Source organism: Hyperoodon ampullatus (assembly GCF_949752795.1).
Source record: "Hyperoodon ampullatus genome assembly, chromosome: 3".
Classification (NCBI taxonomy): Eukaryota; Metazoa; Chordata; class Mammalia; order Artiodactyla; family Ziphiidae; genus Hyperoodon; species Hyperoodon ampullatus.
Window position 1 is genome coordinate 139880134 of NC_136916.1, and position 72089 is coordinate 139952222.

At 42.0% G+C, this 72089-nt stretch overlaps 1 protein-coding gene and 1 pseudogene across 2 annotated transcripts; both read right to left on the reverse strand.

Annotated features, from left to right (window-relative positions):
- Positions 1-13642: 13642 nt before the first annotated feature.
- LOC307049648 (putative E3 ubiquitin-protein ligase TRIML2) lies at positions 13643-26080 on the reverse strand (annotated as a pseudogene). Its single transcript has 6 exons — positions 25013-26080; positions 24575-24794; positions 23931-24043; positions 21628-21655; positions 19823-19987; positions 13643-13800 (listed from the first exon to the last, which is right to left on the reverse strand). The product of its transcript is annotated as a putative E3 ubiquitin-protein ligase TRIML2 (transcript).
- Positions 26081-52421: 26341 nt separating this feature from the next.
- Positions 52422-53483, reverse strand: TMEM30B (transmembrane protein 30B; the record flags this gene model as incomplete). The annotated part of the gene is made up of 1 exon (XM_079699557.1): positions 52422-53483. The coding sequence occupies one exon, from the start codon at positions 53481-53483 to the stop codon at positions 52422-52424; it is 1062 nt and encodes a 353-aa protein (XP_079555683.1).
- Between the last annotated feature and the right edge of the window lie 18606 nt (positions 53484-72089).

Here is a 72089-nt window from a genome sequence, read left to right on the forward strand (position 1 = left end):
CTGTCATTTATAGTACCTAGTTTGTTTATGTTTTGTGATATGTGGCTATGAGTTCATGTTCTTGGTACTTTATCTGTGAGAATTCTTAGAAACCTGAGTTGCAGGCTGACAACTCCAGAAAAGATTTGTGCTTCCTGACATACAGATGGCCAATAGGCACATGAAAATATGTTCATCATCACTAATTATTAGAGAAATGCAAATCAAAACTATGATGAGGTACCACATCACACTGGCCAGAATGGCCATTGTAAAAAAAAAGTCTACAAATTATAAATGTTGGAGAGGGTGTGGAGAAAAGGCAACCCTCTTACACTGTTGGTGGGAATGTAAATTGGTGCAGCCACTATGGAAAACAGTATGGAGGTTCCTCAAAAAACTAAAACTAGAGTTGCCATATGATCCAGCAATCCCACTCCTGGACATATACCCAGACAAAACTATAATTTGAAAAGATACATGTACCCCCATGTTCATAGCAGCACTATTTACGAGAGCCAAGATATGGAAACAACCTAAATGTCCATCAACAGAAGAATGGATAAAGAAGATGTGATATACATATATATATATATGTATGTATGTATACACACACACACACACACAATGGAATATTACTCATCCATAAAAAGAATGAAATAATGCCTTTTGCAGCAACATGGATGGACCTAGAGATTATCACACTAAGTGAAGTAAGTCAGAAAGAGAAAGACAAATACCATATGATATCACTTATATGTGGAATCTAAAATACAACACCAATGAACATATCTATCCTGAGGTTTGCCTCTCTCTTAGGACTTGCCATTTTTTAATAAAACAGTGTGTACCATTCTGCCTCAGCTATGTTCTACTTTCCATTTAGCAATAAAGCTTTGGGAGAGATTTCTAAATTCGTATCCTGTTCCTCAACCTGTGTTCAATTTTGTGTGACATAGGAGACCTTTGTGCCAGTCTCAGAGTCAAGACTGCTGTTCAGAATTGGTACACATTTTAAGGACATCCAGGAGAACCACTGGGCCTCTGGGACTACATACTCTCCCTCGTACAAGGTCGTGGTGCAAAGTTCTTGGCAGATTTCACATACTCTTCTGGCCAATAAAGCATTTCTGGGCTATTTCTTTCCACATTTATTTTGTGATCCAGATCGTAGACACCTTTTGTTGTCAGGTTGGCAAAAAAACTGGGCATAAAAAAAGAAAATCCAAAAAGTCAAGGGTTACCAAAGAAATAAGAAGCAGTGATAAACAGTTAGAGGGAGACATTTACAGACCTTCTGAAAGATGGAGAGCCTAGCAAATTCCACTTCTTAACTTCTCCAAGCTCATAATTCATGCTTGTATCCTTACATAGAAAGCCCTTCACTGCTTTCTAGGCTTAAAAGAAGTTGGGATGCTGAAGAGCTTGTTCTTGAGTTGCTGTCACATGGATGGTTTTGACTAGGTTCAATGGCAAATTGAGTTGTTGTTTCAGTTGTTTTGTGTAGCTTTGTGTTACAAAAATTAAGGTATTTTTAAAAAATCATAATTAATTTAATATGGTTGTTTCTCCATGGGGAAAAATTGGTGCCAGGCCAGGAAAGGTTATTCTGGAATTAAGTAGGAAACTTGCACACAAAATGTTGTGGTTAAAGCTGCTTCTTTACAGAACTCCAGACCCTTAATCTGGGAGTGGCTAGATGGGAACACACATTTGTAAAAATCATCAAGCTGTAAGGTGTATGCTCTTCCCTGAAAGTGAGCTGTACCACTGTATCTCAGTTTAAAGGAGATAAAGAGGACCTTACAGTGTAAAGGGTAGATTGGTGTTGAGTTCATCTTTTGAATTCCCATTAGCACTTAAGAGACACAGACTAGTGTCTCCTTAGTCCAGCCTTCTCCACTGTTCCCACAGGTCTTCCTGACCTCTCCACGATATCACCTCGACCACAACAGGAACATCATCACCTTTTCCCTCCCCACCAGCTAATGGGAATTCCACTAGAATCTTCTTGATAGGTATGGGGAAGTGACATCAAGACCTGGGAAGAAGGTTATTCTGACATATAAAAGAAAGAAAGCATTGCTCTGGTTCTGTGATACACAGCTGTGAACTCTGGATTCACAGAGCTGACTCAGATCTCAGCAAGGATCTTTGACAAGCAACCTCTGCTCTTTGAAAATCCCTCTTCTTCTTTTTAAAAGAAACCCCATTTTATAAGTTTCCAAATTTCTCTCAGGCTAGAACAGATATTGTAAACCTCATGCTAAGGCAAATATAGGGCCTCCCTTGGAGGCATACGAAGTTTTGATTTTATCTTCTGTTTATTTCTCTGACATAGCTGGTGTTATATTGATGGCCAATAGACATGAATGTGGAACTACCCTGAGGTGGGATGTTTCAGTCCATAGCATGCTTACCTTGATTCTCTTTCACTTCTCTTTTCTGGTTCAGTCAAGTTCATAGAAGCATTATCTACTGGAAAAGGAAGTTAAAACAAGCTAGGTTCTCTCCAAAAAAAAGCAAAACTTAAAATATTTGTTAAAGGGTGGACGGAGGGGAGTAAGTACATCTACCTCACTCATCACAATCATCTTCCCATCCTCCTGGCCTCTTCCTCCCTCTCTCCTCATCCTCCAACCCCATACTCTCTTCTTGAGCTACATGCACACCCATTGCCAGCCCTCCATCACCTTGTAGATTTAGGTAAACCATCCTCCCTCAGCATTTGAATGATAAGCTTTGGTAAGTAAATGAATACATTCATCAGATTTATGGGTACCAAATGAATATTTTTGTACATTCCAACATGGCCAAATGCACCTAACTGGTTGTTAATCAATATAGCCTCAAAATAACATGTTCTCCTGTCCGCCTCCCCAAATTTCAAGAGGAAGAAAAAAGCGAGAGTGGAAGCAAAGCATACCCAGGCATAGTTTGGCGGCTTAAAAAAGGGCTTAAAAAGTTTTAGGTGAACCTTGGCTTTTGTCTCTCAGCCCTCAGGGGAAAATGTGAGCTTTTTCCCTCATTGAAAAAATATCATAGCCCTTGACAGGCTGGATTCTTTGATCCTCCAATGTTATAGTGATTTCTCCAGTGCCCTCCTACACCCCATGCCTCCTCACCCTCCACCTTACTGGAGCTTTGTAACCTGATGCTCCATAAAGAGCATTTCCACAAGAGCATTAAGACATGTCCCCACATAATATTAAACCTGTCCCCCGAATGCCCTCCTCCTCCTCCCCCCAAGCACAGTCCCTCCCATCCCCCCTACCGAGGCTTCCACCATGAAGCTGGGCTGGCAGGAGAAGCTGGCTCAGCTGTTTCAAATTAGGGGCAATGGGAGGCTTCCTTGTAATATATGACTTAATCAGGGGTCCCTGAAGTAAACAGTCCAAACTGAGTCTGGTAATGACCCGAAATTGGACTTCATAAACCTCCTTTGGCTTTGGAGCTGGGAAGGAATTGGAGTCTCTCATAGGTGTGTTATATGTTATCATTAGTAGGTGGATAGCTGTCCTTGGACGCCCATAGGAATGAAGTATACTGTGTGGTGGTTGTGTATTATTAGATAAAATACAGGATGCCTAGTTAAGTTTGATTCAGATAAATAATATTTTTTTAGTATCAATGTCCCAAATATTGCATGGCAACCATAGTGTTATTGATGTTATTGTGCTATAGTCTTATAGTGTTATTGCAATAATTTCCAGGAGTGAAGGAGCCATGGTATTCTTTATATTACCTCCTTCCTACTAAGGTGAGGCTCAAACTTCTGTAAGGCTCCATCTGAAAACGTTGGGTCATTTTTTTTTCTATTGGTCCATGGTTTCTCCTTAAGACTAGTTTCCCGTCACTCTTACTCAGGTGAGGAGCTAAAGTTAGCCTCATGAGTAAGAAGGAAATTGCTGCCTATAGGCACACCCCCCCATAAACCAGAAGCTGAATGCTTAAAATGTTGTCATTATATGCATACAGATGGCCAACAGGCACATGAAAAGATGCTCAACATGGCTAATTATTAGAAAAATGCAAACCAAAACTACAATGAGGTATCACTTCACACCAGTCAGAATGGGCATCATTAAAATGTCTACAAATGACAAATTCTGGAGAGGGTGTGGAGAAAAGGGAACTCTCTTACACTGTTGGTGGGAATGTAAATTGATGCAGCCATTATGGAAAACAGTATGGAGGTTCCACAAAAAACTAAAAATAGAGTTGCCATATGATCCAGCAATCCCAGTCCTGGGCATATACCCAGACAAAACTATAATTTGAAAAAATACATGCACCCCAATGTTCATAGCAGCACTATTTACAATAGCCAAGACATAGAAACAAGCTAAATGTCCATCGACAGATGAATGGATAAAGAAGATGTGGTATGTATATATATATATATAACAGAATATTACTCAGCCATAAAAAAGAATGAAATAATGCCATTTGCAGCAACATGGATGGACCTAGAGATTATCATACTAAGTGAAGTAAGTCAGAAAGAGAAAGACAAATACCATATAATATCACTTATATGTGGAATTTAAACTACAACACAAATGAACATACCTACGAAACAGAAACAGATTCACAGACATAGAGAACAGACTTGTGGTTGCCAAGGGGAAGGGGGTGGTGAGGGAGGGATGGACTGGAAGTTTGGGATTAGCAATGCAAACTATTATATGTAGAATGGATAAACAACAAGGTCCTACTCTATAGCACAAAGAAGTATATTCAATATCCTGTGATAAACCATAATGGAAAAGAATATGAAAAAGAATGTTTATATACGTATAACTGAATCACTTTGCTATACAGCAGAAATTAACACAACATTGTAAGTCAACTATACTTCAGTAAAATAAATTTTTAACAATGTTGTCATTATATGCATCAGTTCTATATCATACAGCTTTATTACCCTACTAGTTGTATTACTTGATGTTACTCAGATGAGTCATTACCACTACCCGTCATCAAATAAAAAATAGAAACATACGAAAGGAACATTTGAGTTGCTATCATTTCCTTTAATGGTAATAATTTAGAAATTTTTGTCATATTTTTCAACTTTGTAGCAAAGCTGCATTATAAATTACATTTGTCATTGTAGTTTGAAGCTCACAGAAGTATGACTTATGAGAAATGAGGTAGAGATGTCAGAGCTGCTTTATCATAATATTGAGAAAGAAGTCAGAAGGCTCAGGGAGGAGACAATGTTAGAATAGTTTTATTATAAGACTCGAGAATCTGCCACTCGACTATATTCCCTGGGAGGACTCGGAGTATACTCTTCTCACTAAGGGTAGAAGGATCGCATTGGGGGGTGGGCATCCGTGTTTTTGAGCTTGTGGTAAATGGTGGTACATGCTCCCATGGTCCTAGAGAACCCTTCGAAAGGCATAGTCCTGGGACCCAGCAACCCCGTTTCTCCCAAACCAAATCACTCCAACAGCAAACCCCAACTTCCTCTTGCATGTATGCCACCCCAAAATGGTTATGGCAGTGGTAATGCTCCTGTTTATCCTGCCTGAGGATACCTCCTCCGTCAGGTGACAGAGTCCTGCTAGGAGGTGTACACCCAAAAGGGAAACTTTTGTTCACCTCAGACAGAGATATAGCTAGTGGACAAAACAGGAGGAAAAAAAACACAGTATTCAAAGTTTATTAGATTGGGTAAAGGAATAGGAAGCCCCAAAGCATCCCTCCTGCCAGTTAGGAAGAACAGGGCATCTGAGGATTAAAGAGATTTCTCAAGAAATACAATAGGAAATGAGGGTGGGGTTACAAACAGTAAACAGAAGGAAACACTGTGACAGTGAAAAATTAGGTAAGATTTGCAAGAGCCAACACTGAGGAAACCAAGAGATAGAATCATGGCACAGAACAAAAAAGACAAACAAGAGCTTGGTTAGAAGGACCAACTCCACACAGAAGATACAATAAGAAAAGACAAGAGAGGAAATTATTCCAGTGGTGCAGGCAACCTGCTTGCCTGGAAAGTTCATAAGAACAGGGTAGATATATTAACATCATCAAGACAGGAGGCAAAAACAAGGTTAGGTAGCAATAAGGAATGTGATGGCATGAGTCAAAGAGGGAAAGAAAGGGATTATAATTAAAAAGGAAAATTAAGCAGGCCAAGATACAGAATTAAAATTTTTATTTTTATTTATTCCTGTTCCCACATTTTATTGTATTTCCCTGGCAGACAGCCCACACTCTGGTAAGTCTGGGGGAAGGGGAGGGCTTGGCAGAAAAATGTTGCTTTGGGGATTTGAATCTTATTACTTGGTGCTGTTAGTGTTGGGCAGACATTTATAAAAATTACATGCTGTAGTGGCAGGTCATTTTTTTTTTTTAATGAATCTTGAGCTTCAAATTTAGGACAAAGGTGAGGGTTTAAAAGAAATAAAGGGAAATAAGACGAAGGCAAAGGGAAGGTGGGATGCCGCGGGGGCAGCAGTTGGCTTGGAGGGAGGTGGAAAAACCTGCCAGTGACCAGGAAGAGAGGAACTCAGCTGCCAGATCCCTGATGGACGAGAGACATTTACTTCCTTGTCTTTTTGGCTTTTTTACTTCCATAGGGATTTTCCCTTGAATTAACACTAGTAGCCACAAGCTTAGACAAAATCATTGGAATTGGGTTTGGAGGTTAGATACCGTCATGATTAGCTCTGCTTTTCACGTTTTTATGACTATTTTTAATCTCTCTCTTTGTTTGCTCTCATCTTCCGCTCAGGAAAATTTTAGCACATCTCACTTCCCCCATGTGGGTCCCCTCCCCCCCCATCCTCTTCTGTCCTTTGCTTTTCACCTTCTTTGTGAGAGGGCCAGACTCATATTAGGGCGACACCTGTCTGAGGTCTGGGATCTGACCTCCGGCATTGCTCCTACATTGATTCTGTCTCCTGGGATGGGATCTGACGTCCCTCTGAGAACCTCACGGCCGGGACCACAGCTGCCTTTGCAGCAGCTTCTCAGCTTCTTGCTCCTCAGGAGGGCGGCATCCTTCCTCCGAGCCAGGCACTCCAGACTTGCCTTCCTTTTCCTTCTCGCTGCAGCTTTGTAGGGCCATTTTCTAAAAACATTCACCAGAGGTGAGAAGGAATGTTTCCTTACAGGTGCCTATTTCCCCAAGTGACTTTTGTTAAAAGGCTGCCTGGGAGAATATTTACAATCTAAATGGTCTACAGAGATTGCCTCACCGTGTGGTATCCTCTTTAGCTAAGAGCTCTCTGGGGTCCGGGTCGGGGAGGTAGAGGCAGCCCACACAGGGCTCCCTCCCCAGCACCGCCTAGCCTGGCCCCTGTCTCCACAGACTGCCTTGCCGCCTCTGAAAAGCAGATTCTGTAAAGTGATATTTTCCCCTCTTCTAATCTCAGAAAAGTTGTCAGACTGGTTCTGAGCCTCCCCATAGGCACTGTTCTTTGCTACAAAATTTGATGTGTGGTGCTGGGTTTAATCATGAAACTAGTGTATTTAGGACCACTGAAAAAGATTTTCACAGGGAAATGTCTGAAATGATTCTCAGTGTCTTGCTTCAGTTCTGTTCTCCTTTTTAGCGTGTGTGCATTTTTTGCTATTTCTTCAGCGTGGTACAGACCAGAGAAGCATTTTTCTTGGTAGCATCCTTGTGTATATCTCTTTTAACTGTTTTTGGGACTCAGGCGACGTTTTACTTCAAAATTCCCTCATACACATAGACTTGGAGAGATACAGACTAGACTCATATTTCCTGTATTAAAATACTTGCACAACAACACTGTTCTTTCTAGTTTATCAAACAAGCTAATGTGTCTCCCGAGAATTTTGAGTTCAGACATGAAAAACTCTGTGAACCTTTTTGTGTGTGAATCATTTGAGCTTTGGACGGGTTTCCTCATGGGGAGATATGATTGCATAAAATATTCTACTTCTACCTAAAATGTTTCAGGAGATGATCTTTCAGCAAAGACTGTTAGTTTTACAATGGATAAGCAGTGTTTGAGAAAATAAACTCTGCATGAACAAAAAGCTTTCAGCTTCTTGCATACATTCTGTCTTCTCACAAGACCAAAGAGCTCTCATGAGTTCCTGAAATTTGAACCTCAAAGATTCAACTAATTGATCTATTCCTGTTTCTACATTTTATTCCCAGTGGCCATTTTCACACCCATCCCATTTAGGAGACCTGGAAAACTTGGGAGATATTTTCGGCCTGTCAGGACACACTTTTTTTTTCTTTAACTTTTAAAAAAGAGCCATTGACTCTTTTTTTTTTTTTTTTTTTTAAACTTTGCACCAACCAGTCCAACTCTTCATCTTGTTGAATCACCCCAGGGGACTTAAGCTCTGAAACCCAATTCCCCTTAAGCAAAGATATTTCATAGGCTTTTAGAAGTGGAAAGGATCCGAGAATCGTTAGTCTCACCCATTTCAACAGTTTCAACACAGGAAAGGATCCAGGGAGAGGGAGAAGGAATCCCACAATACCGGGGCAACTTTACACAGAAAGAAAAGGTTGTTGCAACCTTCATATTCCACATGCCTTCCACTGTGGAGCTCCATAAAATGGCCTACATCACGGGGACGAGAAAGAGTGGGGTGGTGAGGGCTAAAGATTTCACTTTCAGGTTGGGTTGAAAATGAAGCAACAGTGTTTCCCTATAACCCATTTCTTTAGCTTTCAGACAGTCTAGAGTGTCTTGCCTTTGAGGCCACATCTGAGATGAGCTGAGCACGATTTCCACTGCCTGCAGCCTACAACTTCATCTCTGGCTCCTACCATTTGGCCCAATTTCAGCTTCTCTCCAGTTCCTGCCCTCCTCCCCCGCCTCCTGGGAAGACTCTGTTGCCTGATCTTTATTGCTCTTTTCCCACACTCCATTATACAGAGTGGCATCAGCCTCTGAATTTATTTATTAGGACTCAGGTCTACAATATACAACCTCATACTTCCTGTCTGACACGGCACCTTCGCAGCAGAGCACATAAGGGACGAAGCTTGTCATAAACAGTCGTAGAAAGTCAGCACCCAAGAGGAAGGGCCAGAGGCTTGCAAAAGAGCCAACCCTCTGGAGGCCCCTCGGAGCCAAACTGGTTTTTCAAAACTTCACACTCACAATCCCACAGTCCAGATGGGCAGCCACAAACCTTGTGGGGGAGTACATTTGCAAGTGACGACCTTGTACCCACATGTCTGGCCTTCACTTGGGACACTAGCTCTATTTTAAAAAATTAGCATTTTGCCTAATAAGCTTAACCTTTGTCATTGATGTTCCCATTCAATACATTTAAGCGTGCTACAGACTTAGATTGTGTATTTAAAAAAACAACAACAACAGGTAATACAGGTAATACATTTACATTGTGCATAACTCAAAATGATATTAAAAATATATGCGTTGAGAAGTCTCACTCCCACCTCTGACCCTGTGTACCCATTCCCACCCCCTGTGTGTAACCACTTGTATTAGTCTTTTACATATCCTTTATTTTCACTTTTCCACCTGCATTTTTTTTCTTTTTTAGTTATTTATTTATTAATTTTTGCTGTGTTAGGTCTTCATTTCTGTGCGAGGGCTTTCTCTAGTAGTGGCAAGCGGGGGCCACTCTTCATCGCGGTGCAGGGTCCTCTCACTATCACAGCCTCTCTTGTTGCGGAGCACAGGCTCCAGATGCGCAGGCTCAGTAGTTGTGGCTCACGGACCTAGTTGCTCTGCAGCATGTGGGATCCTCCCAGACCTGGGCTCGAACCCGTGTCCCCTGCATTAGCAGGCAGATTCTCAACCACTGCACCACCAGAGAAGCCCCCACCACCTGTTTTTTAAATAAGCCTTTTATTTTAGAATAGCTTTAGATTTACAGAAACATTGCAAAGATAATACAAAAAGATTTTGTATTCTCCTCACTCAATTTCCTCTGTTGGTATTATCTTACAGTACCATGGTATATTTGTCACAGCTAAGAAATGAGCATTGTATGTAACTATGAACTAAATTCCACACTATTCATCTTTCACTAGTTTTTTCACTAATGTCCTTTTTCTGGTCCAGGATCCCATCCAGGGTGCTGCATTAGTCATCATGTCTTTTTTGGCTCCTTTTGACTATGACACAGTCACAGATTTTACTTGTTTATTTTTAATTAAATTTTTTTATTGGGTAAAGTTGACATGTAACATTGTGTAAGCTTAGGGTGTAGAGCATGGTGTTGCTTTGATATATTTATATATTGTAATATGGTTGCCATTGTAATGATATTTATCACATTACATACTTGTAGTACAGTATTATTGTCTATATTCCATATAGCGCATGTTAGATCTCTATGGCTTATTTAGTACTTGTTAACGAGTTTGTACCATTAAACACCATCAATCTTATCCCTGTGCCCCACCTCCCCTGGTAACCACCATTTTACACTGTTTGTTTGTTTACAGGTTTGACTTTTTTAAGTTCCACATACAAGTGATATCATACAGTACTTGTGTTTCTGTCTGACTTATCTTGCTTAGCATTATGTGCTCAAGGTTCATCCATTTTGTTACAAATGACAAGATTTCCTTCTTTCTCATGGCTGAATAATATTCCATTGTGTGTATATACTGCATCTTTCTTATCCATTCATCCATTGATGGGCATTTGAGTTGGTTCCATATCTTGGCTATTGTGAATAATGCTGCGATAAACATGGGAGTGTATGTATCTCCTGTTTTCATTTCCTTTGGGTATATACCCAGAAGTGGAATTGCTGGATCATATGGTAGCTCTATTTTTAATTTTTTGAGGAACCTCCCTATCGTTTTCCACAGTGGTTGGACTAATTTATATTCCCACCAACAGTGTGTAAGTCCCCTTTCACTATAGCCTCGCCAGCCCCTGTTGTGTCTTGTCTTCTGGATGATAGCCATTCTAACAGTGGTGAGGCAACATCTCATTGTGGTTTTTAGTTGCATTTCCCTAGATTTTTCTTGTATTTGATGACTTTGATGGTTTTGAGGAGTGTGCTGGGTTGTGTATTTTGTAGAATATCCCTCAATTGGAGTTTGTCTGATTTTTTTCTCCTGATTAGGCTGAGAGGAAGACCACAGAGCTGTACTGCTATTCTCATCACATCATATCAGCAGGTACATGCTGTCAACATGACATTACTGTTGAGGTTGACCTTGATCACCTGGCTGGGGTGATGTTAGCCAGGTTTCTCCATTGGGAATTTACCTTCCACCTCCTCCCTCCTTTTCATACTAAGCTCTTTGGAAGCAAGTCCCAAAGTGCAGCCTGCAATGTGGGGTGGGAAATACAGTGTTCCTTAGTCCATGTTTGGTGTAAATGGGCAGGGCCCTTGGGAATGCCAAACCTCGTGCTAAGGCTGTTCTTCCAGTGGAGGCTCCAAAGTCAGACTTTCTCAGCAGGATCTCACCTCCTGACAGGCTCACGGATTCTCAGAGGCAACTCATACACTTACCAGATTGCCGGGCTCTCACTCTATCGTTTTAATCATGCTTTTATAGCGACCCCTCTGCATCAAAATCTGCTTTTACGGGGGTGAATCCCACAGCACTCTGGAGCTAGGGAAATGCTCTCTGCATTAAATTTCAGTGGATTTGCACTGGATTTTGGCTTGATCTGAGTCCTGAAAAAGAATGTGTGGCTCACAGGACAGTCAGTGTTTGGGCGGATTGATGCACATGGGCTTGTAATGGCATGTGTGTTTTGTAGTCCTAGCTCTGGAACTTCCTGTTGGGAAATAAAACTCTTTGAACTTATTTCTGTTTTACCACTGCCTCCCACACTGTGGGCTTGGGAAGTTCATTCTCCCGGGACCTCAGAATTGCCACCTGCCAAGTGGAGAGGGCAACATGAGGCCCCAGCAGAGCATCTTGCTAAACACTTCGTAACCGGGATTGCACGGACTAAAGAGGGGCAGCTCTTGGTGTCAGAGGTGATGGGCTACGAAGACATTGGGGCACAGAAGTCCTCCTCTGTCCCTTGGGGAGGGTTCAAAGGGCGAGGTGCCTGGGGGTGTGATAGCACTCATGAGCTCTCCAAGGTTCTGGGGGAGACAGCTCTGCTTGTGCATGAGCAAGTATTGTCTGCCCTGTTACTGCAGCAGTAACATGGAAACTCCTCTTTTTTCAGCGAGCTTATAAAACTGAACAAGGCAAAAGCAAAACAACATACTCTGGTGGAAATGTGTATTCTCGAAAAATATAAATATAATCACAGGAATGGGAGTGTTTTTATTTTTTATACTTACTGTTTTTTGGTTGTGCTGCAAGGCTTGAGGGATCTTACTTCCCCGACCAGGGACTGAACCCTTTCACTACCATGGCAGTGAAAGCACTGAGTCCTAACCACCAGGCTGCTAGGGAACTCCCAGGAATGGGAGTGTTTTTAATGAGAAGCAAATTACCTACATCAACCAATGTGGCTTATAGAACTGACTGACAAAACAAAAATCATCTACCAGATCCTGGAAGGCCCTTTAAGACCCTGCTAAAGACTCACCTCTGTTCCAGCACAGTCCTGACTGTAGGTGAATTACACCGTGTCAGATTCTCAGTACTCACTAGCTCTTTCAACCAACAAGCATTTATTGGCCTCCACTCTAAGCCAGGTACTGTATTAGTTATTCATCCTAAAAAGAATGAAAAATATTGTTCTAAGTGTCAGCACTACCTTCGTGACTCATTAAAATCTTTTAAATACATTTGTCCAGGAACAAAATATACATCTTCAAGCCAAAGATTATATTATTTCTGGGCCACACCCTTCATCAAGTCATCTTTTCTCTTCCACAATCTGCCCTGGCCCCAAAGAGAGTTAGGAGAGGAAAGTATTTGCAGGATGTTGTGGGTCAATTAAGTAGAAAGGATGTGACAACTTGATGTGGGTTTGTGATGTTTCAATTGGTTTATGCCCAGCTGGGGTGACACATTTGTATGGGGCAATTGCATCATACTCCTCTTGCTTTCCTTAATCACAAAAATGTGCCAGAAAACTGGATGCTGTGGATAGACTGTGGAATTACGTGGTTCCCACAAAGCATGGTGTTTGGCAGTGATTGACAGATGATGGTTGTTGCTGATGCTTCTGAGTTCTCTGAAGTTCTCTCTTGTGAGGCAAACAGCTGAGCTTTTGGTCATTCCTGATAAAGGCCTAAATATTATACCCAGGGCTTGTCTTGTCCTGTATGCTGAGTGAGCCGTTGACTGATAATGAGAGAAGTCCCCTACCCAAGAATATTCTATCAGCCTCCACCCCAGCACCTCGTACTACCATCATCCCCTCCCACCAACAAATCTTTCTCAGATACCCTTGGCTGCCACCACTAGTCTCTTAACAGTGAACTATACATTCACTGAGATGGGTAGTGCTTTGGTCCATCATTAGCCATTAGCAGACTAAATGTGTTTATTGGATTAATTTAGCCCCCTCTGCAAGGCCCAGATAGATTAAGGGGACAAATGATTTTTTTTTTTTTGATGACAGAGAAGAGAAATCTAGAACAACAACAACAGAAATCTAGATTGATTGGCAGCATGGAACACTGGTTAATCATGTGGCTCTAAGAGTCTGACTTCTGCCCTTGTGTTATGATCTTCCAGTTTCATAATTTCTTACTACTTCAGTTTCTCCATTTGTACAAGAGGAATGATAATAATAAGAGATTCTTATTCAGACGTGATGGGGCACAGAAGTCCTCCTCTGTCCCCTGGGAAGGGCTCACAGGGCGAGATACCTGGGGGTGTGATAGCATTCCTGAGCTCTTCTAGGTTCTGCGGGAGACAGCTCTGCCTGCGCATGAGCAGGTATTGTCTGCCTTGTAAGACTGCGGATGTGAGGATTAAATGAGAACAGTTTTAGAGGAGTGCATGGGAATGCCTGGCGAACAGCAAGTGCTTAATAAATATTACATCTTGGGCTTCCCGGGTGGTGCAGTGGTTGAGAGTCGGCCTGCCAATGCAGGGGACACGGGTTCGTGCCCCGGTCCGGGAAGATCCCACGTGCCGCGGAGCGGCTGGGCCCGTGAGCCATGGCCGCTGAGCCTGCGCGTCCAGAGCCTGTGCTCTACAACGGGGGAGGCCACAACAGTGAGAGGCCCGCGTACCGCAAAAAAAAAAAATTACATCTTGGAGAGGGACTTGAGCAACTAGCTGTTAGCATGAGGGCCCTGGGAACCCTGGGAACATGGAGGGGAAGAAGAAACATCCCAGAGTAAAACATGTTCCAAAAATAAGACTCACATTCATTTTGCTAGGAACTGGTCTCTATCCCCAAGTGTGGATCTCATAAACTCTTCTTCTCAACCCTCCCTCCAATACCTTCCAAGATTCCATCCACAATCAACAAAGGGATTATCAGCTCCAATTTCTGGGGAGAGTATCGTTTTACCCTTAAACCAGAAGAAGGGGGACTCCCTGCATTTTCTGCCTCAGGGGTCAAGTGTCGTCAAGTTTTCCATTCATTTGATAGGGATCATGCCCGCACCCGGTTGCTGCAGTAGCTTAGGTGACAAGTACAATAATTCGGTAATTTGACTGTTGAACCTTCAGGAGACAAGAATTGCTTGAGTCCAGCACAGGCACAAGGACAGAAACAAGGTCAAAAGTTGAAGCTTGGAAGACAGAGAGAAAAGCAATCTTTTCAAGTCTAGACAGCATATTAACAGAAGGGCTTAATATGTTGCTCTGTTTATAGGAGCTTTTTGCTGACAGCAGTGAACATGAGCCCTTTTTTCTACCCATTCTGCAAGTTCCCTTCTGCTGTGTTGTTATAGCCACCTCTTCCCGTGAGCCCGTGGAGGACTGGCAATCAGAAGCTATGGCTGGGGTCTGCAGGGCAGGGGGAAACAGGAAGGGGAAAAACAACTGGAGGGTTGATACTTTGGGGGCTGAAGGTGAATTCATCACATCAGTCTACTAGCAGCTCACAGCTCTATTTTAGTCTTCCCATGATTGTTTTCTAGAACTGTTATAATAGTAAACGAGAGAATAGGCAGGTCCTCAAACATTTTCTATATGCATTGTTATTTTCCTAAGGAAGGCAATTTGGGAAAGATACTTTCAGTTTTAATCATTTTTTTAAAATTATAAAATGACTTTGGTTAGAGTATTGGGCAGTAGCTGATGGGAATATAAATTCATTTCAACTTTCTGGAAAGTATTTTGGCAGTATATAATAAAAAGTCATCAAAAAGGGTATATCCTTGACACAGAAATTCCATTGCTAGGATTTTATACTATGCGAATAGTAGTATAAATATTTATATGAGAGAATGTTCCTCATAGAATTATTTAGAATAGCACCCCAAATGGAAATTATCTAAACACTCTGAAATAGGGGATGGGTTAGATAGAATATAATGTGAATGCCAAACAGCCACTCAAAACCTTCCTTAGAGAAGTATTTAATAGCAGTGAGGTGTAAGGCAGTGCTTCACATCACAGGCTTCAGAGGCCTTGAATTTGAGCTGCTGTATGAGGGTAGTGATACCAACTTCACAGGGGTATTAGAAGGACAACCGAGGTAAAGAAGATAAAAATGAGATCAATGTATGATGACGATGTCATTGTTGGGTAAAAAAACAGATCTCATTGATTAGCTCTAGTAGTTTTCTGGTAGCATCTTTAGGATTCTCTATGTATAGTATCATGTCATCTGCAAACAGTGACAGCTTTACTTCTTCAAAAAGCAGATTTCAAAACAGAATGGCCAGTAAAGTAACAATGTATCATTCATTTAAATATTATATATATATATATGTGCACGGCTTTACTACGTGCATGTCTTTAATATGTATATACATATATAGTACATTATATGTGCATATATATATGTATGTATATGATATGCCTAGAAAAAAGACTGGAAGGATATACACAAAATGTTAAAAGTAACTAGCTCTGGGTAGTGGAATTACAGGTGGATTTAATTTTTTTATTTTTCTGTATTCTTCAAAGTTTTAAATCCTGAATTTATATGGCTTTTGTCATCAGGAAATTTCATACCACCAGGAGTAAAATCCACCATTTAACTCTGATATTAAAAATGCTAAATCCGTTCTCTATGAAGAACAAGAATCTGCAAGGGGCGGGGTGTGGGGAGTAAAGTGCACCATACAACGAAGCTCTTTAACCTGGAGAGAGACCGCAGGAAAGACTTGACCTCTCAGGAGGCGTCCAGTTATTGGAACAAAGTTCCGCTGTAGTCAGAGACCAGAGCTGTGGAGTCTGCCTGCCTTTGTTCACCTGAGGCACCTGAATGGGTAAGCAGGTTTCTCATAATTTGTGTATTGGGATCTGGTTACATAAGCCACTAGCTGTTTGTGTAAATGGCTCTTTTACCCTGGTCTGAATTGGACGGAGTCTGTTTGATAGAGCAGCTTATATAACCGAAACCTGAGACTGAAGGAAGGATTTGGCCCGAACTGTTGATTGCATGGGAGGGTGGGTTGGAGAGGAAACTTCCAGAGCAAGAGGCTCTTATTTTGAGGCAGTGAATTAGAGCAAATTGTTCCCCGCACTCCACCTAACCACATTAACACAGTGGGATCTAGCCCATCGATAGAAATAGGTTCTATTCCTTCTTCCGGGGAGGGAACAGGGCTGTTTCTCTCCAAGGATCAAACAAGGTTAGGACATGCATGCACGGACACCGGTGGAAATGCCACGTTTAATAGTCATTCCACGGCCTGTGTCCCATTGACATTCCAACCCCCTTCTGTTTTTTAAAGCTCAAAAACATTTTCCTAACGGTTTTTTGGGGGTGGGATTTTATTTTTGCAAGAGTAGGTGTGTTTGTTGCCTTTTTTTCTTCTTTGAAAACTAGTTCAATTTTTCCTTTTTCCCTTCCTGAATTTTAATGGGCCTGAAAGTTGGAGTCTGCCAGAATTTGAACATTCAGAAAAGAAAGGTACAAGATCTTCCTCTCTCAAAAGCCAGCCTAGCGTGCATTTTTCAGGCCTTTCTCCCACACCCACTCAGCTTAAACCACGGAGGCTGCGTGGTGCTGGCCAAGGACTCCACTGTAAGCGCATATGCTTCCTGTTTTGCCTTTCACCTCATCTGGACCCTGGGGTAGACTCAATTCTCTTCTCTGAGGCTCTGTTATTTCAGTCTTTGGTCTCAATGTCACTCAATCAGGAAAATGCTAATTCCTCAGCAGGGAGAGGAAAGTCATAACTCTCTTCTTAGCTTTATATTAAATCCCCCAGAATCCCCCAGACAAGTAGCCCGACCCTCTTACCTCTGTGTTTCCACCTGTAAAGGGAAGAACTGTGAAGTGTGTTTAAGTCCTCATACTAGCAATCCCTGAAAGCCGTTTGGGCTCAATTTAGGTTGTGCCTCATTATCTCAAAAGGTGTAGAGAAAGTATCAGATCATCTAAATGGCATTCATCTTAATCAATACATGTAAGTCAAATGTGTATCGATCCATATTTAGAACAGAAGTGTATACTCACAGGCGCAGAGTAGGTGTATGTAAACTCTGACCACCCCCGTGCCCTCAGTGATTGCCAGTGGGATCCCCTCTTACGTCCTAGTTACCTCTCTGTCCCTGCCTCCACCAAAAGGACTCCCTTTTTATTCAGAACCCCACCTCCATGAAGAACTTGTCCAAATTTCATACCAGAGGGATGACAGTCTTTTAGGATAGTTCTTACAGCATAAGAATGATGTGAATCACTAATCATGTGAATCACTAATATGATTAATCCTGCCGAGGAGAATTGCTCATTTTTATTCTAGGATGTCCTCTATTGTAAGATCTACCACCAATTTATTAATAGCTTTAAGGGGAGGAAGGAAAAACTACTACATGTATTGTATGCAGTAACAGGGAGATACATCTCAAGTTCAGGGGAGGAAAATGCACAAGACATTGAGAGATCTGCAAAGAGGGCATTTGTTTACTGTGGTTAAATAGGCGTGTAGACTCGAGGGAATTGCCTGGATAAGATCTCTGCACCACAGTCGGCTGTGTGACCTTGGGCAAGTGACAACCTCTCTGTGTCTCAGTTTCTTTGATCATAACATGGGGATACTGGTGCCAGTCATACAGAGTTGTTGCAAGGATTGAAGGATTTAATACATGTAAAGTGCTTAGAACAGTACTTGGTAACCAATCAACAAATATTAGGGTAATTGTTAATCCAGATGAATCTTTATTTTTCTTGTTCCAAACAAATCTGATGCAATATAGAGAACTTCTCCCCAGAAAAAAATACAAAACCTGTGCAGACACACAAAATTTATATACAAGCTCGGGGGTTTTCAAGGCTCTGTGAAGTCCACTCATATTCCTCATCCACTTGGTGGAATCTAGAGGGATCCACCTGGGGCAGCACAAGCCTGGGCTTTGGAGTCAGGCCGACTTGGGTTTTAAGCCTGACCCAGCCCCTGACTAGCTGTGTGGCCACGGGCAAGTTCTGTGACCTCTTTATATCATATCTCCTCATTTATAAAATGGGCGTAACAACAGTACCTGCTCTGTGGACTTAGCCCATCGATAGAAACGGATTTTACACGTTAAACTGTGGTAATGCTGGCGGGGGCAGGAGAGGGGGAACAAAGAAATCCTGCCGTTTTCTGGGAATGGAGATGGTCCCTTTGCTCCCAGTCTATTTCCAGACACTTCCCCTTTTACAAAAGAGCCGGGAATGGGCAATCTGGTACCACAAGTCTGGAAAATGTTCCCTGTAATATGAATTATGGGAAGAGTAACAAAAACAGCCACAAAAATTAAATAGTGAAGTGACATGTTTCCAAATATTTCAGAAATTGTTACTTTACTAAAAGAGCCTAAATAAATATTCTTAAAGTGACAGTGAAATCTGGTAGGAAGATCCCAGAACTTGCTCCCAGGAGCTGCTTTTTAATCCCTCCCCAGCCTTAGAGACCATGAATGGTGATATCCCTGCTCAAACTCATCCCCCGCCCCTGACATCAGTTTTGAACACCAGGAGCCTGGTGCATTTTAAGATTTTTCTTAATGTCCATAGGATCCAGCTTTCAGCTGGTAATGTTTATCCACGTACCACATATGTTTGTTTTTTTAAAAAAAGGACATAAGGAGATACACTGAAATGTTAATAGTAGAGATATAGATTATTTTAATTTTCTTCTCTACATTTTCTTCACTTTCAATAATTTGTTTTGTAATAAGTATGCATCATTTAAATAATTCAACAATTAGACATTTCTCTATATGAATCATACTCCGCTAGATGTTGAGAATACAGCATCCATTATCTCCTGATGTCTACAGTCTAGAAGGGAATAAGACATTAAATAAGTAATTACACTAATGATTCATTGCTTCCAATGGCAATAGGCCCAATTGTGAAGTCTAGGGGACTATGAAATCAAGAGGGACTTGACCTAAGCTAGGGTCTGGGAAGGCTTCCCTGAATAAATAATATTAAAACTGAAATCTGAAGCGGGGAGGGGAGTAAGAAAGAAAGAGGAGAATATTCCAGGTGTAGAGATTAGCATGTGCAAAGACCCTGAGGCTTGGTGAGTTCAAGAAGCTAAAAGGAGGCCAGAGTGGTTACAGCTTGGGGGAAGGAAGAAATTCAGCTAAGGCAAGGGCAGCAACAAGCATGGCCTCAGAGATCATGTTAATGGTCTTTGCATTTGATTTTAAGAAGAAATAGAAAGCCAGGGTTTCAAGCAGAATAGTAACAAATAGCTATTTCCATTTTGGAAATTATTTTTTTTAAAGAAAAATAACAACAAAGGTATTTCAAATCATTTGTTATCTATAGTTTAGGAGTCCTTGGATTTAGATTTTTAAAGGCCAATTCAATAGACTCACCCTATATATGAAAATATTGGGTAAAAGTGTTTTTACCCAGTATTGAAACATTAGCTTCCTTTTTACAGGGAGCCTGGGACAGTGACAGGAGCTCAACACTGCAGCCCGGGTCCCCTGTCAGTCCAAGGCCATGGGGCATGCCTGGCACAATAGCAGCAGATGGTGGAAGCCGGGCAGCAAAGGACTCTTCTTCCCACCACCCTGGGGAATTGAGGCAGGAGGCAGCCCTGAGCATTCTGTCAAGAAACCTCCATGTGCCATGGAAATGCAAAACGATGCAATTCCCAGACCGGCTGCGGTCAAAACACAGCTGGATAAATGACAGCATCTAGAACCTGACAAATTGTGAGAGAGTTTTTCTGCTCAGGAGTGCAGGGCTGGGTCACTGCCATGCCAATTAACTGCAGTTGGAGTTCAGGGGATGATTGCAGGGACCTCCAAAAATGTACATCTGGAAACGCTGTCTCAGTGATGTGAACACACCAACTTGGAGTCTACCTTTGTTGCGATGCTTTTGAGCTTATTTAAAATAATTGTTTAAACCACAGTGCTCCATCATCTCAGGAAATCACGGTATTGGAAGTAATGCACCACTTGGCCGCTGAATAACAGATGAGATGCTTCCAGCCAGTCCTCCTCTCCAGGGTTCCTAAATCAGTTGGGCATGTCCTGACCTCCAGGTTATTTGAAGGGCAGGGGAAGCTGCCAAAACCCACCCTCGCTCCTGGAGGAACTCAAAGTTTTAGTGGACTATGGAGCCCGGTAACCGGCATCTGGTAGTCAACCTTTTCCTGTAATGAGGAGGTATTAAATATTCACATCAGGAATTGGGACTTTTGTAGGCCCTGAACTGGTCTTCCAACCTGTTACCTATTATGCTGCACACTTTATATACCCCCGAATACAACAAGAAGAAACTTGTGAGTGTTCTATAAAACCTGCCACTGACATCAGGGTGGGTCTTCGAGGCTTATGGTTATCCTAATAAAAGCAAGGAATGTGTAACAGGCTGTAGCCAGCAGACCACCAACCACTTTATTGTTGAAGCACAAAAGAAAACCTCTGGTAAACCTACTGTACCTGCCTCACAGCGTGTGGCTGTTTCTTAACCGTTGGAGACTCTGTTATACGCCCAACTTAAGACGACATCTGTATGTTTCTGGTTTCCCTCCCTATGATGAGTCTGCTAAGTTACACGCTTAGACAAGACATACCTATTGATGGAGTGGTTATGAATTACAGATTGGAGGTTACAAATCAATTCAGGATTTTTAAAATATAAATTCAAACTAGATCTGTGAAGCCAGCTTTTCCTCAGGCAGCATAAGCAGACGGGCAGCCAGGCAGCCCTATGATAGGTGTGAAAGAGGTCTTCTATGACCCCAGAATCCTTTCTTGATCTCTTCCTTTTTCCATGGTTACCCTCATGCTCAGGAACTCAGTGTCCTATCCCTATCAAAGTGAAAACACAGGAAAGGAGCTGTATTAGCAGGGGAATAGCAGGCAACTCTCAAAAGAGTTATTAACTGAGGAAAATGAAATGAAGTTGCTATTTAGCCAAACATAGGCTGGTAAAGGGCATTGGTGAGAGGTTGGGGGAGCACTCAGGGACTCTTACCGGCAGCGAGCTACTCCCACCCCAAAACCAAGGGGCCAGGGGTAGTGGAGCCCTTATGAGAATCTGGCAGGAGCTTCAACGAGAGAATCTGGTGGGGCTGCCTACAGCAGCCAGCCTCCTGGGGGCACAGAATAGGCCATGGAAGGGCAGATAATCCGTCTGGAGGGGCAAAAGAAATCCAGATCTGGCACAGGATCTGACATCAGGTTATGCAATCTATTACCTTGCTCAGATTCTTTAGCACCCCAAACCTAATAAGTATGAAAAAAAAGTTAGCGGTCGTGTGGGTACCTTATTTTTAATCTTTGTCCTAAAGGGTTTTCCAGCATCAGTGAGCAGATATGGAAGGGGGGAAAGAAGGAGCTGTCTCTGTTTCCAAAATCACACCCAGTAGTGGCCTCTGATCTTGAGGGTGCTCAGGGATGAGGGGGAGCTTCCAGAGGAGGCCGGATACACCTGGTGCACTAGGTCTTCCGCCCTCCCAAAGCGCCGTCATCCCCTGGACAAGTATGGGATGCACTACAACATATCTGCCTTGAAAAGGATTCTCCCATTAAGCTTATTTAGGAGTCATGAAGCCATGCCCCTCATCTCCATCCTGCACTTTTTACCAAGCCTCCTCAATAAATTTCCTGCTTCTGTCTTGCTCCCTCCAAGCCACAGTCCTCCACATAATCATCAAAATATTCTATCTTAAAAAAAAAAAAAATCCCCTGGACTTCCCTCGTGGTCCAGTGGTGACGACTCCGCACTTCCAGTGCCTCCACTGCAGGGGCCGCGTGTTCGATCCAGTGCTTCCACTGCAGGGGCCGCGTGTTCGATCCCTGATTGGGGAACTAAGATCCCGCATGCCGCATGGTGCGGCCAAAAAACAAAAAGCCTGCTTAAAATCCTGCCATGACTCCACATTACCTACAGTGTAGACTGCAAACCCCATGGTGGACTCCCAGGTACTGCTGCAGCCTCATCTCTTTTCAAGTCTCCTCCTTGCCCTTCAGGTACCAGCCACGTCAGTTCTCTGGCTCATGTCATCCAAGATGCGAGAGCTCCTTTTCTGGGTCTTCTGACCCTATCGTCTACCTGCCTGACTCCTACTGGTTGTTTTGAGAAGCGTCTCAGGAGTAAGACCTCCAGGCTGAGATGCAAAGATGCTATCACCCTGGGCTTCTCTGGTGGCGCAGTGGTTGAGAGTCCGCCTGCCAATGCAGGGGATACGGGTTCATGCCCCGGTCCGGGAGGATCCCACGTACCGCAAAGCGGCTGGGCCCGTGAGCCATGGCCGCTGAGCCTGCGCGTCCGGAGCCTGTGCTCCGCAACGGGAGAGGCCACAACAGTGAGAGGCCCGCGCACTGCAAAAAAAAAAAAAAAAAAGAGATGCTATCACCCTGACCACCCTCCATCCCAGCACTCCCACATCACACTGAAATGTCCCAGCTCGCCACTGGCACTGGGAGCACCATAAGGGCAGAGACTGTGTCTTATTCACGAATTCATCCTCCTAACGCAGCATCCAGCAAGAGCTGCCATTAGAAACTATTTGATGAACTAAACTAAATGATGACTTGCCAGAAAGAAAGTGCTCCTCCAAAGCAAAGTTCCCTGGGCATTAGATTTTTTTAAAAGCATTATAGGAGTACAACCTGTATAGGTATTTAATTACTGTTGCTAGATCTCTCTCTATATTCCATGAATACCTCAGACCCTTAAGAATTGATTTAAATGAAAAATCAAACAATTTTGAAAGCCAATTGATTAAAGAGTGTTTTGGTGGAATAATTGGAAAGAATAGAAAAATAAACCATAGAACATCTGACTTAGGGAGGCTTTAAAATACCCTTTAGTGGAAGAAGTGACACAGTTACCTGAAGACAATAGTAGAGATCATTTGGAAGCGCCTGCCTTGATAGGCTGACTTCCATGTTCCCATGGGTCTTATTCTTTCTATAATTCTAAAGTGGCTTTAAAATACAGGTAATCAACTGCTCAGTGGAGACATAATGACTTAGTGTCTATCGCTTCACAATTGTGTAACTACAGGATTAGCTCATGTAGATTGGGATCTGTTTCTAAGAAATGGGAGCACTAAATGAAGTGGGTCAAACATACCTCACTTCTCACAAGCTATAGCCTCTGGCAACATTATTTATCTTCTAAAATCAATATACTGTAGATATCTTTATCTTCCTGGTGTTCTCTAGGGCTCCTGGAATGGTGGGTTGGACCATATCTAGACTGCAGCTTCATCCATTCAACTGGAGATCACCCACTGGAGTTACTGGAAAATGTCCATTTTTACATTCAGCATGTTATCTCAACCATCAAAATAATCTGGAGTTGGTTTATTTTTTGGAAAACTATTTGCTGCAAACCAAAAAACTGTCAGTCATAAAAAGGATGTTAAAGATAGAGAGACCTCAGCAGTATAAACAAAGCAAAGATATTGGCTGGCATCATACAACCTGTAGAAGGTGCAATGGAGGGCCGGAGTTTGTTGGCTAACGGCTCTCAATCTACAGAGCAGCTCACCAACACCGAAACCATTGGCACCGTCTGGGGATCTAAACAAGGAAAGTCCATGGGGTCAAAAAGAGCAAGGACATACCTCAGAAATTCCAGCTCCTTTTGACAAGTATCCAATGCTGGGATTCAAAATTGACACCAAATTATTCATTAAAGGCCCCCTGCACACACCACCACCACCACCCTTGCAACACAATATTTTTTCCCCGCCCCCTTGAATGTGAAGTTGAAACTAAGTGAATTCAGTGGCAATTGGAAACCCCAGCATTACAAAGCAGTGTATTTCATCATATACGGTTTAGTCTAATTCTGGATAAACCACGTCTCCCCACTTTTGTCTCCAGCTGAAGAGGCATCCATGGTGCTTGCAGCCTCCTCTGCACAGCTGCTTCTCCACTGACAATTGCTGCTCAGACACAGGGCCCTTCTCCAGAAGTTGATGGTAAAATCGGGGAGCAGAGGGAACAGTCATCCACCCAAACGCAAACTCCAAATATGAGAAAGCATCGGTTGTGCAATTTTTTTTTCAAGTGCTAAAAGTCGTTTATTGGATTACTTTGTAAAATAATTTATATAAAGTCATGCTTGTAACGTTCTTGCCTCTTGTGGTCTTAGATTTCACACCAGAGAAGATTGAGGGCTAAGAGTACCATTACAAGAAGAAACATGAGGGAGGCAGATGCTCAGAGAGTCGGAATTCATGCCTCCATTTGAGATACAAAGAGAAAATATAGGCCTGAGAGCTCCTTGGAAGGCGAGATAAGAGAAATTATAGATGAGGGATCTCTTTGTCACATCATAGAAGGATATCTGCCCATACCCACAGTCCAGGAAAACTCCAGTTCTGTGCATTTGCTCTCTCAAGGAAACCCTTTTTTTTTTTTTTTTGCGGTATGCGGGCCTCTCACTGTTGTGGCCTCTCCCGTTGCGGAGCACAGGCTCCGGACGCGCAGGCTCAGTGGCCATGGCTCACGGGCCCAGCCGCTCCGCGGCATGTGGGATCTTCCCGGACAGGGGCACGAACCCGTGTCCCCTGCATCGGCAGGCGGACTCTCAACCACTGTGCCACCAGGGAAGCCCTAGGAAACCCTTTTTAAAGGGGGAAAGGCCCAGAAAGTATAATCAGTTCCCATCATGGATCCTTGAATAAGACCTTATCTCCAGAAGCACTTCTGCTGGCAGAGCTTCTGCGTACGCCCAGCTGCCACTGTGTTGCCTTTTCCACACCCACCCTCCAGTAGGTGCCGCCCTGAGGTGAAGCTCTCCACACCCAACATGGTGGCACTGAAGTCAAATCTCTCTGGGTGGGTGACCGGGTACATCCTGCCGCACATTTCTGAGTCTCACACTTCTCAGATCCTCAGATAAGACCAGACAGGGATGAGCTGTTTTAGGGTCCAAAGTTATAGGGCTTTGCAGCACTTTTAGCATTTTGCTCATTCCTGTTATTTGGCATAAACTCACCTCTGGGATTCAGTCGGGCTCTAGACACTGAAGCAGTTGTGACTTGCTCCTTTCCAAAGAATACCTTGCATTCTGGAGCAACGCTGAGGCAGATTGCCCACATTTCTTCTCTAGCTCTGCAGTGATTTTTGGAGCCTGCAGATCTGTTCAGAGAGCCTGACTTCACTCTCCCTCAGTTTATTCATGCTCTTTCTCCACAAACAGTTCAGTCTCTGTAGTATTTCCTGGAACTTCTCCTTTAGCTTTGTGGCAAACTCCATCAGTTGGTTCTGATTGGCTTCTCTCAAGTTCAGGTGGAATCTGCAACCTTGCAGGCTCTGGAAGTTCACTTTGTTTTCTTCAATCACCAATTGGACCCTTATCCTATATTCAGACTCAATCATCACTTTAAAATTCTGCTCTTCTTCCTGCATCATCACCATTCTTTCTTGCTCATCAGCCAATATGCTTTTAGCTACTTCAAGTTTCTCCTTCAATGTGTTCAATATCTCCTGGAATAACTTCCTATAATTCTCAGCAGCCTCTTGTACTCCATACACCACCTGATTCTTGTGCTCCTGGGACTTGAAGTACTTGTCACAAAGCGTGATTTGGTCATCATGGCAGAACAGCTGTGGTGGCTCCAGATGTATCTCACAGTAGACATCTTCTGGGATTTCTTGCTCTAACTGGGAGCGGAGCCTTTTGGACATGCCGGCAGGTGGCCCTAGTTGAAGATTGGGCTGTTTCTGTTGTGGAATACACCTCCCCATACCCTGGAAAGGAAAAGAGTGGCAGTGTTCTGGTGCAGACACACTTGTTAACCTCAGTCCGCAGTCAAGCTTCAGCAGGTCAGCGCATCCTGGACTCCTCAAATCCAGCAAATCTTCAGCAGCCACGTGTTGAGCTCTCAGCAGTCAACATAGTTGGCCAGGACCCTCCTCTTGGAATCGTTTCTTCTCTTTGCAATCAAGATCATGTAAATGACATCCCTCCTATGTTACTCATCTGTTTCCCAGCATTCTTTTTTGACTTGGAATCCTCTTGAACCTCTAAGTTTTGGGGTGCTTCCAGGGTCAGTTCTGGTCCCTTACCTTATGCTAGCTCCAATATCTCCCTAGGTAATCACATTTACTTCCCTGTTGTTTAATTTTGAAGGTAGGATGTTGACACAACAATTGTGAAGACCATGAGGAAAAGGTATTGAGGTTATCATTTCATCCAGTAATTGCTATACTTGGTATTTACCCAAATGAGTTGAAAACTTATGTCCACACAAAACCCTGTACATAGATGTTTATAGCAGGTTTATTCATAATTGCCAGAACTTCGAAGCAATCAAGATGCCCTTCAGTAAGTGAACGGTTAAGTAAACTGTAGCACATCCAGACAATGGAATATTACTGAGTGCTAAAAGGGAATGAGCTCTCAAGCCATGAAAAGACACGGAGGAAACTTAAATGCATATTTCTGAGTGAAAGAAGCCAGCCTGAAAAGATTATATACTATAGGATTCCAACTATATGACATTCTGGAAAAGGCAACACTATGGAGACAGTAAATAGATCCGTGACTGTCAGGGGATACTAAGGCAGGAGGAGTGAATAAGTGGAGCACAGAATAGTTTTAGGACAGTGAAACTGTTTTGTAAGATACTACAATGTTAGATATATGACATTATACATTTGTCAAAACCCATAGAATGTACAACACAAAGAGTGAGCCCTAATGTAAACTATGGACTCTGGATGACATATCAGTGAAGGCTCATCAGTTGTAATAAACGTAGCCTCTTCTGTGGGATGTTGATAGTGGGGAAAGTCTTGCAAGTGTGGACAGGGGATATCTGGAAACTCCATACTTTCCACCCAATTTTGCTATGATCCTAACACTGCTCTAAAACTTAAGGTGTATTTCTTTTAAGTCTAGCACACTAAAAAGAAAAAGATACAGAGGAAGCAGGGTAAAAGTGAGTCTTTTAAACATTTGATTTAAATATCAGTGTTTGGTTACTGAGAGGTGTAATCACAAGGGATGCTTTATTTTCGACATGTCTTTATGGATGCAGCCCCATCCTCAACAGACCACTTTCCTCAGTATTAGAGTCCCACTCGTGCCTTCCCCAGTATCAGAACCTAGCCATGTCAAGCTGTTTCCTGCTTGGTCTGCCCGTGTGGCCTCAGGAGGAGGCTCGGAAGTGGGGAGGTAGGAAGACCATGGCTTCCCCAGCGCCCGTTTCACATGCACCCACAGACTCAGGATCTGGTCTGAATGGCCTGTGTGAACTTGCCCTGAATTCCTGCAGGAGGAAACTGCTTCAGCTAAAGACTAACTTCCACCCAAGACTGGATGATCACTACGGATTAGACAGTCATTGCTCTATTAGGTGTGAGTGATCACTGAGGCCAGTCTAAACCCCGAGGAAGTATCTGGCTGAGAATGGCCTGGACAAATGGAAGTACACGCAGCTCCACTCCCCTTTCCCTACTTACCAGCCTGATAATGACACACAGAAAAGAGACACAGCATATACTCAGGTTTAACAGCAAGAGTGAGCTAAGGCTAATCATTTTGTGATAAGAACTGACTAATTTATTTCTTTGAGAAGTTCGAAGTACAGACTTGAAGCCTACTGTTCATACACAGAGTCATTATTAAAGCATCCATTTCCCCAACATTGCAGTCCCACCTCCAAAACCACAGATTCTTTTCTCCTCACTCTCTCAGGCCTGGTGTCTTTGATATTTCTTCATTCTGCTGCCTGGAATAAAGGTCCTGGTAACAGTGCAGACAAGCAAGGATGCCTTTTAAGAGTACGGTGGACAAGAGTGACCCCTGCTGGATGAATGAGGACAAAGTAGCACAGCACAGGACTAACATGGGAAAACAGAAGAAAAATATTTTGAAGTGGTGCTTTTGGAGGAGGAGAAGAAAACGTTTTGCTTAATAATCTTTTAAAACTTTATTGGATTGAAAAACAAACCTGAAAGACTTACTCTTTTTTAGGTTTCTAGAAACAAACTTGGTTGAGTGTTTGCCACTTCTACAGCACGTTGATACTTACTTTAAGTGATTTTTTAAGAGCTCCGACTATTCGGCACGGGTTCTAAAAGCAGCTTAATAGCTGAACTGTTTCTTTTCTATCTAATTGCCTGCCAGGACTCCAAGTTATTTGTGCACAGGCAGGAATGTATCTACTTCGTGATCAGGAGTAATTCTGATAAACCTGAAAGCATACGGTAGACTTCAAGACTGAGTTTTCAGAACTGCCTGGGGAAAGGGATGTTTGAGATAGGTCAACAGGGTCAGAAACATTCAAATAAAACTTGACACGTTTTGCCAAACTTTTTCCTTTGGCCACAGTGTAATTTGGATATTTTCAGAATCCTTAGATCCTTAATTTGGAGGGTGAGTGCTTTTTTAAAAAGAGAGTAGGTTTCCTTATACATGACATATATCCTGATGCACTAAAATATGCTCTTCTTTGCGATATCCTCTGTTTTAGGGGCATGGAGAAGACAGAGTTTGGTGTTTCAGTTCACTGCCTCTCATGTCAAAAGGGCTAATCACGGGAATTCCCTGGTGGTCCAGTGGTTAGGACTCTGTGCTTTCACTGCTGAGTGTGGGAGTTCAGTCCCTGGTGGGGGAACTAAGATCCCTCAAGCTGCATGACTTAGCCAAAAAGAAAAAATGCCTAATCACATCGGCATTGTGTGACTCTGCCACTAAGGCAACTTTGGACAAGTTTTCTAAACTTCCTAAGCCTCAGTTTCCTTCTCTGTAAAATGGGGTTGTTTATAGTGCCCACTTCAAGAGGTTATTGGGAGGATTCAGTGAGTGATGCTAAAAACTGTCTGCTAACACCCCAGGATAATCCCAATTAGCTTTAGATGAAAATGTTTAATCTTAGAGATGAAGATACAGAAAAATCATGATTTAAAAAAAAACACACTGAAAGATTGGCAATTGTATATGTCAGTTTTTGAGAGGGAAGTCATTGATGGTAGGTAAGCCTTTAATTTGGGGCAAGAATAAAAATGAGTTGATTTTAGTTTCTCTGGCTCTATGAACATCTCCACCGAAGGACAGGGTTAGAAGCCTTCAGGGAATTTTAAACCACTTTTCAGGATGGACTCTGGTCTTCTTGGTGTAGACAGGCTCCCCCCCCGACCCATCATCCATGCAACATCTGTTCCTCCTTCACTAGTTCTGTACCTGCCAAGTGTTGGAAGAGATGCTGATAACAAAGATCCATCCTCTGCCTGTGAGAAGGGCATGCTCTGTAGGGGAAAGGGGAGAAAGTTCCTGAGTTCTTCAGGATCCTGAGATTTGTACTGTTCCTTCCTCATTGCAGTCCAACACACTCTCAGAAGGGCTTGTCGAGATCTTTGGCAACGCTTCTCCCGCACTGACCAGGATTAGAGTTAGATTTGAAGACACAGAACAGAGTAAAATCAATTCCTTTCAAGCCAATTATCCAACTGGTTTAACCAAACCAATTTCTCAGCATTGTCCTTCAACCTCCTGGTAGGATTAAGGGAGCATCTCTCCCTTCAGTAATTGGATTGTGGACCTCACAAACACCCAGCAGGAAAGGGGTTAATTGAAAGTGTTTGGGTTATTATTTATATACCATGTAAATACCCAACTGGTCCTGGCCTTTGCAGTTGGCCATATCTCGGCAGGGATGACAGGATGAACTTGACACTTGCTGGATTGCCAGGAGAGGTCTTGGGATTTGGGAATACAGACTTTTGAAGTTTGCCATCCACTTCAATCTATTCTGTAGGCCAAATCCTCATAATCACACCTGTCTTCCTTATGAGGGTTTGATTGTGAATCAGGCAATTTTTTCCCTTTCTCCCCAAAAGAGAGATCATTATCTTAAAAGAAAAAAAAAAGATTGTCTTATAAGAGTCAAGTTCAAATACAGATGAAAATAATACTACTTCTTAGCATTTCCACCCCACCTTTCATCTACAGAGCTCAAAGTACTTGGCAAACATTAATTAATTCTCAAAACACCCTTGTGAGGTAAGTAAGGGTATTATCTTTATAATAATATATAAATACTGGCTGGTTCATGAAAGCAGCCACTTTAAAGGGACAATTCTGCAGGATCAATTTCAAAAACAACCTTCTTACCTGGTGTAGACTTAATACTTTTGGGTAACACATTTGGGAGTGCCAAATTTACTAATGATACGATATCCTAGAGGGAGCACATCCACGCTTTCAAAGTGATTTCTTTAGTGGATTTCGACAGTCTTATCTATTCTGAGGAGTTTTTTCATGTTAAAAAAATACTAATTGTGGCTTATTCAGTCTAAATTATGTCAGTCTCTACACATGAAAGAATCCCAAACTGTCCGAGTACATAAAGTTTAATGGTGAGAAATTGAGATCCTATTTCAAATGCATGTGGCTTTAAAGGGGGTGTGATCATTTCAGGGTTTTGTAATGTTTTCTGTCATCATCTTAAATTTTGAACACATTGCAAACCATAGTTCCAAGACTCATCAAAATGGATAGCAGCCAGGTTTTCTGGATGAGAGACACTGACAGCTGGTAAAAGCTGACCAAGAATGAATTAAATGAATGAAATGGGCTCACCACCTCCACTTTCCTCTCTTCAGGTGGGTCACACTGACTGCTTCACACCAAAAGGTGGTCCATTTTTCCATTTTTCTCCTGTATCCCTTCTGTCTTCTGTCTCCCTCAGCAACAGCTACATCATAGCATCCTTTCCCGTTTGCTAACCTGGGTCTGACCAGTTGTTCATCAGAGTTGATTTCAGGGTGCATCACCCTCAGTGAAACTCACCCTACGTCACCACGTTCCATCGTGAGCATCATCTCCATTGATGCTCAGTCTTCCTGATGACAACAGTCATCTCTGCGAAGTCTGACTGGCCTTTTGATCCTGGAAAGTCAATTCTTTAGTCTAGTAGAAATTCTACTTTTTCTGTGTCTTTAAACTCACTCTCCATCAAGAACTACGTTGCGTCCAGGAAACACTCGGTAAACATTGTCAGGATCTACTTTGTTCCGTTGAAATGGAAAAACATCCCCGGACTCCGACTGAAACCTTTGTTTATACTCTTGGTTAGGTAAATCCTCTATATGAAAATTTTACATATGTTGCTCCGAATTTTCTGCTTACTGATCCTAATTAGTGAATTGTTCTGCTCAACCCTGTAAGAAACTGTATGTACCACTTAACTGTGCAATATTGATCCACTAGGTCTATCTGCTTGCCTCTGTCAATGGCTTTACTTAGCAGCCTCAAGAGAGAAAACCTGGTTTTGGTCTCATAACTTTGTTTGAGCTGACGGTCTCCAATCTCCAAAGTGGGATAAACCAGATTCCTTCACTGTGTTTATTTTGGCCCACCATGTCTCTTTATGGAGAAAATGGTCCAAATAAAGTGCTTCCTCTGTGTATTTTGACAGGAAACACTACTAATATGCTTTCCTTTTGTTGTGTGCCTTGCTCTTTTCTCTCAGTGTTGTTTAAATATTTTCAGTACAATGACATATTTATTAATCCACTCCTCTCTGCATGGGGCATGAAATGATTGGTTCCTCTGTAAAGCCCTCTTAGAAAAGGTGGTTTCTCCAGTGAGAGTTAATAATATTACCACTATTCATGTAAAAAACACTGAGACAATCTCTTAAAAATGGAACACATTTATCTAAAACAGCTGGTAAAGAAAGCACACAGGCCCAGCCAGAGGCAGTGAGGCCAGGGGTCAGGGTTAACACCGATCTCGGTGGAACTTTGAAGCTGACATTTTACAGATTATATGTGTCTCAGTGCACAGTGGGCATGGCATATAAATTGGACTTAGAGGCCCCTATTTGTTCTCTGCATTTTTATGAGCCCACAGAGCTCTTCTTTGAAGCAGAATACATCGAAAATAAAAACTCATTTTAATGTTGTGGAACTATTTACAATAAATCACATTTACATCCTGGCTTTTCTTAAGTATAAGATCTCTCTCTCTCTTTCACACACACACACACACACACACACACACACACACACTCTCTCTCTCTCTCTCTCTCTCTCTCTCTCTCATGGGGTGTCTTTTCCAACCTGGGTAGCATATTTTTTATCTTTACAGTATTGTAAGCCCAGCTTCCCTCTTTCTCCTTGCTTTGACTGAGGAGTCAGATCAGAGATGCAGCTATATTTGGTACCACAAGGATTACTATTGTTAAGTCATGTGAGGTGATTCAGCTCCAGTGGGCTACTTTTTACCCCCAGGAAAATCCCCTGATACCATAAAATGCTGACTATAGCATGGCCCTTCAGCACTAGAAGAAAGCATCTGATTTCAAAGAGATTGAGTTCCACTCTGGAACTAATTATATCATTCGTTTTATGGATTTTTTAAGTTGCTAGGTGTTTTGACTGGAGAAGGCTGGCGACCCAGAGAGAAACATGCACTGGCAGAGTCTGCCGTGGGCCCTTTAGCCACCTAATTAATTTTCAATAAAAGCTCACAATAGTTAATTTGCTCTAGACCCAATGTAAATCAAACGGAGACAAATAGGTTAAAATTAGAAATGTGTGATGGGAACCATGTTTATGGTCAAAATTACCTTTCACCCTGGAAATAACACAGATTGACAGGGAAAGAAAATGAGACCACACAGACTTTTGTTCAAATTGATTCTTAAGTGAATTAAAGATTTTATTAAGAGAAAACCAGAACCCCCCCTCACCACCACCCCTCAAAAAAAGATCTGAGATCTATGGAAAAAACGTTGCTTTAAGAAAAAGCATGGTTTAGAAAAATGTTACCTTAAAAAAAAAATCACAGAATGAAGACACTGTTTCCATTATACCAAGTTGCCTGGTGCCCTCTCATTTTTTCCCAGGCTTAACATAGTGTGGGTATAATAGTAACAATATTATAAAGTTATTAAGTTCCCAGGTCTAAATTGCCAGACTTGCCTACCCAGTGGTATTCCTTTAGCTCCTACTTTTCAAAACACTGCTTTCTAACATCAAACAACCATTTTTACTTTTATGAGAACATAGACATAGATTTCTTATGATTTTATAATGATCCTTCAGGCCTCCAATTAAAATACCTAGACAATATAGATATCTTTGGCTCAGTCCATTGGACAAATATTATTATTAAGCTTCTCTCCAGGATTTTATATTTGCAAAATATTTTGTGGGCTTTAATCATTTTAAATTGCCTTAACTTTGCCCATTTTCTCCATGCCTCTCTGTTATTCCTTAGGCAACCATTTCATTTTAACCCACACACTGCTCATGTGATGCAAGGTGAACTAAGCTAATTTTTTTTTTTTAACATATTGGAATGTTAGTTTCAGAGATGGTTAGCTTTTCCCTTGTCCTTTGCTGAACATGGCAATTTAAACCACCCCGGATTCTATTTTTATTCCACGTTTGCCAAGTTCATGAAGTAAATTCCCTCTTTTCCACTCAATCTGGTTTTTCTTCCTGCCCCAAAGGAATGATGTTGTCACTGTAATGTCTTCTAATGCACTATAAATGCCGTGATGAATTGGAGGCAGGCTGGTTTCTTCTGAGCAGGAGTCCATTATCCTGTCACAGTGTTCCTTCCCTGTAACTTAATTTTTATTGTAACAAATGACTAAGTACCAAAAAATGAAACAATGTGATGGGCCAATCTAAAGTGGCCTGACTCTGATGGTAAGTGCAGCGGAGTGACAATTGTTTGCAGCTGCCTTCCAAGAGCTCTCTCCCCGATGACATCCACTATCCAAATTGGAGTTATCAAAAGCGTTTTCTGGATGTTTATGTAAGATCTGCATCCACATTGACTGCCTAACAATACTAATATAAAGTGCTTTGCAAAAGACATAAGATAAGCGTTAAGAATGAGCATGTAAGAGACAATCTTAACTGTGTATTAGAATCACCTGGAATTTTGTTCAGCTGTGATGTAGGGTGCCACCTCCCATCACAGGAGATGCCAATTTAGTTGGCCAAATATGGGGCCTAGGAATATGCATTTTAAACAAGCACCTTTGCTAATTTTGTTGGAGTCATATAGATTATATTGTGAGAAGGCTTTGCCCAGAACTTCTGGTCAATCAATATTTTCAGTAAATATCCACTGTACACTTGACCCTTATTTTATAATAAGGTGCCATTTTTTTTTCTGATTGGATTTCTAACTAAGGTCATTCTCTCAGATCAGATTTCCAACTTGAATATGATCTGTTCACACATGGTCCATTTTCCCTTCATTTGTTTTATAGATTGTCACCAACATGTCTAGAATATTAAAATCACCCCTATGTTACTGATGATAAGAGAATATTAATCTGGAATCCATAAATCCCAGGAAATTAATCAACTTGTTGCATAAGTGAATAGAGGCTTTTTACGAATTGGAGGTTTCATAGATTTCACCATATTCCCAAATGGGTCTGTGACCCCAAAAGAGGGTAAGGACCACTGTCCTGAAAGTGGACAAACTTAGTAGTATTGGCCTCATTAGTATGAAACTTCCACATCAAATAAATGGTTGTAATGTCTAAACAGTACAACTTATTACGTGTCTAAATAGTACAACTGATATTAAGATTATAGCTTTATAGGTGATTAACATTTTATAACCACATAAAGTTTATTTCAAATCTTCTTACGTATTCAAATGTTGTGTGATATTTGCAGTTTAATTGTAGTATAATCAGATTGTCCCAGAAGCACTGAAACTTCTTTCCTAAGAAGTATTTAGTAACAAATGATAGAACCACTAGGTTTTGCTTCCAGTGGTTTAAATGGTATCTATCTTAGAGGCATCAGGAAACTGAAAAGTTTTTGGAAGATGGTGGAATCTCAGCATCAATCCATCTATTAAATATTTATTGAAGACCCATCAAGAAAAATGAAAACTGTGATATGTTTATTGGAGCCTGAGGCTAGCAGATTTGTGAAATATCCCAGGTTCGTCTAAACACACCCACACCTGTGATTCTCATGGTGGAATTCTTCAGCCATTAAACTACCAGTTGAAGTGATTTCAGTAAAAATCACAGTTGACTTTATCAATCCATGTAATTTATAAGAACAAAGGGGCTGACTTAAAAAAGAAAGTTTCACCATCACTTAGTTTAAAAGGCTGGATGAGAATGGGAGAGTGTTGGGGAAAGAAGCAAAAGAACAGGTTTCTGAATAAAAGCATAAATCCTTAATCCATTGATGGCCACAGAATAATGATAACCATATTGTATAATCATTGTTGGTGGTTACAAAAGAATGGAAGCCATATCAAAGAAATACCAAATATTCTAGCTCTACTTAAACAACTGCTGGTAGTGAGACAAGATGTCTTTAAAACGGTCTCTGAGTATTTCATTTTAATCATAAACCATGAGGTGTTAAAGGGGTTAATGAGGTCTCAAGTCATTGTCAACTAATTATCTTTAAGTTGTTGTCATCACATTCTAATTGTTATGCTTCTGCCAGCTACACCACTGGGGGTACCCAATCTTAGAGTAATTGGTTAAACACACACACACACACACACACCCGATGGTTAACCTAGCTGCTGCTTAGTTTGTTAACTTAAACCATTGCTGTCACTAACACACACGTGCATGCATACGTACACACATACTTGCATACAAAAAGCTTTTAGGAACTTTCATCTTTTTAAAAGGGCAGGGGGAGAAATCAATAAAGTGGTAGCCTGGCCAGCAGTAGGGGATGGTTGGAGCAGCATGGGTGGCTGAACTGTATGAGAAACAGATGTAAGCTCTTTGGGGCTAGGGCAGGCCTTTCTCTTTCTCAACCAGCCAATGGAAAGCAATGAATGTCCCTACCATCCATCACCCAGCCCTCCCCCCGCAAAGATTATTCAGTCTGTCTGTTGAAGCAAAGAGCAGAAAGGGGCATCCACCCAGCTGGGGAAACTATGATTTAGGCTCACACTTCGCTCAAGTACCACGTAGTATTAAAAATGATTCGTTTCATGGTCTGAATCAGCAGGGAAATGCTTTCTTGCTGTTCTGTTTTGTACGTTCTACCATCAGACAAATCTCAATTCACCTATTGCTCTTTACATTCATCTCTCTCTTTTTAAAATTTGTTTTCCCTGCCTGGGAATCCTTTTGGAGTTGATAAAAGACAGGGACCTGACACAAATGGGTCATTGCCGGTATGGTCACTTAATCAGCTTTCAATGAAGTTAGATGTTACAAACTTAAGGATTTGGAATGATTCAACCACTTTGGGAAAAAATGGCAGTTTCTCAAAAGGGTAAGCAGGTGTCTACCCTACAACTCAGCAATTCCACTCCTAAGGATTACCCAAGAGAAATCAAAAGAAATGTCTACAAAAATAATCATATGGCAATGTTCATAGCAGCACTGCTCATAATACTTCCAAGTTGGACACAACCCAGATGTCCATTATCCAGAAAGAATAATCAAATTGTAGCATATTCATACAACAAAATACTACTCAGCAATACAAAGGAATACACGACAATACGGGAAATTTCAGAACATTAGGTTAATCAAAAGAAGGGGGATATGAAAGAGTATATACTGTATAATTCACTTATATGAAGTCCATGAATAGGCAAAATTAATCTACAATGATAGAAGTCAGAAATCAAAAAGAGGTTGCCGCTGGCAGGCAGGTAATTGATTGGAAAGGGTCACACGGGAACTTTTTGGAGGTGATAGAAATACTCTATATCTTGTTTTAAATGATGGTTATGTTTGTGAATACAATTGACACAACACATTGAACTGAACACCTAAGACCTATACCTGGTATTGCGTGTGAATTATACCTCAAGTTTTTTTAAATTAAAAAGTTAAGGATTTTGGAAATACAGATGCTATAACAGGGAAAAAAGAAATGAATGAGGAAATCAGAAAATAGAGGAAATGAGGGGAAATTGATGATGCTGGGGGAAGTGAAACTCACTAAGGATGAGAATGTATGTGGATACATGTAGAAATACCTAGCCAGCTACCTGAAAGTTTCTTGAGAACTTACTATGTACCAAGCACTGTGCTTAATCACTTTCTTGTATATTATCTATTTATCCTTCCCTTTTTCTTTGACCCTCCAGGGCACAGAATTGGATTAGTCCTATTCCTTGGTTCATTACACATTCTCATCATTAGTCCATGCATGGCTAGTTTCATTTAGTTAGCTGGTTAATCTTATTCATAATATGTACTTGTAAGCCCTCCACCCAAGAACTAACTAGAACCTTGACTGTAACCTATTATCTAGCTATATAATCCTATCTCCCATTCTCCCACCTTCCCCCCACTCAAGGTAATCATCATCCTGAACCCTGTGTTTACCATTCCCATTCTTTCCTTTTTGCATACAATTTTATTAATGCTTGTGAATTCTTACACATCTAGATTTAAATGTTACTTAGCTTTAATTTTATGAAAAAACATGTTCTACATAATCTTTTGGCATTTACTTTTTCACTTGATATTATATTGCTAAAATTCATGTAAATTGTGTGTCTCTGTGTCATTTAATCTTTAGTATAGCCCTATGAAATAGGTGTGATAAAGTTGGGGCTCAGAGAAGTAAATTAACATGCCCAAGGGCACACAGCCAGGAAGTGGAAGAAGCAGGATTCAAAGCTGAGGCTCTTAACAAATATTTTACACTGCCTTCTCCATTCTATATTGTCAGCTATTTATAACCATATCTCTATCTCTACCTATACGTTACCCATACCCCCGTCTATACATACATATATAGAGAGAGACATAAATGTCAGCAAGGAGCCCAGGTTATGGAGCATGAAAGAATCAGTCAAGTCTAATAATTTATGGGTCCTTATACTCTGGTAGAGAACATAAAATATAAAAGTTATATATGCATATCATCTCAAGAATTTTAGTCCTTTAAGATTCAGAATATACAAGCAGGTAATGCTTTAGGAAAAGTGTCTGAAGGTGTGGTAGCATGTATGCGTACACACATGTGCACATGCACTTTCTGGGGGTGTGTCCTAGAACAGCATCCTTATTTTATTTCATTTCATATTCTAAAGGGGCAAATGCACAGACCTTGTTTAAGCAAGTCCTGCTCTGCACCTTATAACTGTATACCAGAGGCCATGGAAACTGGATCACTCTCTCAGGATGTCATTACAGCCAAGCAGAATCTCATTAAAAATCAATTCCTCAGGTCCATAAAGCTAGTTTATTTTATCTTCCTGGAGTGCCTGCTGCTAGCAGTTACACAGTTCCATTGTATGGCAGTCTTGTCTGTGAAGAACATTGCACAAAACGACCATTTAAAGATTTTCCAATTTTATGTTAAACTTTACAATTTTGCAGTAGTTTAAGTTTACAGGGTTTGCTTCTCAAGTGTAGAGTGTCTTGTTACATGTGCTAGAAGTCCATTGCCAGCCCTAGGTCTCACTAATTAAATATTTGCCTTTATAAACTAGGTGCTGTCCGATGTGAATGTGCACACTTAATTGGGTAGCAGGGTTTCCAGAGCTAAGAATGCCTGATTTGGTCAATTTCTGCAACTTCTCAGCCATTGCTACTTTCTGACTGTTGAGTTGTACCCATGGCCTCTATGGGTAATTACACAAAAATCAGGTAGGGAATTTGCTCTTTGTCGTGACTTTAATTCAATATCTCTAAACATGCTAGAAATCGATATGTATCAGCCAACTTTTATAAATGGGGAGTTGAAAGCACATAGAGATTTAGTGACCTGTACAGGTCACACCCTGAATGAGCAACAGAGGCGGAAGAAATCAGAGAGGCTGCTCTGGCCTCATCTGGAATCTTTTAACTCTTTGACCCCCTTCAGCGATTTAGGGGCTGGCGGATTTCAAAGATCAGTGAACTTTTTGGAACAGTGCTTGGCAGTGAAACATAGAGGCTTGGATTCCTTAGATTTTAGCTCTTCCAGGATGCAGGCTCAGTTTGCATTTTATTTTATTATGTTTTTATTTTATAAATTTATTTATTTATTTTTGGCTGCGTTGGGTCTTTGTTGCTGCATGTGGGCTTTCTCTAGTTGTGGTGAGCGGGGGCTACTCTTTGTTGCGGTGGGCAGGCTTCTCATTGTGGTGGCGTCTTGTTGCGGAGCACGGGCTCTAGGCGTGTGGGCTTCAGTATTTGTGGCACACGGGCTCAGTAGTTGTGGCGCACGGGCTTAGTTGCTCCGCGGCATGTGAGATCTTCCCAGACCAGGGCTCAAACCCGTGTCCCCTGCATTGGCAGGCGGATTCTTAACCACTTCACCACCAGGGAAGTCCCTCAGTTTGCATGTTGCGAGGAGAATAAGGAGGGATGGACAAGTGTGAGTTGGGCTGGGATTAGAGTACAAAGAGGGTTAAGATCACTACAGACACCAAGTGCTCCTTCTCCCCCCACATGTTGGGGACTAAATAAGCATATCATTTAAAAAATGTTAGCAGTTGACATTGGAAGGAAACAAGTCCAAAATAAACCTCAATATAATCTGTTAAAAAATATTCAGTGGAAAGCGACAGGATTCTCCTCTGTTATGAACTCCTGCAATTTTGACAATTGCATTTCTCTTCATGAAACCATCCCTGGGCACCATTCTCCAAGATGCCTTTTGTGAAGCCCTACGTCTATAAGATGGTAATTGGTGTTTGAACAAAAAAGAGGTACTTGTTCAAATATATTTGCATATTTTGGCAACATTTGATCTCATTCCTGGAGATTCATAAGCATATGAGCATGTTAAAGGCTCTGAAAAGTCCTTCAGGGAAGAAAGCTTATTTGAACTTGTCTGACCATGGACTTTCCCCAACTGCAGCAAAACAACTACAAATAGCATCTCATGAAAATAGAAATAAGCTACAGAAGACATTTCAAGGGAATGATTAATCCTTCAACATTAAAACAAAAATTAGTCCTATGCCCCATCCACTGTAAAAATTTCCATCTAAATCCCAAGTCACAGAATTCTGTCACTGGAAAGGAATCCAGTGGTTTAGTCTAACAGCCTCATTTCACAGAAGAGGAGGCACAAAACATTAAATAATTTATCCAGGTATCATGACAGAAGGGCAACTATACCCAGGATCTTCGCTTCCCAAGCCAGTGGTCGTCTGTGTTACCACCCTGTCACTCAAAGCACTTTAATACTGCCCCCACCTAAAATTATCTGTGAAGAATAATTTTCATCTGAGCTTGAAAACACAAAACTGGAATGTTGCTACATCAGTGTTCTGTGCTAATGTTTGCCTAGGATGAGACTAGGTTAGGAGAAGAATATTGAGAACTTGAAAGAAGTGTGCTCCAGGATGGGGGGAGAATTTTAGAGACTACTAATGCTTTTAGAAACATCGCAGATCCAGAAAGCATGCAGTGCCCAATAGACACTGAAGCTGCACAAAGCCGGCAGGTGGGAAAGTTGTCAAACTTGAGGAATTCTGGGAAGTGCAGAAAAGGTGGAGTTCATTGAAAGGAAATACTAATCGCTATTGGGAGAATAACTCGCCAGCCTTTGAACCAGTGGCTTGACTCAGCACTGGAACAGAGATGGAGAGTGAAGGCAGATGGAAACGTAACTTTTGAAGGGCCAGAAGAGGAATTGTCTCATAAGAACATGTAAATAGAAACAGCTTTATACACCTGAGTCATCTATAAACCTGCTATTCCTCATATTTGTGTGCATTTTATACTATCAAAAATTGGCATAAGAATCTGCATCTGTGTACACTTAAAAAAATCTGATTCTATGAGCTTTGCTAGGGAGGGAGGTAAGGAGGTGGGGATGGATGGTGTGTAACAAGAAACATTTTTTTTTTTTTTTTTTTTGCGGTACGCGGGCCTCTCACTGTTGTGGCCTCTCCCGCTGCGGAGCACAGGCTCTGGACACGCAGGCTCAGGGGCCATGGCTCACGGGCCCAGCCTATCCGCGGCATGTGGGATCTTCCCGGACCGGGGCACAAACCCGTGTCCCCTGCATCAGCAGGTGGACTCTCAACCACTGCGCCACCAGGGAAGCCCAACAAGAAATATTTTTGAAGGAAAAACAAAACCCTGATTCCTTGGTCTGGGTGGTAGAGGGTGGGGTTGAAGTGAGTCTTCAACAAAGCTGAGTCTAAATTGACTGGGAGGCTTTTATTTGGAGCTCTCGCTTGGCAATATTTTATCACAGTATGGTTTCCATTCTTGGCCAAGAAAAAGAACTGAGGTGGAATGGAATTGGCTCCGTCTTAGCTCTGATAAGACAGTCATAATAATGGAAGACATCTTTTCCCCATAACTTTGAAAAACATGAAAGCAGATATTGGCTCTGAGTACGTCTGATGGTCTAACTTTATTTCCTGTCAACAGAAATAACTCTGATTTATGTTTGGTCATCAAGTTCACACACTCACATACAACTTGTATTGGGAGAGCACAGAGAGATGTAATATACAGAGCTGTGATGTATGCCTGTCCAGCAAAGCTTCCTGGTCCAAAGGAGACCTCAGGGACTGAGAAAGACACTTCAGTATTCTCACTCTTCTGACACTATATCCCCCTGTGCATCCTTCCAGTGAGTTATATTACGTGGGCTTCAGATGAGCTACATGTCGGCTTTGATCTCTGAGCCCCTCACCTACACTCTTTGTGATCCAGAAGATTGGTTGGCCTGTATCCAATAATTGCGGTGGGATGCTGAAGGCTGAGGGGATGATCCATGCTGGTATCTGGCACATTGTTTTATTCTTTTAATATCTGGATGCATCAGAGGAGTCAGAGGATTTTTTAAATTCCATTTCCTTTTCAAAACTGATCGATGGTCCAGGCAGTGGAAATTGAGTGAATACGCCTTTTCAGTTAATGCCTTCTTATGTCATCTGGTTTTGAATTCAGAAGTATCCTTTCCACTGCCCTGTTATTATGCCATATAATTCATTGAATTTAAGATGCCATCAACCATAACATGTCCCATTATTTTATGTACCACTACAAAAAAAATACTGCCAATTAAAGGAGGACCTAATAGTTCCTTATGTTTAAATTTTGTATTTTATCCTTTTACAAGGGGTTCTTTTATACTTATTTGGATAGTTTTATTATGTGTCCCACTTGTGCAGACATAAAAAGGAAAGTATATGTAAAATAAATTGGCTAAGTTTCTCCTAAAATTTCTTCATATCCAGAGTCCAACTCTTCCAAATCCCTCTAGAGACAGATTCTTCAATGTCTATACACAATGCAGTGTTTTGCCCCAAAATACGACGACAGTGCAACACAATAACTACATCATGACTGTGGCCTCGCTGACAGTGAGTCTAAGTAACAGCAACTGTAAGAAGCCATGGATAGTGAGAAGCCAGGAAATTGAGACACATCCTGATTTTAGAGATGTTAAAACATGGGGGGCGGGGTGGGGGGGAGGTATATCTTAGAATGGAAGAAATATGGTATGACTCAGTCTCAAAGCGTGGTACAAGATTCATGTATACAAAACTTAGAAATATTTTACAAAAAGTTCTCTTTTTATTTCTGAGGTTCAACATCAACCTCAGAAAGGAATGCAAAGTTTAAAATTATCCACCCCTGAATTGCCGTCTCAGTGTAAGCAGTTCACGGGATCCTAAGTAAGCATACTTATTTTACTTCTAGAGAGACTCTATAGGCTTTTTTTTTTTTTTTAAAGTGGCCATGGAGACGGTTTATCTGTCAGTCTATGAAGACTGTGAGGCAACTTCGTATAGTTCCTGGGAAAGGTTCTTGCCAATATTTATTAGCCTCTTATTGTAAAAAACCTAATTTGTAATTTCAAATAAATAATAATAAAAATTTCAAATAAAACCCGACATTTTCATGCTTATTTGACAAAGTTATTTGGTGAAAAGAAGAATAGTAGCAGTCTTTTTCATTTTGGTGCCTAAGTTACAACAAAGTAGATTACATATACTTTTCCAACAATAGCGTGAAGAATCTTTTACATAGCTCTAAAATAAACACAATATTTTTAGCAGGGAAAAAAACTTAAATTGGTAGTAACCACTAGAATTATATTTGAAGGAAATATTCTATGTTATTTGAATACAAATTAAAAATAAACACTTCAGTTTCTTTTTTGATAGATTAATTGGAACGTATTAAAACTCACAGAATTATTATGCAACTTATAAGCATTCATATTTTATTTACTCTCTGGAACCTTAATTTTGGAAACTAGTATTCCACATGAGCATTACACAATCACATAAAAGATTTTTTTCCTTCCCACCTGCGTTAGGTCCAGAGGTAGTTAAATGCTGGTGATTCTGTCTCCGTCCAGCGGAGGGCAGTAGCGCACATCTTTAGAAGAGGGATTCCCGTTTCAGGTTGGACGAGCCTCAACCCGAGAAACCGTACACCGCGTTCCATGTCTCTTGAGCCAGCCTCCGGTGACAGTCCTTGGCAAGGTCAGCAAGGCCACGACGAGTTGTCTTCAGGGGCCCAGGTGGCAGACTTGAAGGCTCCTCTTCCCAGTTCTGTGGGATGTACTCCCTCAGCCCAGGCGTGTGTGATGCAGGAAAAATGCAAGGCCCCGTGACATGCAAAGGATCTGGGACCGAGCCTCACCGCTTGGCTGCTTGAGTTCACCTTTGGCAACAAATTGGAGGGAATGTGGTTAAAATGCGACTCATTCTCTTCCCAAGATATCGGCACTTAGATTGCATTTCTTCCTGTTTTCTGCTCTGATGAAGGACAATGAGGGGGAGATGTGGAGGCTTTGGTCCTGTAGGAGCATCTTCTAATCGAAAAATTGCCTCCCTGTACCATCCCCGCCTAGAGCTTTGCTTCCTTCATGCTGTATTTGGACAAACTGGGATTGTCCAAGCCACCAGAATTCCCAGGGGAATGACATTTTTATCATTCAACTTAAAGAAAATGTTAAATTAAATTTTTTTCCAAGTTCCTTAACGAGGTAACAAATGCTTTAGAGTGACGTCTAATCGTATGCATTGCGTGAGTCTGTAGAAACACCGGAAACACCACAGAAAAGAGTGGACTCTAAGGGCCCCGTGGAAGTGTAGCATGAGAACACTCCATAGTCTTTCATGAGGACAGGGTGCATTCCCTGGGCTATTACTTTTTCTAATACTATACTGTATGCCTAGTTTAAGGGATGATAGCAAAATGGACACCTGTGTATCCACCTCCCAGTTTAAGAAACAGAATGTTACCAGTACCTTTGGCGCCCCTGTTTGCCCGTCCCTGCTTCTTTCCATCCGCCTCCTCTTTTCTCAGAAGCAACCACTCTCCTAAATTGTAATCACTTCTGGGCTTTTCTTCATGCTATGATTCCTTCTCTATTCTGTGCCATTTGTCTAGTTGTCATCCCTGGACCAAAATCACCCTGTTGTCTAAATTACTGAAGCTTTGGAGTAAGACTTCATTTCTGGTAGGTCAAGCGAGATTCCCCTTCCACCTCCTCACTCCTACAACCCCTGTTCCTTTTCTTCAGGGGTGTCTTGTCTATGTTTGTTCCTTCATGAGATTACTCTTAATATTCAGAGAGAATGAGAAGCTGAGTGCCTTCGTGTGGACCCTCAGTCTGACAAGCTGGTTTGAATCCTGGCTCTTCATTACTATCTGTGCTGCCTTAGGCTAGTTACTTTACCTCTCTCAGCTTCAGCTTCCTCATCTGTGACATGCACATCATAGTAGCACCAGTTTCACAGGATTGTTGTGAGGATTACAATGGGGTAACATAGATAAGGCACTGAGAACATTGCCTGGAAGGCGACACTATTGGCTTTGAATAGCTGAGAGCTTCTGCAGTCACGCTGATCTCCTGGCTGTCTCTTGCCAACCATGTCACCTTGGACCAGTTTCTTTATTTCTCCAAACCTCTGTTTCTGCATATGCACATGGGGATAGTATTAGGGTTGTTATAAAAGTTAAAGGAGAAAACCAAGGAAATTACATAGCATGTTGTCTGGTAAATGCTTAACAATTTCATTTCAGCATTTTAACTAGATTTAATTTTAAAAGTGAATTGGGCCTTAGTGCTAAAAACTGTCTCTACACTCACTTCTGGGTATCTACAAAAACACTTGCTTGGGAATCCAAAACATTTGCCTGGGCGAAGGATGATGATAGTAAAGAGAAGTTTGCAAAACCATCTCTTGCTTTCTTGCAGCTTTTCCTTGCTTTCATCTTTTTGAGGTGCAGCATTCTCAGAAGGAAAAACTGTTCCTGATTCAAAGCCAAACTCTCCTTCCTAGGCCTTCTCTGTTTCCACAGCCTGCTTTGCCGGCTTAGGGCTGACCAGGCAAAGCTGTTTCTTAACTTGTTTTCCAGAATCAGAGGAAAGTTTAACATAACAAAATTTTATAGCTCCTGCCTGGTAACATATATTACTTTAGAAAAATAAAAATACCTTTCTCTTATCATGCATTATTCTTTTACATGTACAATTTTCCTGACGTATTGAAGTAATATTCCACGGTTTGCTGTGACTTGGAGGTTTATGGCCCTTCTGTGGCAGATCAGACTAAACATAATTCATTCATAGCTACTTAGTGCTCTGGGAAATAAACTCCTGAACTTAAATAACTATGGTGTGACCTCTGTAAAATATTATTTATGGTTTTAAAACTACTATTATGTAGATATCAAGATATGCCAAATGTTATAAACCAAACACCAGCTGGCAAATGGGACAACTAGTATTCCATTTATTTTTGCTTTTCTTTCTGGATATTTCTCTACAAATGCTATTTTCACTTAAATGGTTTCTGGGGTAATTATCTGGCAGAGGAAAGAAATGCTCATTTACATTTTATTATAGACTACTACAGTGAGTAAAAAAATTCTCTATAAAAAGCACCACAAAAATATAAACATTCCATTAACTTACTGCAGTTTAATAGGAAAGACACTGATTACCTTTGAGTATAAAGTAACTGTCCCCACTATCAGTGAACTAGTGTAACCCATCTGTTATTCATTTCTGCAAATTAGTTTATGGAGGAAAACCTGACTGCACATTTAAGTTATCCAAATGGGAACTCTAAGTTTAGTCTTTGCATGCTGTCAAAAATATGTGTGCATTCACAGCATTCCTTATTGTAAGATTTTCAGAAGTGTAGGGTGTCATCTCCACATCTCCTTGGTTTCCTCAATGATTTCCTGTGCATTCGACTATATTGTAAGAAATAAGCTGTTCAGTGGTAGTAAAGTCATGGAATCGTCGGTTTCCTAATAATCATTCAACAAATGTTTGAGGACCCACCACATGCTGGTCACTCAGCTTGACACTGGCAATAATAAAGATAAATGAGAAAAAAGAAGTCCTCAGTGCTCAAAGAACTAACAGTTTGAATATGGAGGTAGATAACCAAATAAGAAATTTCCAGGCAGCGCATCAAGCACTGTGAGAGAGGAATAAGCACAAAGGGAAGATGAGGCTGAGGACACAGTGGGGGAGGCAAGAAGGGCTTGTGGAGGACTTCACAGAGGACGGAGACCCAAACACTGAGCATGGTCTTGAGGATGACTGGGGAGATTCCGGTGGTCGGGTGGACGTGCAAGACCAGCACGGGCAAAGACACAAGGGGATGCTGGGTTCAGGCCTCTTCAAATCATTCGATATAGCTGAAATTTGCTGGAGCCTTGGAGAAAGAAGGGATGAAGATTCAGTACGAGGCCAACCATGAAGGTCTTGAAGGCCCTGCTGAGGAATTTAGACTTCCTCCTGTAGGCTGTGTGTAGACATGAGAGAGTTGAAGTTGAGGGTCACGTGATGAGGTTTGTGTTTTGGCTAGCTCTTCGTGGCTGGGATGTGGAAAATAAACTGGAGCCCAATTAGCAGGCTCCTCCAACTTCCAGATGGAAAATAACAAAGTCCTGGGCCAGGGCAGTGACAAAGAGAGACCTGATTGAAAGTGCATTTGGGATCTGGAAGCAACAAGATCTGATAACCAGTTGGATGTGGGAAGAAACAGAGGGAAGAGTTGAGGTAGTTTGGGTTTAGGGCTTGGATGCTTGAGTGGGACAGATGAGTCATTTTCAGCACCTGGGACTATTCTTGGACGAATGGGTTTGGAGGAAAGGTCAATGGGTTTCATGCTGACCACATGGAGCTTATGTTATTTGTAGGACATTTAAGTGTGTCCCAGAGACAGCTGGACTTGTGAGTTTGGAGAGAAGTTAAGGTTGGAGATAGAGATTATGCCATTTATATACATGATGGTCAGTGTTTTTAAAGATTCATGAAAGTGAATAAATGAGCTAATTTGCCCCCTAATGGTATGAAAGATACCAGCATTCAGTTATTTGCAAACTATCTTGATGTAACAAGGTAAGTCTTCACCCCTAAAGCCCTGTAGGTGAAAAGAAAAAGGGAAGGGTAAAAAGTGTTTTCCATTCTGTCATTTGCTATGAATAGGAAGTGATGCAGCTCTCATTTTGGATTCTTTAACAAAAATGGGATATGTCTTTTACTTATTAAAATCATAACAAGACTTAATCAAGTCTTCCTTTGAGAATACTCAAGTGATTGAAATCATTGAAATGATATCACTGCCTCATCCAGAGGTTGTGCTTTTGTTGTAGAAAGACTGCCTACTTTTGTAGAGTTCCAAACAAAACTGAGCAAAATAGAAGGGAATCTATTTCTCCCTCCTTAGTCTTGATGACTTTCTAAAAGCTCCTGCATTTTGATGGCTAAGATTAATGAGACCACATAGTGTTAAGCACCTTGGACTTTCAGAACAAAGGCCTTTTAGAAGAACAAAGTATCATTATTAATGACACATCACTTACAGTTTTCATCAGTAATGTAAGGTTTCAGCCACTTTAATGGGAATTTAGTTAAGAGCTCCAAGGTGGAGAGCAAGGCTATTAGAGGAGGTTCTTGACAGTAATACCTTTCGCTTCTAAGGAAAAAGATAAATCATACTGAAATTGATCAAAAAGACAAGCTGAGAGGTTCAGGAGGTGAGGTACCATCCACTTACTAAATTTCTCAAAGGCCTTATCATCAATGAGTCCGCTGGTGAGCTCTGCCCTCTGCAGTGGGCTCCCTTTGTGGCCAAGTCTCCCCCTTCTGGACAACTTGCTGGCCCAGAAAAATGCCTCACGCTCCAAACTTCACCTTTCTTTTTTATTTCCCCTCTCCTCTCCCTCCACACCCCCAGTCTATGTTGGGTTTCACTGCCTCAGGATCTTCCTTTGTCCTATGGTGAGCTGCTCAGTCAAGTGCATGAATAAAGGAATGCCACCTTGCTGTGGTGAACTAATTTACACCATTACCACTAAAGGTGAGAACCATAATGCCAGGTGGCAAACCAGTGGGGAAGTATTTTTCCCTGAATACATGTTAGTCTTATCAGATAAATCATGGGGGATGGTGGTATACATAGAGTCAACGGTGTTAGTGATTTTTGCAAATTCTTTACACAAGATGCTATTCTCAGATAAGATCTCTCCGGGACCTTAATGTGTTTCAGTCAGATTCACTAAGACTCTCTTAATGACACTTTATAAATGACTCTGCTTTGTTGGAGGGAAATTACGAGAAATTCTCCTGGGGGAAAAAAACTGAAGTTAAAAAAATTTTAATTTTGTCGTCGAAATCAGTCAGCTATGTTTTATCTGTAGGAAAAAAAAAGAGAGAAAACTAGAATGCAAAGAAATGCCCGATAAAAATAAAGGAAGAGGGAATTTACTATTATTACTGTAACTGATGACTTATACCCAGGGGCATATAAGTAATTGATTACACTGCAGCTCTACCAATAACTCTTTGAGATCTTAGTCAAGATTGTTGAGATCCCCAATGACAGGAAGAGAGCACAGACACCATAAAGCAGAAGAGGTTGTGGTTATATAGTGTGAAGTGATATTTGTTACTAAAGGAAATCTCAAGACTATTATTTTGTCTCTGATTTGTAACAACTGTATAGTCTGTGAATTGTTTCGTTGATTTGATTCTGGAGATTCTTGGAAAATCTTTCTTGTTATATTATTGTTTTAGGAGTTCCTGCCAACCACATTAATTAGTTTCTCTTTTGTTTGTGGTTTACAAGGTAGATCAAAGCACATTTCCAGTCCAATTGTTGAGGTTCACTCTTTTCTGTCTCATTCCAGATGACACAGCTCTAGCTAGGAAGCATTTACTGGACAACATGAGAATCCAAGTCCAGATAAAATGCTGAGATACCAAACAAAATGTTACAGCGCAGGAGAATGTTTTGTTTTTAAAGTTTCTGAGGCGTTGTAGTCCAAAATACCCAACAAATAATTGCAATTTAGAATTTGAGTAAAATGCAGAAATGGAGAAGTAAGATTACTGCAATCACATTCTTTAGTAACTTTTAGTACTAAATATTATTAAAAATATACCACAGGGCTTCCCTGGTGGTGCAGTGGTTAAGAATCCGCCTGCCAATGCAGGGGACACGGGTTCGAGCCCTGGTCCAGGAAGATCCCACATGCCACGGAGCAACTAAGCCCGTGTGCCACAACTACTGAGCCTGCGCTCTAGAGCCCGCCAGCCACAACTACTGAAGCCTGTGCTCCTAGAGCCTGTGCTCCACAAGAGAAGCCACCGCAATTAGAAGCCTGCACACCACAACGAATAGTAGCCTCTGCTCACTCCAACTAGAGAGAGCCCACGCACAGCAACAAAGACCCAACGCAGGCAAAAATAAATAAATAAAATAAAATAATTTTTTTAATTGACCAAATTTTACCAAATTCAAACAATAGTTGAAGATCATCTGATTTGTACTACATGTTGATGTTGATATAAGCTCAAATTCTGCATTGGGAAGTTAACACTGAAAGATTGAGTTCACTGCAAGCTTTATTATAAAAGATGATTTTCTTTCTGCATTACAAATCTGCTAATAACAAATGAGCAAAGTGGTTGCTAGTTGGTAACTTTTTTAACATTTGTGCCTTTAAGATCATAGTTCAAAAGAATTAAGCAAATGCGATAACAAAGGCAACACAAACATAACCTTTATTCTCTTTCAAAAACCCGGAGAATAAATAGGGCTTGGAACCATATTCATTGATTTAATCAGAATACCTTACATTTTGTAGTCTCGTTTCAAATTTTATAGCAATACAATGATTATTGTAAAAGTGATGGCAATATACATGGTTGTTCTCAACTAAGTAGTAAAAAAATGTAGTAAATTCTCTTATCCATCATAAAGAAGGGCTAGGTTAGTGAGCTGCTCAATCAAACATTCATAATAAATAAAAATTACTCTCTATATATCTGATCATATATTCATAGCCTAAAATCACAATACACAATCTGACAGTAAAACTGTGCTATATTCAGGAGTTGGGAAGACAGCACACTGGGATTATAAAACATTTCTTGGTTTATGTAAATACTGAGACAGAATCTCTAAAATCACAACTGTTCCAGAAGATCTGAGACAGATGTCAATGAACATGCATGCTGTCTATCGGCTATTAGTTTTCAAAGGACTAGAAGAGTAAAATAAAATTAATGTAGATTATTCAATACAATTCAATATTGCTTTGACTACTTAAAAAAAATACCTCAAGGTATTGCACTGCCTTATAGGCATGAGCAAAAATTGTAGTAACTGGAAAGTAGCCATAATAGAGAACAGGCACTGAGAATTCTGACAGAACACCAAATAACTGCTTTTGGAAAATAAACTGGTTAAGATGATCTCACGTTTTTAAAGTTCTTTTGCCATAAAAGGGGTTTTTTTAATTCTATTTTCTTAGAATAATTTTACATATATTAGAATGATTTTAGAGTAGTCAGAGTTTAACATTATCTCAAAGGTTCAAATAATTCTTAAGATTCTAGTTTACATAAGACTATATTCCTTAGCATTCATTTAAACATATTACTAAAATCAAACATGGTTCATCTGAGAACATAGATTAAAATTTTTTTTCCTTAAACCCAAGGGAAAAGGTATGAACCCTTTCTCTCTAAGCATAAAAAGTCATTTAGAGGACAAAGAGGACTGAGTCCAGAGTCAGGAGACACAGATATGACTTTAGGGAAATCACTTTCCCTCTAAGATCCCCTCCAGCTATCTGATTCTAAGGTTAAAACATTCCCTCTGAACTATGCAAAGTGACCTGGCATTTTCCAGTTTCTACACAGTACCTGGCCGCCCTGCCCCCCCAAAAAACCTTTTAATTTCTTACACTCAAATATCAAATGAATTGATACAAACCCTGCTCTGCAAATCTATATGCCAGCTAGTTGTTTTCACTTATTCTGCACATTGTAGAGAGCTTGCTATGTTCAAGAAGGAGTGCTAGACCAAACCTGCAACATTATGCTTGTCACTGCCCCTGGGAACAAATGACCCCCTGGAAAACTGGACGCGATGATTGCGTCAGGCCCAGCTTCAGACACCTGAGGAAATAGGGAAACAGGCAGTTATCCTACCTGCTCCCTGGTTCAGGGCACTGATTCCCAAACTTGAGGGAATACAGGAGGAATCTCCAGATGGGTTTGTTAAAACCGCAGCTTCCAGGGTCTCACCGCAGCCTTATTGTGTCAGAATTTCTGGGGATGGGGCCTCCTAAACTACCCACATTTTTAATCAATATGTTCTCCCCCACCCCTCCATGCCTCTGCTGGTTATTTGTGGGCTTCCCTCTCTACACTCCCACCCCCCCACCAAAAAAAAAGAAAAAAGAAAACCACTGTACTGTAGCGGTTAAAGCTCTAGAGCCAGCGTCAGGAGGCAATGAGCAGCTGCTAGATCTGGAATGAGTTATTTAACATCTCTTCACCAGATGGGGGTTGAATGAGAGGAGTCTAGCCGTCCCTTCTTCTCTCAAAGAACCTCACGTGTCAACTCGTTAAGGAGATGGGGAAAATGTGCAGGGAGGTCTCACTCTAGCAGCTCAAACACCCCAGAAGAGTCTGGAAGCCCCGGATAGGGTGTAATTCCTCTCTCTCTCTCTGGTCTCCTCATTCACAACTGGAGGCAATGTGAGGCGAAGTTGGAACTGGGTGACAGTCGGGAGGGAGAAACCAAAAGAAGCTTGCAAGAGCGTTTTGGCAAAAAGCAGAAAGGGTGCTCTGAAAGCAGGAATTACTCGTCGTCCTCGTCTTCGTCGTTCTGGTCCTGGTAGCGAATGTAGACGACCAGCATGACAAATCCCATGAGGATGCAGAGGGAGCCGACCACCAAGTAGGCGATGCCCAGGAACGGATTCTTGCCGCCCATCCACGAGATGCTGCTGAAGATGATGAGCTTGTGGCCGCCGAAGGCTGTCACCGGGTAGTTGTAGGTGATGTTGACGCGGTAGGTGCCCCGCGGCAGCCCGGCCGAGTAGTTGCCCTGGCGGATGCGCGCGTACAGCTTGCGGAACGTGGGCAGCGCCGCCGTGCGCATCCATACCACGAAGTCCTGGTTGATGAAGCCGGTGTTGTTCGGGTCTGGGCTGAGCTCGTAGACCGGCCGGTGCCAGCTGGGCGGGGGCGCGGTGCCCTGGAAGGCCAACGCCAGGCTGCCGTTCACCAGCGGCGGGTTGCGGAACTTGACGTGGTAGTCGGTCCACCAGGCGATGCCGGTGCGGTCGAGCGGCACCTCGACGTAGGGCCCGCCGGGCAGGCGCTGGTGCCACAGCGAGAAGGAGTCGTTGAAGAGGCTGTTGGCGATGGCGCCGCAGGGCGCGATGGGCAGGCCAGCCGCGCTGTACTGGTAGGGGTAGCACTCGTTGACCGGGTGGCGCAGCGCGCTCTGCAGCCCGCTCAGTTGCGCACCGTCGCGGGACACGCCGTAGCGCCGGTTGTTCTGGTAGAAGCTGGTCAGCTCGTAGTAGAGGTACACGGGGCCCTGGAAGAGCTCGGGCAGCGAGAAGTACCAGGCGCACGAGCAGCGGGGCGGCGGCGCCCGGCCCTGGCCGGCGGCGGCGCACACCGAGCAGTTGCCGGTGCCCGGGTGGCCGGTGTAGTCGTACTCGAGTTCCTTGATGCCGTTGGAGGAGTAGTAGAGGCCCAGGCCCAGGCCGATGAAGGCCAGGCCGGCGCAGAAGAAAAGCGGCAGCGTGATGCTGGCTGACAGCAGCGGCTGCCAGGCGGGGAGGCGCTGCTGAGTGAACGCGGTGTTGTCGGGCTGGTGGGCGCCCCGGGCGGTGGCGCTCCAGGTCATGGCGGCCGCGCGGACCCACGGAGGGGCGCTCGGATGGGGCTGGCCGGGGGCGCCTCCCGCTCCTCGCTGGGCGAACCAGGAGCTACCCCCGGGGCAGGTTTCCACCGGCTCAGGTGAGTTCTGGCCCCGGCCTCGCCTCCGGTCCCCGCACAGGTGAGTCTTAGTTACAGGTTCTCCGGGCAGTGACCGGACCCTTCAGTTCCGCCTCGGCCCAGGTGATCGGCCAGCACCGCCCCTGCGGGTAATCGAGAGCCGCGCCCCGCCTCTTCGGAGGTGAGCGGGAGGGCGTTCCTTCCCTCACCTGGCGGACCCAGAACTCGCTTTTCCTCTCAATCCGGGTGGGTCCGGACTCCAGCTCCTCCTCCCCGAGGTGAGTGGCGGCCCCAGGCTGCCTCTGAGTGGCTCATACCTTGCTCAGGTACTTCCTTCCCTTCCGCCTTCCAAGTGACTAGAGTGCCTGGGCCAGTCTTGCCCGAAATCGTAGGAGCTGCAGCCTCCAGCACAAAGTTCCACTGAGGGATTGCACCGTGCGTCCTGGAGCCTTGAAGATTTCAGGTAATTAATCCTCTTTTATCTGAAAGTGGAGAAAAAGCGTCTCTGGACCCTGTTGTCTTTGTAGGTTAACTTAGGGGCCCCCTTTCAGTCAAGTTGCAGCCACAAATTGTAATGCCCAAGAAATTGCACTATGGTAAATCGGTTTGGAATGCTGTGCCTGCATTCAAATTTTAGAATTTTTTTTTTTTTTTAAGGGAAAATGATTTTCCAGCCAGGTGCCCCAGTCTGGCTGTATAACTAAGAAAAGTGGAAAGTTCTCTAAAAATGACACTTAAAAAAGAGAATTAAAGATGGCAAGAGGTTCAGAGCCTTTAAATATCTCTCTAGCTGGTGGAGAAACCACACAAGGTTTCTGGACTGGACTACATGTGATTTCTTTTTCTTTTCAGATTATTTGCCTGACTGGAAAAAAGTCCTACTCAAGGTCCCAAAAGACCTAGCTGCTATCCACAATCAAGGATGTTGGACTTTGGGCCTAAGGAGGTGAACTACAAGGTTTTATAGGACTTACTGCAAAGAAAACCCCAAATAGCTCTGAACATTGCTTGCGATTCTGGCTTTTATATCTAGGTTGGTACAACATACACAAGGGGGTGTCGGGCCATTTCAACTTTGTGCTAAATCCTCCTTAGGTATTGTGTTTCTGCCTCTCTTCCCGCTCCTAAAATGCAAATAACTTAAATATTTACTATATTACACTTCTGCACTTAGAATAATATATTGCATTCAGGAGTTATTCAAAACCCATTGAAATCTGGAAAGTTAAAATACTTGCTAAATTAAACAACAGGGATTTTTTTTTTTTAAAGCATCTTTCAAGTGTTAGCCCTAAGCTAAGCAAGGTAGAAGACAGAAGACAATTAGACTAAAAAGGACCCTTGATCTCAAGGCACTTGCAGTCTGATAGGGGACATATTACTTAGGAATAAGATGAATCAAAATAGACAATAGACAGCATATACTCAAGTACCAAATTATACTTTACAAGAATGATACTAAAATTAAAAAGTAATATTGTTTTAATAACAGAAAATTCATTCTATCTTGTTGAATGGAATGAATGCAGATTGCAAGCTTTAGCTATTAGAGAATACTGAGGGAGACCCAGCTGACTCGAATTCCACTTCCCTCACTTTTAATCATACCCCAAGAGAGGAAATCCCAACGTTGTCCACAACTTTCTAAGCTGTGATCCAGTCTCCACTACACCTTTCTTTCAAGAAGATAAAAGAATAAACAGTTCTCTGTATCATTTTGGTGGGTTCCGTCCACTCCTATATCATTGAGTCATCAGTTGGCTTGACACAGAGTCCACAAAACTAGTCCCTAGGAAGGAATTTGGTTCCCCAAACTTAACCTAGTGGATTTTAAGTCTAACAGTTGCCCTGCCACCACTCCCCGGAAGTGGTGTGAGCCCTCCTGTTGAGCTGAGAGACTTGCCAGCTCTCCCATCCCTGGATGACATTCATTTATTCATTCTGATAACTAGGGTCACACCAGAGTGTCCCAAAAGCCGAATGAAGAGAATATTTCAAGACAAGGAATGGTCTACAGGGTGCAACACAGCTGAGGGTTCTAGTGAGACAAGAAATGAAAAGGTGCCATTGGATTTAACTTCTGTGGGAACAATTTGGGTGGTGGGGTGGGAGGAGTCAGGCTGTCTCAGGTGAGGGAAAGAGGATGTGGAGGCAGCCCAGGAAGGACAACGCCTTTTAGAAGTATGGGGGAGGGGCAGGAGAAAGGCAAGTGGCAATCATTTAGAAGAGTATGTATCCCAAGGGAAAGGCTTCTTTTTTTTTTTTTTTTTTTGTGCAGTACACGGGCCTCTCACTGTTGTGGCCTCTCCCGTTGCGGAGCACAGGCTCCAGACGCGCAGGCCCAGCGGCCATGGCTCACGGGCCCAGCCGCTCCGTGGCATGTGGGATCTTCCCGGATCGGGGCACGAACCCACATCCCCTGCATCGGCAGGCGGACTCCCAACCACTGCGCCACCAGGGAAGCCCGAAAGGCTTCTTTATAGATGGCAGCAAGGGTTTATTCCGAGGGGAGAAGATAACAGTTCAGGCAAGGTTGAAGAGAGGGGCGACAAGCTCATGGATGGTCCAAAGGCAGGAGCAGGCAGGAGGCGCCAGGTCCAGAGAGCAGGTGCAGGGTCAGCTCACCTCTGAAATAGGGAGTAAGGATGGATGCAGAATGCAATTGGGCTTTGGTCTTGGCTCAAAGGGAGAAAGTTCCCACGTAAGAATTTCTTTCTGTGCAGTAAAAGGCATTGGGGGGCGGGGAAGGGAAAGCATGAGCCCAAGGAAGTCTGTGAGGAGGGGAAGAGGGAACTGGCCTGGGACATGTGAAGTGATGCTGAGTGGCTTCGTCTAGAGGAGTCATGCAACCCAGGATGGGAGAAGGCAAGTGAACATGTCCAGCACGTGGGGGCTTTCACTGCAGGTGAACTGGAAATAAAGGCTTAAGATATTGCAGTTATTGTGGAGCAGGTGGCTTAAGTGATAGGCCTTAGTATTTAAGAGAATAGCAAAGAAAAATGAAACAAAGCTGAGGGACCAAAAGAGAGCACAGGGACCAGCAGACTGGCAGTCCTAATGATGTTAATTAACGAGCAGGTGGCATGAAAGCTGGGAGGGGAAAAGCCCTGGTATGAGATGGGATGTTAAAGATTTTGGAGGGGCTTCCCTGGTGGTGCAGTGGTTGAGAGTCCACCTGCCGATGCAGGGGACACGGGTTCGTGCCCTGGTCTGGGAAGATCCCACATGCCGCGGAGCAGCTCAGCCCGTGAGCCATGGCCGCTGAGCCTGCGTGTCTGGAGCCTGTGCTCCACAACGGGAGAGGCCACAACAGTGAGAGGCCCGCGTACCGCAAAAAAAAAAAAAAAAAAAAAGATTTTGGAGGTGGAGCGAGCAGTGCCGGGATGCATGTGTACGTCACGTCTTCTCTACCAGCTTGCAAGTTCTGAGAGGCTAGGGACTGGTATGTGTTGCTGTGTCCCCCAGAGTTCAGTGTATAACAAGGGCTCTGACCTCGTGTCTTTCATTTGGTTATGTGTTATCATGATGCATTAAAGGACACGTGGCTCTTGTGAACTCTTCCCAGTCCCAAAAAAGAAGTTAGTTCATTCTAAACAATTCTTTTTTGTGTCTGTTTATTATAAAGAGAGCTCAAAGTGAAAGAAAAAGTCATTCCCAATCCCAGTACTCCTCGAATCGTTTTATTTTTCCATTTTATATTGTGGGTTTTATCCATATAATTATTTAATTTTTAATAGATTTTAATTATAAAAAGTACATTATCATTCTGTGTGTTAAATTACCTCCTTACGGAATGAGATGAAGAATAAAGTAAATACTTTTTCTGTTTCTTTGTGGTCTTCATAATTTTTAAATGGTTCCAAAATTCATGGGTTTGCCATGTTTAACCGCTCTCCTATTGTTGGGCATGTGGATTATTTCCAGTTTTTCAGTATTCCAAAGAATATAGTAGTAGACATCTTTTCACCTATAACATTTCATTTTATATTATTTCCTTAGGATAAATTTCTAAAAGCAGGAAAGGCTTAAAAGTCAAACCTGTTAAAGATACATATCTCTAGAGTCTTTGACACTGCCGCAACATTGTTTACTTGGCTACATTCACCAAAATGTTGCCAACAAAACCAGTTGTTAACCACAGAATATATTTAGTCTGTGCTAATAAACTATCAGATACTAGGAGAAGCAATATAAGATAGGGGAAAGAAAGTTGCCTGACGTTAAGGAAGTCCAAGTTCTACTCAAAAATTCATCAAGAAATAGCTGGGTGACCTTTGTCAAATTGCTTAACTTCTCTGGTTTCCTGATTGCTTATCTGTGTGAGTGTGTTTGCCAAAATGATAGTAAATATCTCTTTCAATGCAAAGATATCTGTTTCTAGTCATCCCAAGAGGTCTTCCTTGCACTGACTCATTGAATAAATTGTCAGCATTTACTGAGTACCTACTGTGGGCCAGTCACTCTGTAGGCACTTTATGTGCAGTATCTCATCTAATTCACACCGCAAACCTAGGTGGTAGGTACTATTATTATAACCATCAAACTGATGCAGAACTAAGATTTAGGCTAAGGAAATGGAGGCTAGCCAAGTTCTTATAGAGGTAAGTGGGAGCTGAGAGTCTAGTGCTAAATTCCAGCATCCTTCATTTTCAGTCACCGCAGTGTAATGTCTAGACATACTTCTTCTTAAAAGAACCCAAAAGACTTGAACTGACTTTTAGTGTTGCAGGTCTTTTATACCCCAAAGATAAGAGAATTCTGTTCCATTTAGGCAAAGTCCCAGAACATCTGAGTTGCCTTATTTTTGTTTAACAAAACTTTCGTTTTGAAGCCAGCTTTTGTTCAGCATGTCTATTTCTCTTGCTAAAGTAAAAATAACTTCATTTGTCTGGCTGTACTCAGTTTTTGCATTTACTTCATTTAGTTCATGACTATTTATCTTACCGTAATAGAGCCAAGGGTTTTTAATTGGTGTTCCCTTATATAAGTTTATACTGCTCAGGATTGTTGCCTATTACTCTGCCCATGGGGCAGCTTTTATTTAAAAGGAATCAAATTAAATTGCTTCATAAAATTACAGCATATGTTCAGAAAAGTTTGAAAAATATCCACTGTGCCTGGACTTCATTTTTCATTAAGAACTGTGTTCAGCAGACTTCCTGTTTCAAAAATTATGGGGTGGTACCCCCTAGTGGAAGATGCAGAGTAACTTCGGTGAACGAGTACTGTAAGCACCAGGGGCAGAAAAGACAGACAGGAGTTCTTTCCACTCCGTGCTGCAGTGTGTTGGAGTTTTGGGTCATTAACTTACTGAAAAACAGTGGAGGCCACTTGTGAGCAGAATTGGGTGAGTTGAGAGCTGCAGGGGGCAGTATAAAATGAACAATGCGACTGAGATATGTGACAATAGGTCTTAGGTGGCACAGGCATTGGCTATGGGATGCCCAGGTTAAAAGACTGGAAAAATCAGCAGGGATTGGATTGGACTTGAACTATGTGCATAGAGTTTGGTTGTAGGAGTTGTGCTTGGTGAGTTGGTACTAGAGAGACCCAAAATATCAGGAGGACAAGTTGGGTGACAGAATTGAGATAGAGGGGAAGGAAAAGCTTTGTCACTGGAAATAAGAAAGAGTTAAATCAAAACTGAATTGGGTTAATGCAGTGTGAAAGGTGAGAGGGGCACATACCAGGGTGAGGATGGCAAGAGGGAGGGGACATCTACAGGGCAGTGTCTATGGAACCAGCTTGTCTGTTGAGACTAAAGGCCACCCTCCCCTGCCCTTTCCCTGTCCCTGTGGGAGTGAAACTCACTGGTTTGGGGATGACCCCACTGAGGAATGTGATATACACACTGGCTTTCCCTTTTCCACAGGGACAATATCTATTTGAAACGTAGGAATCCTTCACTCTGTATCGGGAGTGAATGGTTAAACATTTAAAAATTTTCAAAAAGTTATCAGCTTGTCTTTTGACAAGATTCAACACCCATTTATGATAAAAACTCTCTGGAAAGTGGGCATAGAGGGAGCCTACCTCAACATAATAAAGGCCATATATGACAAACCCACAACAAACATCATTCTCAATGGTGAAAAACTGAAAGCATTTCCTTTAAGATCAGGAACAAGACAAGGATGTCCACTCTCACCACTATTATTCAACATAGTTTTGGAAGTCCTGGCCATGGCAATCAGAGAAGAAAAAGAAATAAAAGGAATCCAAACTGGAAAAGAAGTAAAACTGTCACCGTTTGCAGATGACATGATACTATACATAGAGAATCCTAAAGATGCCACCAGAAAACTACTAGAGCTAATCAATGAATCTGGTAAAGTTGCAGGATACAAAATTAATGCACAGAAATCTCTTGCATTCCTATACACTAACAATGAAAGATCAGAAAGAGAAATTGAGGACACAATTGCATTCACCAATGCAACAAAAAAATAAAATACCTAGGAATAAACCTACCTAAGGAGGTAAAAGACCTGTACTCAGAAAACTGTAAGACACTGATGAAAGAAATCAAAGATGACACAAACAGATGGAGAGAGATACCATGTTCTTGGATTGGAAGAATCAATATTGTGAAAATGACTCTACTACCCAAAGCAATCTACAGATTCAATGCAATCCTTATCAAATTACCAATGGCATTTTTTACAGAACTAGAACAAAAAATCTTAAAATTTGTATGAAGACACAAAAGACCCGAATAGCCAAAGCAATCTTGAGGGAAAAAAACGGAGCTGAAGGAATCAGACTCCCTGACTTCAGACTATACTACAAAGCTACAGTAATCAAGACAATATGGTACTGGCACAAAAACAGAAATATAGATCAATGGAACAGGATAGAAAGCCCAGAGATAAACCCACGCACCTATGGTGAACTAATCTATGACAAAGGAGGCAAGGATATGCAGTGGAGAAAAGACAGTCTCTTCAATAAATGGTGCTGGGAAAACTGGACAGCTACATGTAAAAGAATGAAATTAGAACACTCCCTAACTCCACACACAAAAATAAACTCAAAATGGATTAAAGACCTAAATGTAAGACCAGACACTATAAAACTCTTAGAGGAAACCATAAGAAGAACACTCTTTGACATAAATCACAGCAAGATCTTTTATGACCCACCTCCTAGAGAAATGGAAATAAAAACAAAAATAAACAAATGGGACCCAATGAAACAAAAACTTTTGCATAGCAAAGGAAACTATAAACAAGACGAAAAGATAACTCTCAGAATGGGAGAAATTATTTGCAAATAAATCAACGGACAAAGGATTAATCTCCAAAATATATAAACAGCTCGTGCAGCTCAATATTAAAAAAACAAACAACCCAATAAAAAAATGGGCAGAAGATCTAAATAGACATTTCTCTAAAGAAGACATACAGATGGCCAAGAGGCACATGAAAACTGCTCAACATCACTAATTTTTAGAGAAATGCAAATCAAAACTACAGTGAGGTATCACCTCACACCAGTTAGAATGGGCATCATCAGAAAATCTACAAACAACAAATGCTGGAGAGGGTGTGGAGAAAAGGGAACCCTTTTGTACTGTTGGTGGGAAGGTAAATTGATACAGCCAGTGTAGAGAACAGTATGGAGGGTCTGTTAAAAAATGAAAAATAGAATTACCATGTGACCCAGCAATCCCACTACTGGGCATATACCCAGAGAAAACCATAATTCAAAAAGACACATGCACCCCAATGTTCACTGCAGCACTATTTACAATGGCCAGGTCATGGAAGCAACCTAAATGTCCATCGATAGATGAATGGATAAAGAATATGTGGTACATATATACAATGGAATATTACTCAGCCATATGAAGGAATGAAATTGGGTCATTTGTAGAGACATGGATGGACCTAGAGACTGTCATACAGAGTGAAGTAAGTCAGAAAGAGAAAAACAAATATCATATATTAATGCATATATGCGGAATCTAGAAAAATGGTACAGATGAACCGGTTTTCAAGGCAGAAATAGAGACACAGATGTAGAGAACAAACATATGGACACCAAGGGGGGAAAGCTGGGGGTGGGGCAGTGGTGGTGGGTGAATTGGGAGATTGGGATTGACATATATATGCTAATATGTATAAAATATAAAATAAAATAATAACCTGCTGTATAAAAAAATGAAATAAAATTCAAATCAAAAAAGGAAAAAAAGAAAGTTATCAGCCCTATGTTCTAACCCCCATAATGTGAAGTGGGAGGGCTCATCTTAGGAAAACTGAAGTGCCCAAGACAGATGTGCTTAATGCTCTTTCCTGTTTGATAGCATCAACAAACTGAATAAACATACTTTTAATTCCACTATCTAGGTCACTGATACAAATGTTTAAAAACCTTGGCCGAGAGCCTGAGAACCTGTACTTGCCGTTTGTGCTGACCAATATGCCTTGTTAATATTCAATCTGGAGACTGTATTACCCTTGGAGGACTGCAGGGGCCCCTGACCTTTCTCTCTGAAATGTGAATTTGAAGTGGTTGTGTTTAAAGTTTTAGTTCTCTTTCTGTAGGAAGGATACTGTGAGGATAGCTGCATTGTGTCAACTTCTAAACCAAAGTCTGAGAATCTTAAAGGGACCAAGGCCCTGCATGATACCTGATCCAGTGGTTCCCCATCTGGCCAAGTAGCAAAATCATTGGGAGTGGGGATGGTGTTTAAAAATACACATTTCTCAGAGTCTGATTCTTGCCACTAAATCACAATCTCCAGGGGCTGGCACCCAGGAAGCTTACTCAGAGCAATGTGATGAACACCCAGCTTTGGGGGCCACTGATCTACTCCAGCCTCATAATCCATCTGGGGATTTGCTTTGATTAGATAGTCAAGGATTTCTGCAATGCAGGGAACAGCTTCAGCAACAGGTAGCTATTGTTCAGATATGAGGAATGTCACAGAAGCAAGGAACTGAGGGAATATATCTGGCTCTCATAGGAGGAGAAAGTCATCAGGCTTCTCTCCTCTCTCTGCACTGTTTCTTGCTGCTGCTGCTTCCTGTAGTTCTGTAGGCCACCTTCTCGAGCAAGTTTGCTTCTCCAAATCTTGGACTTTGCATGCTTCAGGTTGCCACAGCTCTGATGTGGACACCAGTGCTGGGTCACCTTTCAGTTCCTCCCGACTCTGGCAGTTATATTCTGTAGTTCAAGGGAGGCTCCAGCTTGGGTCACGGGTCCAGCCCTGGTCCAATCTGTTGTGGCAGGAGTGGGGAAAGGTCCCAAGACAGACACATGGCTGCCCACATCCACCTCTTCAGTAAAAGTTGAAGGAACACTTCCAAAGGAGGGGGTGTGGTCTGGCTGAGAACTAAAAGGGTGTCCACCACACCTTTGTAACCTCCCAACGAGGGGGTCATTTGAGCTCCACTTGAACTCTTCTTGTGACAAAGAACTCACCAATTTGTGAGGTCCTTTCCTTGTCCAGTTCTAAGATTTGACAGCTTTTTGGGTAATGACCATAATGTATTCTATGTTCCTTCTCTAGAGGAATACAGAATAAACTTACTCCTTGCCCTTTAAGAACTCTGAAGATGGCTATCATGTTTGCGTCAAGAGTTTTATTTCCGGAACATACTTGCTTAGTTTCCTGATTTGGTCCTCTTTGGGTTTAGACTCTCATCATCCTGATCCCCTTCCTTTTCTTGAGTTGGTTTCTTAATAAGAATTTTCTTACTTACATAGAGTAATGCTTTTAAAAGGATTGAGGTGGCTTTAAAATATGCAGTAAAGCGACATACAAAAAATACTTCAAAGCAAAAGAATGAAGGCAAAGGGAATACATTTTGTAAAATGTATTTTGAAGCCAACTTTTGTTCAGCATGAGTGAGAAGTTGGTTCATGAAGCACCTGCCATGAGATTGTGTGGCTTGCTAAGGGTGGTCTACAGGCTTGCTCCTTAAGCTTTCCAGTGGCCAGCTCCAAGAGGGAAGGATCAATCACTGCATCCATGGAAGGAAACAAAACATCAGCTCAGAAGAATATTAAGTGATTTCTGGTGTAAAGACTAGGAAACATTTTCTCCTTGGTGTTCTCCCAGAGACGATGTTGTGAAGCCAGGTAAACAATATCTTTAACAAAAACCTTGCAGTAAATATTGCATTCACTTCCTAGCACTGTTCCTTACAACATCTGCCAGAGTGAGATATAATGGTGCTTGGTCAAAGCACAATTCAGTGAAGCCATTCTAGGGAGGCCCCCCATCCAGTCTGTGTGTGCTTCTCTGCCCCACTGTCTTTGGACGGGTATTAGAGGATCTATCAGTGGTTCTCAAGCTATGTTCTGGGGGAACCATCAGTGGTGGGGTTAAGATCCCCATCCCTTCCTCGCATCCCATTCTCTGACCCTGGGCTTCTAAGAAAGACATGGTTTGAACAAGAATTCTATTGTTAAAAAAGAAGTTTGAAAACGACTGATCTAAAAGAATGGGTGCACTGCTATCCTTCAGGTAATCTTCCATAAATATCATTCATTTCCCAAAGTTTTCCATTGTTAAGGAGCAGCTGTGAGTTCCAAGATTAAACATCGCCGTAAGTTCCTAGATCACAGAGCTTCTACGTTGCCAGTTAAACTCAGGGCCATATGTTTTAATAATCAAGCAAGCTAGGGAGGGATTGACAACTTCTTATTAAATTTGAGGTACCTAACAAGGACATATGGTGGACAGAAGGCCACTGCACCTCCACTTGGAGGTGAACTAAGAAAGGACCATCTGTTGGTGCCCAGATTCTCCTGAAGAAATAATTTGGCATTTGCTCTAACACGTTGATACACAAAGTACAGCCTCAATGATTTTAGCTTGAAAAATTTATCTCATAACCAAACACCCATTTTATCCACAAGCAAATCTCAGTAAGTCACTCATAGAACATCTAGCTTTTATATTGAGAAGGGTCTACATGTGTTTAAAAATATATATGTAAAACTAGGAAGTTGATGGTTTTAGATTTAGAACAACTGGCTTTTCTTTGTGATAATAAAAGATGGGGTCAGCTGGCTATTAATGCCTTTCTGGTCCTTGATACTAAGACCATGGCATTGGTGTACCAGAGAAAGCCCCTCTTTCTCTTTCTTGTAATTGGAGTAAACACTGTGTCTGATCTATTGATGGACTGTTATTCCTGACCTTGAAACACAATGGTATTAAGTGCAGGTTCCTTATAAGCCTTTCAGGTGAGGGTGGGAATGGACCTGGGGACTCATTATTGAGCTTGTATATCTCAGTCTACAACTGATTTCAGCCTTCAGAGTCAAAGGTTATGGAAAAATAGATAAAAGCAGCAAACACTCAGGTTTTTCTTGTTAGATTGCTCCACGAGATTGACAAAGAGTTTAATAATGATCAATGGTGGAATAGCTATACCTATAGCTCCCTTTCTGTAGAACATTGACCCAGGAGTCCTAGAACTTACAATTTATCAAACAGGGAAGTGACGTACATTTTAGGTAGACCACCTAGTAAATTAGGAGAAGAGTAAATGACTGCCTTTAGGGAAAATGTGGTAGACTTAATTGTGGTCCAATCAATAAGGAGAAATTTCTCATTAAAATACCACTAACAAAGGGTCTTCCCTATCTACTCACAAAACCATATGATAACTCAACCTTTTTAAAAAGAGATCTGTGGGAATAGTGTATATGTGTGAGGATCCCTGTGTACTTTGTCGCAGATGATTGAACAGTGAAAGTGGGAAGTTGCAGAATTAATCAAATGTAAGCTCATCTTTATTAACCTTCCAAATTGGCAAAAGGAATCTGTTAGGGCAAAGCCCTGAAATGCCTGATTGACCACAGCACTGTGGACTGATAGGTCTCCCTCCCACCTTCTTACAGGGCCTGCAGCTAGGGCTCAAAGCAGAAGCATCTGGCTACCCGTAGGCCCTTTTTACCTCGTCTCAAATGATCATAGCAGGGACAGGACCCCAGAGTCCAAAAGCCTTGCAGGCTGAGAAGGGAGGATGACAGCAATAAAGAACAGGCTTGTGTAGCACTGGTCCCAGCTCTTCCTTCCAGAAGCAGGGGGAACACCCCCATTGGGCCCTTCCCTGTAGGTTCACACAGCCTACCTCTGGCTGTCCTTACATCCAACTGGGATGACATGTTATCCCCACGTTGAAATGGCAGAGTTCCCCTCGCCCAGCTTGTACAAACACTCATCTTGGAGAACAAATCCCTTTGTTCTCCAAACATCTGAAGTTGAAACCTTTTTTTGGCAAGTAAGTTCGCTAAGATCAGAGCTCTCTCTTAGAAGTGATCTGTGGGCGATCAGTCTCCTCCAAGAGTTTTATTTAGCTCAATTTTTTAAAATGTGCTAAGTGATAAGAGAGAGTCTTGCTAGGTCCTAGTCTCTGTCTGCAAACTTAGAGCACTCAGCCTTCTCCTTGCAAGCTCTGAAAATTTAGCCTCTTGGGCAGCACCCACGATCTGAACATTGGGATTTCTCCCAGGACAATCTAATATGGGAAACTACCGCAGAACCTGCCTATCCACAGAGTGGGTGACTGAGCCCTTCTGAGGCAATGATATGTTTGTATTGAGATTTACTTTTTACCTGCTCCTGGGTAGCCATTTATTGAATATAATTCGCATCTCTCGTGTTGCACCACTAATCTTGGTACACTTTGTTTGTTGATACCTGACTGAGGTGAATGGTCAATTTGCCTGCCCTATCTTCACCCCTTCTTAGAGTCAGTATTCTCCCCACTCCCCCAAATATGGGGTTTGGTCACACAGATACTAAACAGACTTGAAGTTTTGCATTTGTTATTAAGTTTTATATCAATTTAGAGCCATCATTCCCATTAATGAAGATGATTTACATTCTGATTCTGTAAATCCAGTGCATTAGCCATCTCTGCCAGATTTGTGTCATCCAAATATTTGATCAACATACCCCTTCATCCAAGTCACTAATAAAAATGCGGACTGGATTCGACTCAATGTTGATTTGTTGACTAGGTGGTAGATTTATTTGATGGACTGTAACATGAGCTTCAACGTGTTATTGCAGATCTGTTTATTGTCATGGAACAGTGTCTACAGTATACTGAAAACTGAAAAAATCATTGAATATTACGCATTTTTATGCTATTACTGTAAAAATATGTGTGGGTGTATATATACATGGAAAAGGGCCTGGAAAGAGATGCACCCAGAAAAGTCACTGTTTATCTCTGGGTGGTCAGGCTACTAGTAATTTTTCCTTTTCTTTTTAATTCTTGTATGTATCTTCTGGAAAGTTATTTAATGAGCATGGCTTGCTTTTATAAATAGAGGAAACAGCAAAGAATTTTATAGTTTAAAACATTCAAAAGAGGACTCCCCTGGTGGCGCAGTGGTTAAGAATCTGCCTGCCAATGCAGGGGACACAGGTTCAAGCCCTGGTCTGGGAAGATCCCACATGCCACAGAGCAACTAAGCCCATGCGCCACAACTACTGAGCCCACGAGCCACAACTACTGAGCCCGTGTGCCACAACTACTGAGCCCACGTGCTACAACTACTGAAGCCCGCGCACCTAGAGCCTGTGCTCCACAGAAAGAGAAGTCAATAAGAAGCCTGCGCACTACAATGAAGAGTAGCCCCCGCTCGCCATAACTAGATAAAGCCCGCGTGCAGCAGCAAAGATCCAACACGCCAAAAATTAATTAATTAATTAATTAAAAATTCAAAAGAAATAAGGAGAAAGATCAAAGAGATCCCTATGGCATATCTCTAAAAACCTTTCTCCAGGTCCGAGAAAGTGGTTTTCAGACCATTGTGCTAAACAGAATTATTGGAAGATATTTTAAAAAACATCTCCCCTGGGAGAAGCACAAGATGAAACTGCTGTTGCCAGCCCCTGGACCAGCCAGTGGACAGAGCCACTTAGCTATGAATACACCTAACTTCTCTGCCTTTTACCAGCTGTGGGACCCCAGGTAACCAGCCTAAGCTTCAAAAAACTTTTTTTTTCCTGCTCTTCAAAATGGGATATTAACATCTATCTGTCTTCAAGGATGGTGGTGAGGCTTATATGGAGTAGTGCACACAAGATGCCTAACCCAGTGCCCGGTGCATGGTAAAGCCTGGTAAGTGATATGCTGTCTCCATGGCATCCAGCCCACAAGTCTAAAATTTATCCTCAGGTCATTCCTTATCACATCCCTTCCCTCTTCTCCCTTTCCAACACATTTTAGGATCTTATCTGAGTCCAAGAAGAAAGCAAAGAAACTGATTGCTTAGTATTGATGCCAATTTGTGGAAATCATCATTTCTAATGATCTCCATATAAAGTAACAAACCTTCCACATATAACTTATGTTTTAACTTTTTTGTTTAGATCCTTTGCTTCTTTTTTGTGGCTTTTGCATTATGAAATCTCCCTTGTATTCTGGTAAGCCTGGAAGTTAATTCAAGAAACATTTGTAATTGTATGTAAAGCAATGTGTGATCTTCATTCCCCAAAGGACTTAAAGGCAGGTGGGAAAGACTACACGGTAAAATATCAGTTTTCCACATCATAACAGTTTAGTGGAATTTTTGTCATTTTGAATATTCTATGTGATGAGGGAAGAGTGAAACAGCATACTTTATTTTTGAAATCCCTCCTCAATTAGAGCAGGATATTTTAAAACAAATCTTATGGGAAATTATCAATTTCTATAGCATATGGTTCAAACCACCTCAGAAAGGCTGAGACCAAAGAGATGTAGCCTTGAAGAGACCAGTAAGCTGGAAGGGAAGGTGACTCATTTGACTCGGGAGCCCCACACCCAAGTCTCAGTCTGGGAGGCATTGTTCTTGGAGTAGCAAGCCTGACTAAGATGGTGCACAGCCGTGCTCCTCCCATCTCTTCTCCTGCTTATGCCCCAAGAGCTGGATGGCATGTATGAGCAATGGAAAATTCCTTTGACTCCAGAGCTGGCCTGGAGAAGGGTCGTGCTACATGCTACAGCTTCCCAAGACAAAACCAATAGATGCCAGCTTTACTTTCTTTCCTTGGAGTCCAAGATTCATTCAGTAGTCCCGTAATGTCCCCAGTCTTGAGGGGCTGCAAGGAGAGTACTTAGAATAATTAGTTTCCATGCAGAAGACTGGTACCCCATTAGCCTTGTAGAAATCAAGATAAAGTCCTTCTACTGATACCCCTAATTTACCTCTTAAAAAGAAAAAGAATCATCATAGTTGAACATATTATTTCATCCAAGGTGTTTCTAATGATTTTGTGATTTTTTAAAAATGTGTATAATTTATGGTTTCAGGTTTTTTGTGAATTATTTACATTTAAAATGTGATCTATAGTTATCTCTGCAGTATGATCATGTTTAACTCACATGACAATGATTAGGGGAAAGATAAAATTGTTGTTTACAATGCCAGTTGACTAAACAACTTTGAAACTTGAAATTTATTTGAGTTTACTTTTATCATTATTCTTATTTTAGTTCTGTTCTTTTTTTCTTCCTCTCTTACAGATATGGTTTGTGGCCATTAGGTGGCGCTGTGCATTTCAAATATGAAAAGCACATGAAATTCCAATGCTAGGCTGTGCGGAAGAAAGTGATATGCATTAGTTAAAATTGTCACATTCTTGTTTCAATGACGGAAAAAACATTTTATTTTTCACATAAAAATTTCCAGTATTTTATTAAACAACCCAGAACATAATCCCACAGTTCCATCTGAAACTTTCCTTGCAGAAAGAAAATGTTCCTTACTGTGTGACATAAAAGCAATGCCTCTTATCTTAGACTTAGAGATTTGGGTGTGGGACTCCTGAGTCAAATGAGATAATTTAACTCTTTCGCCTCCCCTTTGGAGCGCTGTGCTCCTGATTTTCTAACAGTGTTGATGAATTTGTGTTAGAGTAGCCATATTCTCTCATTTGGAGGTCCTTATTACTGGAAGCATTTATTTACAGATGGGATGCAAATTCGTTTACATGTTATCTGAAATGCTAGCTTTAACTCTAGAAAATAAAACAAATGGTTTTCTTAGGGATCATTCATGACTCTCATTGTTAACCAAATAATGGAAGATGTTATTCAAGTTTAATCCCCAGACAGAATATCCCGTAGCTCCTGCTACACCAATAGTCTCCTGTTCCCCTATTTCCAGCCTTCCCTCCCACTGTACACCCAGTCACTCTAGAGCTCTGCCAGGGGTCCCCTTGTCCTCTCCTCCCACAGCTCCCCCTGAGCAGTCTCTCCTGCGCCCAGGACTGTGGTTACCTTTTGGTGTTGATGTTTCCTAGTCTGTATCTTCAGGTCATGTATCCACTTCTCCCACTTAGATGTCTTCAGGCACTGTTATACTTAACTCGTCTGAAATGGAACTTGCCCTGCCCAACTCCAAACCAGCATTCCCTCTGTGGGAATGAAGGTGGGGCAATGCCACCTTCATCCGTGCAGTTGCCCACGCAGAGATCTGAGAGTCAGGCTCCACCCTCCCTTGCTTTTATCCACCCATCCTTAACGTTCACTCTGCCACTACTATGGACATGGGTTAGATCATCTCTCATTTAGATGATGATTGTATTTATTTATTTATTTATTTATTTATGGCTGTGTTGCGTCTTCGTTGCTGTGCATGGGCTTTCTCTAGTTGCGGTGAGCAGGGGCTACTCTTCGTTGCAGTGCCCGGGCTTCTCATTGTCGTGGCTTCTCATTGCGGAGCACGGGCTCTAGGTGCGCAGGCTTCAGTAGTTGTGGCATGTGGGCTCAGTAGTTGTGGCTTGCGGGTTCTAGAGCTCAGGCTTAGTAGTTGTGGTGCACGGGCTTAGTTGCTCCGCAGCATGTGGGATCTTCCTGGGTCAGGGCTCGAACTCGTGTCCCTTGCATTGGCAGGCAGATTCTTAACCACTGCACCACCAGGGAAGCCCTAGATGATGGCTGTTAACCTTCTCCTAGTCTTGGTCCCTCTGAACCCCCCTTTTTTTTTTTTTTCACATTATAGCCACTGATCCTTGTATAATGTGGTTACCACCATGTTTGGATCCTGCTGGAAACCCTCGATAGCCTCTCCTGTCTCTCAAGACAGATCCAAACTCCTCAACGTGAACCTAAGGCCCTGGGCCCTTCCTACCTCTCTGGCCCTGTCTCCTCTGTCTCAAACTCTGTACTCTGTCCTTAGACACACCTGTCAGCATATCAGATGTGCTGGACTTTCTCCAGCCTCCCACCTCTGCACACACTGTCCCCTCTGCAATTCTTTTCTCTCCACCCCTGTCTGTCTCCTGCATAATTCCTAGCTTAGATGTCACCGCCTCTGGGATGGGAACCTTCCCCACTGCTTCTCCCGATAGGATGAACTGCCCTGCTTACCACAGCCCTTATCACACTATATGGTAATTGTCTGTTAGTCTACCCTGCAGACTGTAATAAACACATCTCTTACTCTCCGTCCTATCTCCACCATCCAACACAGTTCTTAACACGTAGTAGGTCCTCAGTAAATATGTTTTGAACGAATGAATGAAGACCTGGTCTATGTAGCTCACTCTCGCTTATTGTTTATAACCCAGGTCAGTTGTCTTCCCAGCTCACCCCAGCGGGAGTGAGTCCCTTCCATCGACCACCACGGCACTGGGCACAAACCTCAGTCAGAGCACATATGTTGTGTGGAAATTGTGTGAACCATCTCCACTAGACTCTGCACTCTTCAGGGCAGGACAAGGTCCTCATCAGGTATTCCGTGAGAGTGGAGAAGGAACAGATTTTTCCTGCTTCCAAAGATCATGCAGCAAAAGGTGGTGAAGAGAGAATAAGTTTTCATCTGATTTGGGGGTTTAGGCCTGGTTTTGTTTATATGGCTATTACCTTCAATTTTAGGTTTTTTAAAATTTATTTTACTTAGAACTCTGTCTGAGGTTTAAAACTACAAACCTTTGCTTGTGAAAACTACTCATGCAATCATTTAAGGGTGTTAGGTCCCATAACGTTTGAGTGAGGCTGTTAGAGTTTCCCGTGTGTGTGAGGAATGTGTGTGTGTTCGGACTTCTGTTTCCCTCTGCTAGCCACTCTGTGTACTCACTTCCTTCAGAGGAAGGGAGTTGATTATCCGTTCCATAGTAATAAAATATAGTAATATTTCTTGAGCACATACTCTGTGTCAGACGCTGTTGTAAGCATTTTACATGCATTAACTCACTTAATCCTTGAAAGACCCTTTGAGACAGGTGCCATCGAGTGTTAGCATTCCCATTTTAGAGATGAGAAGACTAAGGCACTGAGAGGTTTAGTAATTCCACCTGGGATGAGAAGAGGAGCCAGGCAGTTCGCCTCTAGCTCATGACCTTTTATATGCTATATTATACAAAAAGCTTGACAGGAAATACATTTTTGATTATTTTAATTGAGGATACTAACAGCTGTAAAACATTGTCACATGGACCTGTTTCACTATGTAAATATCTCTGAGTAAAAGGGCAGTTTGTTACCAAAACCTCCCATCTCCTCTGCCTCAGACCAGAGCACTGCCAGCCCCAAACTTTGCAGAAAGCCTG